This window comes from Balaenoptera borealis, assembly GCF_965194805.1.
Source record: "Balaenoptera borealis genome assembly, chromosome: 9".
Lineage (NCBI taxonomy): Eukaryota > Metazoa > Chordata > Mammalia > Artiodactyla > Balaenopteridae > Balaenoptera > Balaenoptera borealis.
In genome coordinates, this window is record NC_138873.1 from 114,317,340 (window position 1) to 114,378,287 (window position 60,948).

A 60,948-nucleotide genomic window follows, 5' to 3' on the forward strand; every position below is an offset into this window, starting at 1 on the left:
TGTATCTTCCTTGTGTATTTTGGATAACAGTCCCTTATCAGAAATGTCTTTTGCAAATATTTTCTCCTAGGCTGTGGCTTGTCTTAGATGGTAGCATATTATTAACTTGGGAAAATTAGTTCAAATTCAATTCCTTAGTGCCATAAAAGATGGTCAGCTTTGAGAAGGACCTAGTACAGGAAAGAGCTCAAAAGGGTCCCACCTATGGTGAAAGGAGACGTGCCACTTAATTCCTATCACCTGGAAGACCTCATGGTTCTGCACCATTTTTCAATAAAACCTTCAACAATGATGAAATTCTTCCATGTTTGTACGGCGCAATATAGTAATCACAAGCCGTACGCGACTACTGAACACTCAAAATGTGGCTAGTACAACAAAGGAACTGAATTTCTAATTTTATTTAACTAAATAGTCACATGTGCCTAGTAGCTACCATACTGGGCAGTGCAGGGGGGTATTTATTGATGGAAAGATATGTGCAGTTAATGATAGACCCAATAGTGAATGGCAATGGAGACCACATGGTTCTAGAGCAAGGCCATGATATCTACAGAGAACTATACACCATTCCAAAAATAACTCCTATCTTGCTAATCCACCTGAGAGAGATGGAGTAACAGAGAGTGAAACACTCTGATTATCTAGCCAAAGCTGCCCAAAATGCATTGGATTCTGTCAGACCCAACATATCATAAAGCTTAGTGGGTTTAACAGCAATCTATCATAAGCTGGAAGTGACACATCTGGGGTCATGTGTGAGCAGTGCAAGAGTGACCACACAAGCTACACAAGTAGGTTACCCAGACTGCTATGTCATCCCTCATTGTTGCACCAGTGCTTCATGCTAAGCTTATGCTTATGATCATGTGAGAGATTCTTTATGGCCAAGTCATGAAGAAGGAAAAAGGATGGCTTTGACTGTCATGAATGGGTCAGTTGAGTAAGTTTATGTGAGCTACTAATGGAGGGCAACTGAGTTACAGCCCCAGTGAGATGGTCCTGAATGACATCCTTCTATGGGAAGAGGTCTAGATGACACATTTTGTCATTCACTTTTGGTGAGAGAAATGGGCTGAGCTAATAGTCTGTATAGATGCATAGGCAGGATAAATGGCCTGACTGGATGGTATGGGACATGAAAAGAAAGAGATGGGAGAATTGAAGTTTCAGGGAAAAGAATGTAGTTGGAAATATGAGTATGCACAAATTGTGAACACTTTTGTATAGCATGTTAACATCCCCTAAGTGTATCCACTTCAAGTTTGGAGTGTGCTCAGAGCATATTAAAGATTGGATGAGGTCTCTGTTGCAATTATATCAACATCTCTCTCCAATTTTGCCTTATTTACTTCCTTACACATTTATCTCACAAGAGCACTCTCCAAGAAAGTTTCTGTAGACAAGTCCTTATTTTAGGTCTATTTCCAGGAAACTCAAACTTTTATTCTTATTAGAGAAACAGACAAAATAAAAACATTATAAAGACAATGCTGGGGAGTGGCCAAGATAAAACCCCAGAAGAAGAACTAAGCAAAGTAGAGATAAGCAATCTACCTATTAAAGAGTTCAAGGTAATGATTATAAAGATGCTCAAGGAACTCAGGAGAAGAATGGATGACTGCAGTCAGAAGACTAACAAAGAGTTAGAAAATATAAAGGACCAAGCAGAGCTGAAGGATACATTAACTGAAATTTAAAATATACTAGAAGGAATCAATAGTAGATTAGATGATGAGGAATGGATCAGCAAAATGGAAGACAGAGTAGTGCAAATAAACTTAGCTGAACAAACAAACAAAATTAAAAATGAAAATAGTTAAGTGACTCCTGGGACAACTTCAGGCATACAAACATTCACATTCTAGGGGTCGTAGAAGGAGGAGAGAGAAAGAAAGAGGCAGAGAACTTAGTTAAAGGAGTAACAGCTGAAAACTTCCTTAACTTGGGAAAGGAAATAGACACCTCGATCCAGGAAGCACAGAGAGTTCCAAACAAGCTCAATCCAAAGAGTCCACACCAAGACACATTGTAATTAAAATGGAAGATATAGTACATTATACTCACTTTTATTTCATCTTATGCTAATCATTCCACAATATATGTGGGAATATACATGTTTATTATTTCACAACATATCACTGATGTTGAATGATAATTTTCTATAACTTCATAGTTTTCTATTGTATCAATGTGTCAATTCTTTTAACCAGTTCCCTATTAATGGATACTTAGGAAGTTTAAAATACTTTGTTTCTACAAACAATACTGCAATATTTAATTTCTTTCCTCTGGAAGTACATCTGTAAAATAAATTTCCCAAAGTGAAATTGGTGTACAAAAGGTATATGAATTTGTTTTTGATAACTACTGACAAATTTTCTTTCAGAGAATGTGTACAAATTTACCCTCCAACAGCAAAGTTGAAAAGTTCCTGATATCCTAAATCTTACAAATGGAGAGTGTTATCAAATTTTTAGATTTTCATTTCACTGACAGGGAAAACATGATATTTCAGTGCAATTTTACTGTCCATCTCTATTTTAAACAAGGTTGGGCATCTTATGTGTACGGACAAGTTGTTTTGCTTTTTTGTTCATTGCTTGTTCACATAATTTGCCCATTTGTTTATTAGGTGATTGATTTTATTCTATCAACTCTTGGAAACTCTTTACAGATTCAAAATATTTGCTCTTGTCTGTTATAAAATTGCAAATAATTTTCACAGAAAGTAACATATCTTTTGATTGGCTAATCAGAAATTTGTTTCTAAGGTTATCAAAATCAATCTTTATTTTGTGGATTCAGGATTTTGAGCCACAGTTAGTAATCCTTTTCTACTACCAGAAGTTTTATTATTTTACTTTCCTAACGTTTGTACTATTATCATTAATCTCTTGATTAGTCAGACTTCATCCTCAAATATCATATTCCAATAAAGGCTCATGGATGCTGTATTCCTTTAGTTCCTGAATTCAGTGAGTTGCACAAACAGCTTTCTTGTTTTCTGAGGTTGTATGTGGTCCAGAGGAAGTCTGAGATTAAATAAGCTACCTTTCTTCCACCTCTGATATTGGACAATTCTTATTTTTGCTACCTCTATAACCATATGCCTTTATTTTTATAGAAATGCATAAACGATAGCTTGATATTTCTTCATTAATCATATTATATAAGTTTGGGGAGAAGTGGTATTTCCTTTGATAAATAAATTTATTTTTTTTACTTAGGGAAATTTATATGGCATTTCTTTGAATATTATTTTTCTTTTCTCTTTTTCAGGGACTCCAAAAACATGCGTTTCATCTTTGCCATTTTCTGTATTAAGCATAGTCTCCACAATCATTGAAATGTTTTTACTTTACAGTTTCTTTTTGTGAGAATTGCTTATATCTGTCCCCTAGGTCTCTGTGTTTTCAGTCACTTTTTAATTTACCTTTCATTGCTTTTAATATTGTTTCCTAGCAACATTTCCAGTCATTCCTTTAGCTTTCCTTCTGTTATTTTTAACTCTTTCTTAACAACTCTGTATCTTGATTTATTTATTTTAAGTTTTGTTTTGTTTTGTTTTGTTTTAAAGAAGGTATATTAGTTTCCCATTGCTGTTGTAACAAATTGCTGCACACCGGGTGGCTTAAGACAACAGAAATTTGTTTTCTCCAAGTCCTGGAGGCCAGAAATCTGAAATCAAGTTTCTGTTAGGGCCATGCTGCTGCTGGCCGGTCTGGGAAAGAATTCTTTGCCTCTTCTAAATTCTGGTGGCTGTCGGCGTGCCTTGGCTTTCCGTGGTTCATGGTTCCATCTTTCCAATCCCTCTTCCACCTTCACATCATCTTCTCCTCTGTGTGTGTTTAGGGCCCACCCAGATAGATTAGGATAAGTTCCTCCTCTCAACATCCTTAACTTCTCACATCTTTTGCTGTATAAAGTCACATTCACAGATTCCGGAGATTAGAGCATGTCTATTTGGAGACACCATTCAGCCTACTACATAGAGCTTATATTATTTGCCAGCTCTCATGAAGCTTAGAAATGGGTGGAAATGCAAGAAAGACCATAAATGAACAAATTAAAAAACATCAGCTAGGGACCAGTATATGCAGATAATTAAAATAAAATAATATTATAGAGAGCCATTAGGTAACTATTTTAAACTAGTTGTTCTGGACAGGCCTCTCTGAGTTAGTAATATTGTAATAATAATCTGAGTGATGAGAAGGAGTCAGAAGTTCAAATATCTGGGGAATGAGCATCCCAGGCAAAGGAAACAGCTGACGTAAAGGCTCTCAAGCTACAACAGGTTTGCCATATTAAAATAATAGAAAAACAGGAAATTCCCTGGTGGTCCAGTGATTAGGACTCCATGTTTCCACTGCAGGGGGCACAGGTTCGATCCCTGGTTGGGGAACTAAGATCTTGCATGCCATGCAGCATGGCCAAAAATAAATAAATAAATAAATAAAATAATAGAAAATCAAAACCACATAGTTAGAAAATAGCAGTTGAAAAAAAACAGATATGCTTAGCAATGTAGACATGAACCAACTCCTACGGAAAGATCCCACGTGCTGTGTGGTGCAGCCAATAAAATCAAAGAAAGTAAAATAAAATAAAAACCACATAGCTAGAACATAGCAGATGAAAAAAAGCAGATATGCTTACCAATGTAGACATGAACCAACTCATACAGGAAGATCCGGCATGCTGTGCAGTGCGGCCAATAAAATAAAGTAAAATACAATACAGTACAATACAATACAAACCACATAGCTAGAACCAACTCATACAGGGCTTTGTAAACCAGGGTAAGGAGTTTCTTTTTTTTTTTTAATGCTATTCTTGTCTGCTTACATTCTTTTTTTTTAATGTATGTATGTATGTATGGCTGTGTTGGGTCTTCGTTTCTGTGCGAGGGCCCTCTCTAGCCGTGGCAAGCGGGGGCCACTCTTCATAGCGGTGCGGGGGCCACTCTTCATCGCGGTGCGCGGGCCTCTCATTGCCAAGCACAGGCTCCAGACACGCAGGCTCAGTAATCGTGGCTCACGGGCCGAGTTGCTCCGCGGCATGTGGGATCCTCCCAGACCAGGGCTCGAACCCGCATCCCCTGCATTGGCAGGCAGATTCTCAACCACTGCGCCACCAGGGAAGACCAAGGAGTTTCTTGATGAGTCATGCCTATGTTCAGATTTCATCTTACATTACATCTATCTTTCTTAATATAGTGTACATTATTATGCTTCTCATTAAATATTTACTACACTCTGATTTTCTTAAATAAATTAGTTTATTCCTAGCCCCTGTTTTGTTATGTGCTGAGATGGATCTTTGCAGAAATAATTTATTTCTAATTACTCAGTCACCTGAATCACTAATATTAGCATAAAATGTGAAGTGTCTGATTCCAATTATCGTTGTAAAATTGACTGATCCATGTTCCATGTGTCAAATCCTTGTTAGTTGATTAATTTGCTATCTGAATTGATAAATGAAAATCTCTATCCTAAAAATTAACATGTGCAAGGAAGAAGGTGTGCTTGTACTTACACAGCATTTCTAAGTCAGTCAACAAAAGGGTGTCTAAAAAATAGCTGATTTTGGTCAAATAAATAACTTCTAAGGGTCACTTTCACGTGGTGTTATATGGACATACATTTTAAACAAGGATAGACTTTTCACCTTATTTGCTCTTTTCATTGTAATTTAGAGAGCATTGCTCAAAGAACTCTCCTATAACATCTTAACAGTGTTTCTTGATGTGAAGTTCTCAAGGGCTAAAATTATTGCATCTCATGAAACCCTTTTCCAGAATGCAAATACCCTAGATGGGTAACATATTAAAATGTGGATGTGGCATCATTTAAGCTAGCTTACGTGTTGGTTTAGATAGAGTATTTAATAAATGTATTAAGCATTTTACCAATGTGTAAAAATTAGTACTATATTTACATGTGCTGGCAATGGCCATTTGGAAAACAAAAAGGAGAAAGATCCCACTCACAATAGCAACACAGCAGTGAAACACCTGGTAATAACCTGTTCAAGTATTCTGACAGTACTTTATGAAGAAAAGTATAAAAGTGTGTGTAGGAAAAAGGAGACATAATAAATCAAAAGACCTACTATGCTTCCAAATTAAAAGAATTACTATTACAAAGATGTCAGTTTTCTTCAAATTAATTTATAGATTTAGCAGAAGTTGGAAGAAAAACGTTCTGAAACTCATCTGGAAATAAAAATGTTTGAGTATAGCTAAGACATTTTTGAAGAAAAGAGATTGATATTAGAAGACTGAGTCTATCATAAAAAAATAGAACTTATTATAAAACCAAAATAATTATCTCAGGGCAGTTCCCAAAAATAGAAATACTGATGAATAAAATGGAGTGAAGAGTCTATTTTTTTTTTTTTTTCAGTAAAACTAGTGTTATGGATCAAATTGTGTCCCCACGACTCCTCCTTCCCCAAAATATGTTGCAGTCTTAACCTCTAATACCTCAAAATGTGACCTTTTTTGGAAAATGAATCTTTACAGAGCAATCAAATTGAAATGAAGTCATTAGGGTGAGCCCTAATCCCATATGACTGGTGTCCTTCTAAAAAGTAGACATTTATTTTTACAGAGACATAGACACATAATGAAGGAAGATGATGTGAAGACACAGGGAGAGTGCATGTGAAGACAAAGGATTGGGACATGTCTCTGCAAGCCAGGAAACACCAAAGATTGCAGGCACAATATCTGAAACTCGGAGAAAGTAAGGAAGGATGCAACCCTACAGGTTTCAAAGGGAACATTGCCCTGATGACAACTTGATTTTGAATTCCTAGCCTCCAGAACTGTGAGACAAGAAAGTTCTGTTCTTTTAAGCCTCTCATTTTGTGATACTTTGTTATGGCAGCTTTCAGAAACTAATACAATTTGTATATATTCTAATTTTATAGTATATAAGGATGACATCAAATTCTGGGAAGGAAAAGAAAAATTATCCACAAACGCCATTGGAAAAATAGGTTAGTTTCTTGGGAAAAAAATATATCCTGAGGGATTTAAAAATAAACAGAAATATTGAAGCACAAAATTCTAATGTGAAATGACAAATATATGAATATTAGAACATTTCTAAAGCCTTAATCAAAGGGAAAAGTCATAAAGAAAATAATATTAGGTTAAAGCATATGAAATTGCCATTTCATGAGTTAAAAATGGCCAAATATTGGTCGTTAGATGTGTTATGTGCTCCAACTAAATACATTTGATAATATTGAAAAGTAAAATTCTTATTTGCCAAAAGCACCATTAACAAAAGTAAAGTCCAATAACAGACTAAAAATGTATTGATTATATGTCATACTGGAGAGACAGTATGAATTAGGAGACCAACTCCAAATTCCTACTTCACCAAGAGTGCGAAAGTTATTTAATATGTAAATTTTGATATCTTCCTTTTTAATATAATGATGATAAAATACTATTTTCCATGCTAGTTTAGCAATTAGGGATTACATATAAGAAAAATTGCATACCTTAAATATAAGGTGTTTCTTAAATATCAGATATCTATTAAATTTTATTACTTATCTAGGTGAATATTTTATATGTTGATATTCATGTATTTTAACTACGGAAAATATATATACAAGTATCATGTATATATGTATATATTTTGTGAAGAAAGCGATAGATAAAACTGCAAAACTTCAATAGAGAAAGCAGAATAAATACAAAAAAAAATCACTAACACATATGAAAATACATTTTGCTATTTTATTATTCAAAAATAACAAATTTTCAAATTACTATAGTTTTAAAATTAACAATATTCTTCCTGGCTAGATTGTAGTAAAAATAGCCATTTATATGCAAAATGGTAAAAGTATAAATTAGTACAGATTATTACAATGGCAATTTGAAAATCTGTATAAATTGCTTACAAATTTTTCTAAAGTTAATAATGATGATTTATACTGTTAAAAAGGAATTTTACAAAAATTTTATATTATTAACCCAACAATTTTTTGCTAAGATTTAATCTTATGGACATAAACTTGATAGATAACTTGCTTATAAACTTGCTAAACATCACATTATTTATTATAAGAGCATTGTCCAGCCATAGAGTTAAGCAGAGTAAGGCATATCTATGAAATGGAATACTATTCAGCCAATAAATTTAATCATTTGTTCAATATTTATTATCTACTATGTATCAGACACTGTTAATTGAGCAGTGAACAAAACAAAGACCCCATTCTCCTAGATTTTGTGGTGTGTGTGTCTGTGTGTGTGTGTGTAAGATGAAGGAAAAATAGATATTAAGGAAATAAATATATATGACAAGAAGTATGAAGAAAACCAAGTAGAGTGGGAAGATAGTGAAGGACTGAGGGGCTTTACTTACATGTGTTGGTTAGGAATATCCTTTCCTATAAGGTGGTATTAGAACAGACACTTGAATGAAATTAGGAAGAAAACCATTTACACTAAAGGGAAGGGCGCTGTGGGCAGAGGGGTGGCAAAGACAAAGAACCCCAAAGAGGGGCAGGCTTGGCAAGTAATAGGAAGAGAAAGGAGGCCAACGTGGCAAGTGGAATGAAAGAGGGAAAGTGGAAGGAGATGAGGTCCCAAGGTGAGCCAAGATCATTCAGCCCGTGACAAGTAAGATAGAAATCCACTGGTGAATAAGTTTTGGTCACAGAAGTGATGCAATACTAAGGAAAAACCTTGAAGATATAAAACCAAATATTAAAAAAACTTTAAAAAATATATATATACATATACACACACACAAAATTATCTCAACTACATGTACCTATATAGAAAGGAACCTGGTAGTAAATATGTCAAAGGTACCAGGGGTTTTGAATGACAGTGAGAAAATGAATGTTTTTGGTTTTTTTCTTTTTCACATGCTTCTGAATTTTCCAAAAATTTTATATAGGGAAAGCAAAACTGTTATACACTAAAGAAAATGTTTAAAAACAGAAATGTGTATCCATGCACAGTAAATAACTGTTACGTTTAGAGAAAATCTTTATTAATTTCAATATTTGTATTGATCATTTGTCTCTTAACCCTCAAAGTCATTTCTTACAGATTGCCACATACCATTTTTATTATTTTTTCTCTTTTATTTACAGTTTTCTTATTTTTATGTATTTCTACCATTCCTCCTCAACAACTTGTCTTCATAGTTTAGTAAAATAAAGTCAGATCACAATAAATGGATACGTAGCTTAAAAGTGGATTTGTTTCTCTTGCTCTCCTACCCCTATATTGCCCTTCCCCATTCCCCTCTCCCCACTGATAACCAGGAGTAAGAGATACAAAGTATTAGGTATAAAATAAGCTACAAGGATATATTATACAAAACACGGAATATACCCAATATTTTATAATAACTATAAATGAAATATAATCTTTAAGAATTGTGAATTACTAGATTGCACACCTGTAACTTATATAATACTGTACAGCAACTATACTTCAATAAAAGAAATGCTTAGGACCCCCAGAAAAAAAATAGATTTGTTTCTAAACTGTTGAGTAAAATTATTCACAGAGGTGCAACTTATTAGTACAGCTTCCTTCCTCTGAGGCATAAAAATATGAATTGCAACCCCAGGTGACACACAAACTCATCATTCATCAGAAACATTCTAATATTAACTGTAATGTAAATGTTCTCTTTAGATGTTGTGTGGCCTAGCCTATACAATTTGCTAATAGAGCTATTGATCAGAATCCATAAAATAAAAATAAAAACTTTGTGCATTTGTTAGTATCTGGCATAGAAAGTGTCTGAAGGGTGGAGACCATGACCGTGCCTTTCTGAATACTTCAGTAGGATACTGTTCCTCCTCTTTGACTCCATTAAAGCACTTTAAAGTTGAAAATTGTCCAGGACTGACTAATTCCAGGCAGTTTGAATTACCTAATTAAACCATTTTTTAAAAATGTATATAATACAAACATTAAGTATGTAACCTTGGTGTAAGCAAGGGCGTATATATGGGTGTATGTGTGTGTGTGTGTGTGTGTGTGTGTGTGTGCATGTGTGTGTGTGTGTATAAATACTTTTAAGTTCAAAGTATTTAAAACTTCTGGTTGAATTTTAGAAAATAAAACATAGAATACAAAATGCAAAGAAAGTTTTTCTGTTCACAATAGGATCTGCATCTTACAAAGCCTCCTTAAAATGTACGCCTATTGCATTTCCACACAGTGTTCTCTTCATATGGGAGATACGAGCTTACTCTGAATGGAGGTTGTGAATTTATTTCTTCTTTGTCAAGGTCATAGAAGGCAGAAAGAGAGAGGAAAAAGGGAAGCAAAGGGATTCACATATACAGTAGGAATAATTCCAGGTTCCTTAAGAATAGATTCATCAAATCAATGTGTCATTTACCTTAAACTTGCACAATGTTATATGTCAATTATATCTCAATAGAGAAAAAATTAATGGATTTACAAGCTAAAATACAAGTTTTTTTCTTTTTACAGTTGAAGACTTGTCTATATCCAGTTCTTACCTCTTTTCCTTTCTTTGACACCAAATTTTACAGAAAGACTCCATTGTTCTCACTATAATGAGAGGTGTAAGCATCTATATAGGTCTCTGTCACTATTGCTATCTATACTTGCTAGGAGCTCTTGAAACATTTTCTCCATATCTCTTTGTGAATTCATCCATGAGAAGAACCAGACAGTACAACTCTAAAAAAGCTTTGCACATAGAAAAATTTATTTGTCTTTAATCTTTTACTTTTTTTAAACAGCCAGCAAAACTCAGCTAAAGACCTATCCTTCCATAGGAAGCCTGCTCTGATTCACTAACGAATCACATACAGAGCCCTGGAGCGCGTTTGCTTCCCTGTAGCTAGCAAAATGTATTAAGTTATCCCTAACATTATCTAATGAAGCACTTCCACTGGTGACTAAAAGTAGCAGAGTCCCTCTCATGAGAGCCACATTACAAAATGGAAATGCCAGCCTTGAGAAATGGCCACTACTCTGATCCAAAAAGGAGCCCTTAATGAGTAATATTCACAGGAGAAACAAAAACATGAAAACTTCTGCAAAAGTAACTTTCAATGTCATTCAACCAACAGAACAAAGATCATAAAGATCATGCAAAAACAACAGAGAAGTAATGACTTAGCACGTCAATGAAACACTCCATGTCAGTGAAAGACTCTAATGGAATATATACCCATTTCCTTCACTTTCACATGATAAAATTTAAAACTTGGAAGAACTTATACTTCACTTAGAAAAGAAGCAGTTTCTCTAAATATAATCATTTGTTCAATGAGGACTCACCATCATTATGGCCTCAGCCCTACCATTTGATCAAGGCAGGCTTCAACAAATCTGATCTTCAGAAAGAAGCATCATTTACTGTGATGGAAGGATGAAAGGGAGAGGACATGAAGGGTAGAAGACAGTTTCCTAGTTGGGGGTATGTGATATATTCATATCTGTGTGGAATGCCATTTTCCTCTTTCAACCACCTCTCTTTGCTTCTCCCCTGCACCCCACTATTTGTAGTGGTAAGAAACAAAGGCTGGACATTCTTTCAGTTTAGCAGACATTCATTATGCGCCTACTGTGTGTTATCTCGGACTGAAAATACATAGCAGTGCACTTAATGTTTCAGTTTTGCTTTACTGATACCTGCTCAATTCTTGGCGAAGAATTCAGGAGCAACAATATTGTTGTGTGTACATTTCTATCTTGAAGCAATTTATTGCTATGACTCTATATATTTTTAGTATTTCTTTTTAAAAAGAGCAAATAGAGGTTAGAAGGAATTTGTAGGAAGGCTGCTTTCCATTTCACTTTCTATCCCTTAAAGAAACAAAGGCATGAAATCATTATTCTGTGATTTTCTGTAAACATTTTCTCCTTTAGGTTTTTAATTTTTCAGTTTTGATACGTGACACTTAGTCTCAACATGATTGCGAATATGTCGCATGACAACAAGAAGTTTGCTTATTTATTCATTTACGTATGTTAAATAAGATCAAAAAGTGAAGCTTGAACGACTTTATGGAAATTTCTAGGCCATGTATGAGTGTGTATATGGAAGTAGGATAGGGAAAGCCTCATATCCTTTTTAAGGGCCAAAATGTTTAGATTCTTTGTCGTTCTTTATGTTAAAAAAACAAATATTTTGTTTATTTCTTTGAAGCAAACTTGTATCGCTATGCTTAACTTATACATGCCTCATCACCTTAGCAGCACCTTATAAATTATAACAAACTATGAGAAGAGAGACCTACAGCCTGGCCTGACCTCAGTAGGAGATAATAACTATGGAACCCTTTGTATGGTTCCTACAGTTTGATTACACAACAGTGGGACGGTAGTAGCTTTGGATTAAAAAATTTTTTCAAGTTAAACTCCCCCATTACAGAACTAATTGCAAAAATATCTTAAGTTGGTAATCTAGACAATTACACAACTTCTCAGCTTTAATTTGTAGTCATGGCCTTGGCAAATTTACAAGATAAACAGAAAAACGTTAAAATTTTGGCATAACACGCTTATTAAAACTTACTTTTCCTTAACAGTAATATGCTGGGCCTCAGTTTTCATTTATTCTTTGTCTTCAAAAAACTAGCACACAAAGACCTCATAAAGTGATAAGAACAAGGCAAAAAAAAAGGTATAGCTAATGGATGAGATTCTTAACACATCCAATTTCCTCTCACTGCCTCTCTGCACTAGCCATCTGAGTACAAGAGTTGCTATATTTAATAATCACAGTTTGGGAAAGATGACGGTGGTTGTGCTGTCATTCTTTTAAAATCTTGAACCCATGAGTCATTTAAAAATTAAAGGATAATTTGAATACTTGAGGGAATTTAGGTAGTTGGGAAATGGATAGTATTAAGCAGATTGACGAGGGGAAGTACATCATTTAAATCATTGACTGAGATCATTTTAACTTTCTAAACTGAAAGCTGTATAGAAGAGCCCTGTACTTATCCAGTCAGAAAGGTAATGTTGACATGAATGCACCTAAAACAACCCACAGGGAACTAAACAGTAACTACATAAGAGCCTTAGTTAGCAGGTCCTTTTTACAGTAGTACATTTTTTTAAACTTTTTATTTTATATTGGAGTATAGCTGATTAACAGTGTTGTGTTAGTTTCAGGAGTACAACAAATTGATTCAGTTGTACATATACATGTATCTATTCTTTTTCAAATTCTTTTCCCACTTAGGTTGTTACATAATATTGAGCAGAGTTTCCTGTGCTATACAGTGGGTCCTTGTTTGTTATCCATTTTAAATATAGAAGTGTGTACATGTCAATCCCAAACTCCCAATCTATCCCTTCCCCCCACTCTTCCCCCCTGGTAATCATAAGTTCGTTTGCTAAGTCTTTGAGTCTGTTTCTGTAGTACTGTACAGTTCCTGGTGTTACTGGAAAACTATTTCTTTTTAAAAATAAGGAACTAGAGTTCATTCTACCCTACTGGCCCCAGTCAGTAAATTAATTGAGCTATCAACTCCTGGAATCCATTCCAAGCTAAACTATATTTAAAAATTAAAACATAATAAAAGAAGAGAAAGAAAATTGCCGTTCTCACACTTCCAGAGCATATTAGAAAAATATATTCCTCCATGATTCTCCAAATACTGTACTTCTTTGCGTATTATTTTGTGACAAGTAGGTCAGTTTGCATTGGTCAGTTGGTGTTTAATGGGCACTGATGCCCCTTGTGGCACATGACTGTTTAGGGGTTGGAAGACCTAATTCAAAAGCCTCATCCACACTTCCCCTGAAATTACACTAAAATACTGTTACTGAAAACTGAGTCGCCATAGAAATACACAAACATCAGAAAGAAGGAGAAAGGGAGAGAGAAATAGGAGAGGACTGAGAAACAAGACAATAAAGGCTATAATGTTGAGCCCACAGGCTATGTTTTCTAGGGAAGGGTCATGTTGCTGAAAAGCTGAATTTATGAGAAAAGGCACAGCTTAGTATTTCCCCTGCACTCTCTCCCTTCTTCCTTTTAGGTTAAATAAAAAGATAGATAAAAGACAGTCTATCTGAATTTTTGTTTGTTTTTTCTTTTGGTTTGTTTTGGTCAGACATGACAAATATGACAAATCCCTGCTTTTCTAAGCAGTATTCTATAGATTCTCCAACTTAAGTAGCAAGTACACAGTAGACACATGGAAATAAAGAAAGACAGATAATCCTTTGCTGTGACCAAGGAGTTCTCACGTCAAAGCATTTAAAAATATATACCCGACTAACATACTAGCACCCCCTGCCATTGTTCATAGACCAAATGAGACCCTGGCCTAACACTGTCCTATAAACTAGTTAAGCCTTCAGACTCCCCAAGTTGGACATCTTGATAGTAGTGCAATAAACCAGAAGCCTAAGTAGAAGCTGGAGATGGCAATTCTATCCCTTCGAACAAAGTGTCGTGAAGGGCCCACACAGCATTGCTTAAGTCAGTGGTTCTCAAAGTATGACTTCTGGACTGAGAGAATCAGTATCGGTTGGAACTTATTAGACATGCAAATTCTCATGTCCCACCCCAGCTCTACTAAACCAGAACCTCTGAGTTTTAACAAGCCTCCATGTGGTTTTGATGCAGGTTCAAGTGTGAGAACCACTGGCCTAAATCACGCAAGGTTGATAATAAATGACTTGTTATTATACACAAGATGACTGTGCTTATGTGCTCAAAAGCTGCCTTTGAATACAGTCTCAAAAGAGAAATTTTTTAAATGACATGAGCCATGAGGGAATTGAGGATTAGGTGGTAGAGATTTAGTCTGATGTACAAATGTCAAAGAGAGGTCCTCAGAGGAGAAATGGGAGAAATGAGATGGCAATGGAGACCACTCCACACTAACTTGGAGAAATGAAAAAAAAAGAAATAAGGTAAAAATGAGTATTGATTTTCCTTCCTTCCTGATTAAATCCTTCAAGTGGAGAGTTTACCTGTGCCTGTGGACATTCTACAGTTGGAAGACCTCACCTGAGACACATTTGAGGGTTTGCCTTTCTGCCTCTGAGGCGCTTTGTGTGTTATATGGCCGGGCTAGCTAGTCCTACTATGGGTTAAGGCCTTGAAAAAATTTTCAGAAGACATAAGCCATGTGCTCCGAATTGAAAGGCAAGTGTATTCCATAGTCTTACTGGCCAGACCAAGCTGAATTGAGCACACCGGTTGCGGGTGGGGTGAAAGAGCTTTTGAACACGGCGGCCTCTAAGGAATAGTCATTGCCTATATGCAAGCCACTAAGTGCTGAATAAGTATGTTTGATAGTATTCTCTTAATTAAACACTTTAACATGAAGCCAGGGTGAATAGGTCCCCAAAAGATACAGTATTTCTGGAAGAAGTTGTAAAAGAGAATACATGAACTTCCCAAAATTATCTGAAAATCATGGCTTGTAGAAAATTTATGTGAAATATATAGGTGGTTAAACATTTCCTAAAAATAAAAATAGTGTGACTACCTCAACATATACAAGAGTTCTTTGAACGTATGTGCTTTGGTATGTTTGTTGCATAGTTACTCCAATTCTTTACCTCTCTCTACAGATTCTCTACTTCGCAGAATCTTTTCTTCTGCCAAATGAGCTTTTGTGCACTGATTTCTTTTGTGAAAAATTCTCCTTTTACTAGAAAAGGAGAGAAGACTTCTGAAAATTAATGAGGTCCTGATTAAGAAAAATTGTTTTAAATGAAAACATCAACAAAATAAAACAGGAACCAGAAACTATGTGATGGATTTCCAATGCCCAAAGGTTAAAACGTTGCAGGTTTAAGAAAAAAGTGCAAAAAAGGTTATGCTGAGATTGGTACTCGGTTAATGAACTGTGAAGACTCCCTTAGCAGAGAAAATTGAAGAAGTAATGGTGTTAAAAGTGTTCCTAGAGGCCTGACAGGAGGGTTTCCAGCACTGGTTAATTGCCAGGCTCCAGAGGGAAGTAAAACAGGCAGCTCAACTGGCTGCTAGAAAGAAGAGCAGTTGACTTCTTGCCTTCAGAAAATGTGAAGTTGGCAAAAAAACCCACAAAAACAAAAACAAAAATATTCCACCTTTCCCTTGGAATTGTGTTGTATAGAGAGCCACTATCTTAGACATACAGGTCAGAACCTTTATACATCATAATAAAATCAGGACCAGGTAATGCATCAGAAGATCTTTGACTCCAACTCTTTATCAACCTCTTAGCGGTGGTTGTGGTCTGCTCTCTAACCCAAGGCCCACTCCCTGATAGATAGGTACCTTCCTGTGCTAAGACATACAGGACCCAACGAGCCTCAAGTCCTGAAGTCACTCAGTCAATGGAGATTTACTGAGTATCTAATGTGAGTTAGGCACTGGGCTGGGTCATGAGGGATCACAAATGAACACCAATATGTACTACAAATCTGGAAGAGACAATGACTGTCTTCGCTGGAGCTTGAGGTTAGAATGGTAACCAGGAAGGTTTCATGGAGGAAAGGATGTATGTGGTGAGTCTCGAAGGATAGGTTTTCTTTGGGCAGAAGGGCAAACATTGGTAAAGTGGGGCAGTTTGGGGAGGAGCTTCTCCCCTGAATTTCTCACACTGAATCCCATATAAATAGGGTGACTATGCACCTTGGTTTGCCTGGGACAATCCAAGATTTTCTCTATCCTAATGAGATTATAATTGTGTCCTTTAATCTCAAAAGGGCTTTATTTGAACAGGAAACTTTATGGTCACTTTTTCTGTCAAATATCAGACCCCTTTTTGAGAGTGAAACTCCTTTACACCAAAGTGTAAATGAGGACATAATCATCAACTGCTTACTGATAAATGTAACTTAATCAAATGCATCTACAAAGCAGGTTTTTATTTATTTTTAAATTTTTTTATTGGAGTATAATTGCTTTACAACGTTGTTTTAGTTTCTGCTGTAGAACAAAGTGAATCAGCTATATGTATACATATATCCCCATATCCCCTCCCTCTTGTGTCTCCCTCCCTCCCCCCCACCCCACCCGTCTAAGTCATCACAGAGCACTGATCTGAGCTCCCTGTGCTATACAGCAGGTTCCCACTAGCTATCTATTTTACACATGGTAGTGTATATATGTCAATGCTACTCTCTGTTTGTCCCACCCTCCCCTCCCCCACCGTGTCCACAAGTCCATTCTCTACGTCTGCGTCTCTTTTCCTGCCCTGCAAATAAGTTCATCAGTACCATTTTTCTAGATTCCATATACATGCGTTAATATATGATATTTGTTTTTCTCTTTCTGACTTACTTTACTCTGTATGACAGTCTCTAGATCCATCCACGTCTCTACAAATGACCCAATTTCTTTCCTTTTTATGGCTGAGTAATATTCCACTGTATATATATACCACATCTTCTTTATCCATTCATCTGTAGATGGGCATTTAGGGTGCTTCCATGACCTGCCTATTGTAAACAGTGCTGCAATGAACACTGGGGTACATGTATCTTTTTGAATTATGTTTTTCTCAGGGTATATGCCCAGTAGTGGGATTGCTGGGTCATATGGTAGTTCTATCTTTAGTTTTTTAAGGAACCTCCATACTGTCCTCCATAGGGGCTGTATCAATTTACATTCCCACCAACAGTGCAAGAGGTTTCCCTTTTCTCCACACCCTTCCCAGCATTTATTGTTTGTAGATTTTTAATCATAGCCATTCTGACTGATGTGAGGTGATACCTTATTGTGGTTTTGATTTGCATTTCTCTAATAATTGGTGATGTTGAGCATCTTTTCGTGTGTTTGTTGGCACAAAGCAGGTTTTTCGACTCCCATTCACATGGCAGAGGAAGTGACCTAGAAGTCAATATGTGTGTGTGCGTGCACTTACATGTTACAGGTTGATGAGTACACATGGCTTGCGGCGTTCAGTGTGATGAAAACAGTGAAAGAACCTAAAGAGGACAGAGAGTGACAGCTAAGGGAATGAGTGCTATGTTATATATGGTGGTCAGGGAAGGCCTTGCTCAAAAGGTACAATTTAACAAGAAACCTGGAAGACAGGGGAATGTCTAGGGGAGATGTGGCCAGAGCAGAGGAAGCATCAAGTGCAGAGGCCCCCAGATGAGAGAAATCTTGGCATGTTTGATGAAGAGCATGGTGGCCAGATAACTGAAGAGGAGAGAGTGAGGAGGAAGGTGGTTGTAGATCAAGTCAGAGAGACAGAAAAGGGCCAGGTCATGGTGGGCCTCGTAAGTCACTGTGAGTAAATCTGGGTGTACTTTTGAGAGATATGGGGATCCACTGGAGGACTTCTGAGAAGTGGGATGGCAGAATCTGACATGGATTTCAGAGGACGCACTCTAGCTGACTAAAGTGAGAAGGGGATGGGAACGCTTAGAATGCCCAAGCATTTTGATTGTTTATTCACTCGGAAGTGCAGCTTAGAATCATTCTTCATTATTTTCTTTGATGGCATTGTTTTTTGTTTTTTTTTTTTGTTTTTTTTTTTAGCGATCTTTCTCTGTTTCTTCCCAAGAGTTATCACTTTTTTTTTTTTTTAATTAATAGCTACTTTATTTATTTATTTATTTAGCTGTGTTGGGTCTTTGTTTCGTGCGAGGGCTTTCTCTAGTTGCGGCAAGCGGGGGCCACTCTTCATCGCGGTGCGCGGGCCTCTCGCTATCGCGGCCCCTCCCGTTGCGGGGCACAGGCTCCAGACGCGCAGGCTCAGCAGTTGTGGCTCATGGGCCCAGTTGCTCCGTGGCATGTGGGATCTTCCCAGACGAGGGCTCGAACCCGTGTCCCCTGCATTAGCAGGCAGATTCTCAACCGCTGCGCCACCAGGGAAGCCCTGATGGCATTGTTTTATTTCAATATTCTCTTCATTAAAAAAGTGTTTGCTTTTTCTAGTATAACTTATTTCCTGCCTCTCCAGGGGCATAAACTAGCAATAGAACTTGTACATTTTCATATTCTAGCATCAGGGTGTGTGCACATAATAAGCTCTACCACGTCCTCATGGTAAGGAATTAAAAGACATTAGATTATTAACTCAAGAAAAAAAAACAGGGGTCATCGTTTCATGCACCCTCCCTCCATCCCTTTCGGAATAAACATTTCTGCTTCAAATTCTTACCCTTGAGTTTTCAATATCTCTCACTTTCTATACCTTTTCTGTATCCAGGGAAACCCATTGAGAACCTATCTCAGTAGACTGCCCTATATTCCAAAACTTGCTTCACCTCCCATTACAGTGTGTCTCCTTTATGGCCTGACAAGACTGAGAAGGTCTGTGATATTATACCTGCAAGCTAACAAGTTAGCCTGCCTCAGTTTCATGGATGCTGATAGAAAATATGAGACTACTGGGTCCGACAAAAAGACTTTATTACAGCACAGGCAGAAGTTTAATGGTTATATCAGATCCTTTTGACCCTCAAGTCACATGGAGATGACACGTAGCAGCCTGGGTAGATGCTGTGCACACAGTAGGGTTTTGCTGAGAAACTCCAAGCTGCAGAAACCTCAGTCTTTTCCAATTGGCTGCAAGCAACCTTACCTGACCTTTGCTCTGATGAAATACATCATCTTTATTATACTGGACAGAAAGCAAGAAAGACGCTATCTTCCAAAGCAGTTTACTATACAAACTTCCTTGAAAAGATTGTCCAGAACAAAAGCCAGTCAGTACCTTTAATTTCAAGACATGCAGAAATGTAAGAGACCTGTGGACGATTATTTCTCAACATGGCCTGAAGAGTCCAGCTAGACGAATGCAGTTAATGATATGGCCAATGTTAGGATGTTAATGGATAATTATTGGTTAGTACCAGGGACACCTATATCTTAACAAGGGGTTCCTAGACCTCTAATGGAATAGAATAAATCTCTGGTGCTGAGAATCCTGAATGAAAGTGGTAAGGGGAAAGAGAGAAGGAGGTTTTTTCAATGTACTTTGGGAAGATTTAAATGGTCACCTTGTCAGTCAAAATCTGCTAAAAAATTATGCCTTTTACTAAGAAGCTCATTATATGAAAATACCTCATTGATATCCAGGAAGCAAAACAGTTTTCCTAATGTTATTCATTTTAGATGAATGATTATTATGGCAGTTAACTGGTTTATAATCCAATAGCAGTTTTCCTCAAATTGGAAATACTTATATTGCACTTTTTTAATGAAAATCACTTCCTAGTATATATTTATTTGAAAATGCTTAAATATTGGCTCTGTGTTGCTTACCTGCTGTAGTGTGTTTCATTTTACTTAATATTTACAAATAGTTCTTGTCTGATACACACATTTTTCTAGTTTATTTGTAAGTAACTCATTTTCATGTAATGGTTGTTTTAAAGAAAATAAAGCTCAGTGGCAATAAATTCATGCTCTTAAAAAAATCACTGGAATAAAAGATGCTATTCACAAGCTGATTGAGGTAAGTTTTGAGATATTCTCATTATACTGTGATTTTAAACAAGTGGTGCAAATCAGTAACTAAATATCAAAGAGATTGAAAGGAGTCTCTTAGGATTCCATGTATGAACATTGGTTGGTGTCACCATATTCTCTAAGTAATGACCTACCAAAAAAGCAAAATTTGGAAATATTCTGTTATTTAAAGTGTCAAGTTTCAAAAATTATCTTTAACACTTTTTTACTTCACTCTTCTGTCATATGCCATAAACTCTCAAAAGTGGCAAGCTAATATGCACATCAAGACATTAAAATGAAGAAAAAATTAAAATATCATTATTTATTGTACTGTACACACTTGTCGTGCTATATTTATGAATAAAATTGTAATGCAGTTATCTCATTTGATCTTTCAAATAAACCTGAAAAATTATCTAGTTCATGATTAAGGAAACTCACACTCAGAAAGTTGCTGTTTCTTTCTGAAGGAAATGTAAGTAGTTAGTCAGAGAGCTTGGATCCAAATCTTTGCTCTTCTATATGATCAAGCTTGATCAGCTGACCATCCTTCTAATTTATAAGGTCACAAAAAGGAAGCCAGGACTTATATTGCCCTAAATTTCCTGGGATCTATTTGATAATCCTTACTTTCAAATCCCTGGTTTTCTCTTTCCTGTTAACAGGGAAAAAATGTAGGCATGCATTTGCATTAAGATACAAAAAGAGAAGAGAGAGGAGTTTTCTTTTCCTTCTTTTCTTCATTAAAATTCAGAGCAGAGCCTGGCACCTCAGATTAAAGACAGCCATCTCCTGTCAAGGTTAATTGGATACTCTGTATCTAGTTCTCAAAATACATCAATTAGAAACAATTAAGACAGCATTAACAGAGATTAGAAATAGTTACATATTTGGGGACAGTTCTATGTAAAAATACCCTTTTAATTCCACAACAATGAAAGATAGATGGATATGCAATTGAGTGCAGTGGCACATCCAAGTTCAAAAAGCCCATATGGATCTTAGATGGTTGGCAGAGTTAGAGGGCTTCTATTTTCAATATGAAGTAGTAAGAATAATGAGTTTTATGCCAAAAGAGGCTGGTCTATTATCAATGAAAACAAAACCACACAGACTTTGTCATCATGAGGCCATATGAAGATAATAATACTGATAGTTAAACCTCTGCTGAAGGAGGTCAGTATAATCGTTCACTCTCTCTTTAACAGAGGAATGGAAACGAGCAATAAAATTGTTACAGCCAAGGAGAGAATTAAAGCTTCTCTTAGCCAAACTCCAGAGGTTCATTCAAGTGGGACGCCTCGCATCACTTCAGGTGGATTGCAAGAGCCCAAGCATGTGACTGGAAATCCCACTTCTTAGTTATCTCTTGGGACTAGACAATACACAGTGTTCATAGAAGTCTAAATTTATTTTTCTCCATGATGAGAGAGAGAGAGAAGGAGAGACAAAGACAGAGAAAAAGAGACACAGAGACAGATAAACAGAGAGACAGACAGCTGGGGAGGGCAGGGGCCTTCTCTCATTAACACATTAAAGTAGCTGAGCTGACACAGTAAAAGTCAAAATGATCTGTGATGGGGAGAGCGTGGCATTCAGATATTGAGGTTTATGATCATCACACTTCTCATTTCATAGCATGTTCTCATCACTGGTCCATACACCATTCCTCAATTTGTTTTATTTTCTCTCTCTTATTACCAAGCCCTCCCCTCTGTACCTGTAAGAAACCATCTAAAAGCTGGAAATTTCCTTAAATATGCATATATCTTTATCTAATAAGTAGCACTGTTTTGTTTTGAATGGTATTATACTACAAATCTCATTCTTTCCTTTTTCACTTATAACTAGGAATCTAATCATGCTGTTGTATGCACACTCAGTGTGCTGTTGATGTGTTGATTCTAACTATTGCAAAGCATATTATAGAATACAGTGACTACATTTTACTTATCCCTTCCTCATGTGAAAGACACCTAGTTTGCCTCAACACCACCCTGAACATGAGCATTCTTGTTTATGTTCCTTACAACCTGTATGTGAATGAATCGGTTCATATATCCAGACGTGCTACCGTAGGGACCTGGATTACACACATTCTTAATTCTGCTAAATATTGCCAGATTGATTTCCAAAAAATCATTTCCCCCCCAAAAAAACGTGATTTGTATCAGCTCACATTCCCACAAGCTGGGCATGAGAATTCTCTCTCCTAAAGTTCTTTGCCAATTGTCATCGTCCCCCTTCTAATTTTTATGATTCTGATAGGTGTGCACGTTATCTTATTTCAGTTTGGATTTCTCAAATTTACTACCGAGTTTTAGCAACTACACACACTTTTTATGCGTAGGTTTCCCCATCCAAAAATTGCCTCTAAAATCTTCTTACCTTTTGACCATTTTTCTATTAGATAGCCTTCCTTATTTTTCCTTGTTTTTTGGAGAATTCTATTATAAAATAAATATATAAATTCCATTTTGGTTTTGCAAATTGCAAAGATCTTTTCCTAAATAATCACCTATTAATTTTGTCTATCCAGTCCTTCACTGACCTGAAAGCTTTCATCTTGATATTAACAAATCAGTTTTTTACCTTATGATTTATGCTTTTTGGATCTTTAAAAAAAACTCTCCCCACTCTTAAGTCATAATGATACTCTCACAAATTTTCTTTCACTAGCTTTATACTCTTACTTTTTACACTTAAAACTCTTATATATGATACAAGGTAAGGACCTCAATTTCATTTTCTTCATATCTGAGCCAATTTCCCAAACCTTGTTCAATTTTAGTGGTATTAGTTTTACCAACAATCAATTTCCTATATTTATGTAGTTCTCTTTCTGAGATCACTATTCTGCTCTACTTTTCTATTTTTCTGTTCTTGCCTCAATCCATTCTGTGTTATTGTCATAGATATTGGAGTACATTATTTAATCTGGTTGGGCAATTCCTCATTCTTTGCTTTCTTTTTTTTAGTTGACTTATGTCTTTGTTGTACATTATTCTTCCATATAAATTTTAGAATACATTTGTCAAGTTTCTAAATTATCTAGTTGGGATTTTGATTGAGATTGCTTTAGAGTTTTGAGTGAGAGTGGATATCCCTATATTAAGTGTGCCCATCGATAATAATGATACATGTCTCTAGGTATTCTGATTTTAGGTCCTGTAGTGGTTTTTCATACTAGTATAAATGTTATCTTGCTTTTATTATATTGACTATTGATTTTCTCCTTGTATAGAGGAATAATACAACCAAGCCTCATTAAAATCCTGCTTTAGGATGAATCATTTGTCTCCTCTAACATATATTAACACCCATGTTGCCTTACAGTACATAATTCTCAGAAAATATTTTACTATACTGAAGTATTATATTGATTATCTTTAGTTTTGTCCGTGTGAAGGAAGGATTAGAGAGGTAAAATTATTTAGAAGAGCAAACTAGTTTACTTATGAAGAAGTTTTACCAGGGAGTCCAGGCTTTAGAAGAAGTTGAAATCCAAATTTAAAAGGAAGAAAGGAAGGAAGGAAGGAAGGAAGGAAAGAAGGAAGGAAGGAAGGAAGGAAGGAAGGAAGAAAGAAAGAAAGAAAGAAGAAAGAAAGAAAGAAAAAGAAAGAAAGAAGAAAGAAAGGAAGGAAGGAAGGAAGAAAGAAAGGAAGGAAGGAAGAAAGAAAGAAAATTAAAAAGATCCCCATAAAATAACGAAGGTTACCTTACAGTTAGCCAATTGATGGTAGGAAATTAGCAGTTTTCTTCAAATATATATGCTATTTGCAAAGGCTTTTCTATATTTTCACATCAGCAATGTGAAAGTCGGGGATAAAATTGTTTATTAAGAAGTCAGTAACTTTCAGGAAAGTCTCAAAGATTAATTTATTCTGGGGACTAGAGCTACACAGAGTTAACTGTCTTTTCAGTTTATTTCAGTTTGAAAAGTTTCTTTTTCACCCTATGACTGTGGTATGTTATGTGCACACTGACTTATAATAGAGGCAAGGGGAGGTGTCAGATTTGCTTTCATACAGAAAGACACAAACTCAATGAACAGACAATCCATCTTAAACAGGTCATTCTTAACTACTGATTTTTCTGAAACCTGACTAGTCTTTTTTTTATTTCCAGAGTAGCAACAGTTTTGTATTTTTCTGATTATAAAATGATGTGTTTTTCAGAGCTTTCCTTAAGTAGATGTGTTTTTCAGAGCTTTCCTGAAATAGATTACCTGATTTAAGTCAGATGGACCTCTTCACTGAATCGCTCATGATACAGACCTATGATATTTAATTTCTTTGTTCACTTGGTATCCTCTAAGACTTCATACGAGACCATATTGACATCTGAGAATAGACTGAGAAATTATGCTCAGAGAAAACACAAGTCTATGTTTTGAAATAAATAGCCAGTATCTGTGTCATCCTGTGTCATCAATCGTTATGTCTGTATAGGTCCTCCCAACTCCAAGGATTTCTCCCATTGATGGTTTGCTTCTCTGGTTAAAATCTTTCCTTATTCATAGACCCAATCAATCTGTACCTCAGGCTGTCCCCTTTGTATGCCTTCTCCACTGGTGAAATAGAATCATTCATGAAACTATAAATTTCCCCCACATTAACCAATGGGATTAATGTGTTGTAGCAAAGCATAAGTCCAACAGTTCAGGCACAATTATTTTTTCTTTATTAGTGAAGTATAGTTGGTTTATAGAATCATATTAGTTTCAGGTGTACAGCACAGTGATTCAGTTATATATATATATATATATATATATATATATATATATATATATATATATATATATATTCCTTTTCAGATTCTTTTGCCTTATAGGTTATTATCGGGCACAATTATTGACATAGAAACTTATTTGATCTTAAATCCCAAAGGCAATTGTATGCTTCTACTTAGACTAATAATGTTTTGTCACATTTCTCAATGACTAAATTCAGAGCAAAGGCCAAGTTCTTAACTTTTTACCTGTATAGATTGGTTACAGATATAGATTTAAAGCTGGCAATGCTCAGAAGTCTTCTAATTTTTCTTTCATTTGTGAGAAAGTAAATCTTTATGTTGTATATATGTTATTTTACTCAACTATACAGTTCTAACAGTACTCACTAATTATTCTGTGGCTTTAAAAGATCTCCTCAACTGGGAACCAGTAACTCAATGTAGCTTTAGGTATGGGGTAATAATAATGATTTCTGTTAATTGACTTGTGGTACACGTTTTGAATAACTTTTCCATCTTAATCTCAAAAAAAAGGTTTTTTGAGAAGGTTCTTATCTTGGTGTAGAAAGAATTCAGAGACAAGACAGGGAGGTCAAGAAAGCAAAGTGAGGCTTTATTAAGGGATAGTATGCTCTCAAGGGGAGAGCAGGTAGACTCAGGTGAGTAGCTGCTCCGAGTTTTTTTAGCAAGCTGGTTATATGGGGTGTGGAAATGAAGGGGCAGAATATTCATTAGGGAGGTAAGGGTTTGGGGGTCATATTCCCTGATTTTCATCTCAGCTCCATCTTCCTTGGTAGAGGAGGAATTTTTGTCCTTATTTGGTCTTGATCAAAAGTGTCATGGCCCCACGGCATCAGTCCATGATGGGAACCTCTCATCCGCAAGGTTAATTTTATTGTAATGAGAGCACAATGAGCAAAAGGTTACATTAGGACGCTGGCGATTCCCGCCCTTTCCCATCTTTCTTTGTCTGCTTCCAGGACACTTAGGACCCCAAAATGTGGTTTCCTGTCAATTTGGAGGTTCCTGCTTTTTTTTGTCTGCCCAAGGACCCCTGCTGTTTACAAGCTGTGTGGTTTCCTGCCATCTGGCCCGTGCCCCCTTTCCTCTGCTCATATTCAGCTATCTATCTGCCTGCTCTAACATTCCCCCTCAAGGAGTCTCCACTCTTAAAATCTTTTAAGGGGCAAAGGGTTGATGGTCTGTCTTCTGTAACTGCTTCAAGCTGAGCGTGGCTGTTGTTCCTACCTGGGGGTCCAGATCTCCTTGTTATCTGTCAGAGAGAGGGGTCGTGGGGTTGTTTACAGTGGCAGAGAAGGAGAGTGCGGAGTAGAGGGAAGCAACCTTGCCCAGCGGGTGTTGATGGTCCTCATCTTCAGGTGGGATGGGTTGAAATCCCTGGTGTAGCATCATCTGAAGCTGGAATTGTTGTGTTCTAGAGAATAGAAATTTAACTAGGTAGATAAAAATACAAGGACCAAAAAGAAAGAGGAGAAATATAGTGGCTATGGAACCTAGAAATGGGAGAAGCCAAGTATATCCTGGAAACCAACCCTTCAGGGTCTCGGTCCATTCTTGCTTCCCTTGATTATATCTGTGGAGCCAGGAAGCCTGTTCATGGATTTCTTGAACATTTACTTCTACTTCTCCCATGACATTAGTATATGTGCAGCGTGTTTTATTTATGACAGCAAAAACCCCTCCTTAGCTTGCTAGGAGATAGTCTAGGGCCTGGTGGTTGTCAAAGGCCTCCCCTGCCAGGGAATCTAGGGATTTTTGTAAGAGTGTGAGACTGTCTCCAGTTTTCTTTAGTGTGCTATCCAGGGAAGAGGTTGCCTCATGGTAGGCAAATCCTCCCCAAGGGGCAGCTGCAGCTAGGGTCCCCATAATTCCTCCTAGCACCGGACCAAAGTTCCTTTTTTTGTCTCACATGGGTTACAATGAGGATGGTTATTTGGGCTGGGGCCACAGTTCCCAAGGTGCAGTTTCCGTAAGAAGTGTGTTGTCTGGATGTGAGAGAGCAACGGCTTTGGTCATTGTGAGGTAGTTCTCAGAGGTCCCACATAGCCATAATGATCCAGGCGGTGCTGGTAAAGCAGTATGATTGGTTTGGTTACACAGCTGCAGAAAAGTTCCGTGAGGTGGGATACAGTTGCAGCGGGTCCCATCTATATTCTGGATTTGGTCTCTGATTTAGAGTGTCAGGAGGGATGGCCTTCTTAAAGCTGAATCAGGTAAAATTAAACAAGTTGAGTATTTTTCCCAAATTCATACAGCTAGCATGTGATTAAGTCAGAACTTGAAACAAAGCTACTGATTTTAAACAGCATGATCTTGAACAAGACTTTGGAGATTTTACTGGCCCGAAAAGTATTTAGAATATAAATAGTGTGTTAATTGCACGTCACAATTCTTGACAAAAAGTTGCCGTAATTAAATTCATGAAACTTCTGGGTAGGGGAAAATGAATGATTAACAGGAAAATTTCACTTCTTCCAAAATTATAGGTCAGCCTATTATATAGTCCTTTAGAGTTCTATGGCAGTTTTATGCTCAAGAAATTTTGGAATTCAGTTACTCAAATTGATATCTAAGATGGAAAGTTGTGTATCAGTTATGATCACGTCACAGATCTGGTTGCATATTTGTATCTAGTCTTTTATGAAACTTTCATCTATTTCTAATGACAGAAGACAGAACAATACCCACATTTTTAAGCAAATGCTCTAACTGACTTATTATCATTTCCCCAAACCCTTGGGCCAGAAGAACAAGAGAGTGGGTCTCTGGTGGAGGGCATCTCTCACGCTTTCATGCAATAGTCAGTTACACACAGGAGGGGAGGGAATGTGGTGGCTCATTCCAGCAGCCTGTGACTCCAATACGATGCTAAATCCTCTCCTTCCATTCACCATTTCTGACCCAGCAGGGTTTGCATGGCTGCAAAATGGAGATCATTACACAGAGCTGTAAAAATAAGGAGTCTCAAGATGTCCATTCTTTTATGAGGTGGAGAACACCTGGGATTACCATCAATCACTCGGGTGCCACCATCTGTTCATTAGTTCACATATCCAACTTAACCAAACAAACCACTCAACTCCGCTAATTCAAAATTTAGACCAACATTTACATCAACATAATAAAACCCTGTATGGATGAGGGAGGAAACCCCAAATGTTTCTACCAATTTACTCAATGGTGTAATGATCAATTCTAGCAAGTCACAGAAGAGGAGGATTAAATCTGAGGAAGCCAGAAGAGGATTCTCCCAGGGTTTCTTCCTTCTCGGGCCTCTATCACTGTACTGAACTGAAAACCACTTAAAGGCAGGTAATGAGTCCTTATATCTATATTCGCCAAACTGCATCAATCACTGGGTTACTCTCATCGCCTTTACTCTGAAATATGCCAAAGAACATGTATTCGTGTAAGTTACCCATCAACAGATAAAATCAACACGTAAAACCACTCAATTTAAGAACACAAATGTACAAATACCACAAAAACACACTCTTTTAGAGCTCATAAAAGAGGGAGTAGAGACTGTGTCGTCAACATCATTGGAGCCAGTTGATAAGAGGTGAACCACATCATCCATATGGATTCCTCCACAGACCACCAATGTGTCTTTAGGCTTTCATCAGAATTCCAGCTTTCACAAGACTGTGTTCACATTTTGCATAGTCATTTAGTTTTTTTTTTTTTTAAAGGAACTCCTTTATTTATTTATTTATTTATTTATGGCTGTGTTGGGTCTTCGTTTCTGTGCGAGGGCTTTCTCTAGTTGCGGCGAGCGGGGGCCACTCTTCATCGCGGTGCGCGGGCCTCTCACTATCGCGGCCTCTCTTGTTGCGGAGCACAGGCTCCAGACGCACAGGCTCAGTAGTTGTGGCTCACGGGCCCAGTTGCTCCGCGGCATGTGGGATCTTCCCAGACCAGGGCTCGAACCCGTGTCCCCTGCATTGGCAGGCAGATTCTCAACCACTGCGCCACCAGGGAAGCCCTAGTTCTTGCTATAAGAGTTATATTCAAGAAAAATTGAATGCTATTGATTTTAAAGTGACTTTTTTGAGCTACACCTGCACCAAAAGGCAGAAAATACAGACTAATCGTTTATTCAACAAATATTTACCGAGTGCATATTATCTAGGCACTGGAGACACAGAAATGTACAAGAGTTAGATGTAGACTTTCTTTTAATGAAGCATACGGTCTGTTTGTGTGTGGGGTGGAGGGGCTTAAGTTTACAAAATAACTCACTAAATAAATAAGCAATATTATTTAGGATAATATGAAGAAGTGCTATGAGACGGTGTGCTAGGGAGTGCGTAGGACCACTTTAGATGTGGAAAGAAAGCCTCTGTAAGAACTGATTGACCAGAGGAAATGTCCATGGGAAGATCTAGAGGCAGACCTGAAGCAGATCATTCCAGGCAGAGAGAAAAGTCCTAGAAGACCCTAATGCAGGAAGGGAGTTGGTGTGATGCGTCAACAAAAGGCGGCCAGGTGGCTGGAGCAATGAGCTGTGGTGATCGGCTGATATCAAGTCGGTGGGAAGGTCGACAATGACTGTGATGTGAGAGGAGATGAGGAATGATGATTTGAGTCTCCTGAGCACATACCCAGGAGCTGGTAGCTCGCTTGCAGCACTTTGTATCCGTGGGCACCGGCTTGCTCTGAGGCAGGGCTGCATCACTCCGCTTCTGCTGAACTTCCAAGCTGCAGAGCGTGTTGTTCTCTGAAAACATCACCTTCATTTCGACTGCACTGCGAGTAGGTGTCAGTGTCATTATGTCAGCCTTTATGAAAAGAAATGATCACCAAAAGGTACAGAGTGCAGGATCTGGGAAATTCCTGCTTTAACAGCCCAGCAGGGCTGAAACAAGAAGCCTGGGCCATTTCTGCTTCCTGGTAAGGCTCAGATATGCTCTAAAGCCCAGGGCTCTAACCCCTTCCATTCTGGTGAGGTCCCAAGAATGCAGGAGTCCTGAAGAATCCAGATCCTTCTCAGTGGCAGACCAAGACACTGGCAACACAAATCTCTGTTCAGAAATGAAGCATCACAGCACTCATGTTCAAGGTGCATATAATCTGCCTTTTTAGCGGCAGTAGCCAAAATGTTTCTGTGGTTAGCATTTGGGGAAAGAGATGGGAACGAAATTGTTAGTGCAAACATAGAAGTGTTACAGAAAATGTCTTCCAAGACGGGATTTCTTTTCTCCTGCCCAAGTTCGTAAGACAGTGACAGAGATAGAGGCAGACTTTTTCTGCATAAATGTTTCCCCTAACCAATGCCTCATGTGTATAGCACACAATACGCTTCAAACAGCATACATGGTAGAGTAAAGCCACAGGAAAAAATATATTCTTTATTTCTACAGGTGTCGTTTACTCTCTGTTACCTGATGTTTACATAAGAACTAAACAGTTTGAAGAGAATTATTTCTCATTTTGAAAAGAATATCACAGAACACATTTTGTGTGTTTGCCATCAGAAGTCTGATTTCCCCCTTTTAGCTTTTCTAATAAGGTAATCACACTGCTGGAATCAAATGATTGTGACTCAGGCTAGATCACACACACACAATATCCAAATTCAACAGAAGCAGGGAAGAGCTTTCAGATGTATCTCTTCCACTGTACAAATGCTGGGAGTCTGCAATTCAAGAAGCTGAAGAGAGGATGACCCAAAGCAAAAAATATAAATAAGCTCCATTACTGAAGGGACTTGGTTGAAAAATACAAAAGTTCTATCCCCACTGCAATCAGCTCACATCCTTTTTATACTTTCCTCCTCCGAGACCCCCTCAGCCTAATGCACGGTTATTGAACTCATCACAGTGGAGCTATCCATTAGTTTCCAGGGTAATTGTTTTTTATCTAAAATAAAACTTTACAAATTATAAAAGGCATGCAGAGTTCACAGATATTATTCAGTATAACTTTTATGAGCTATAAAGTATTTTATAATTGCTTTTTGTTAATTATGAGATTAACTTTTTAAAATAAAAGAACAAAGGCAAAATAACCTGGATGACACTTGACAAATACCAAAAGTGTAAAACTATTTAGAGGATTTTAACATTCAGGAGAAGGTAATTACCTAGAAATTTGTAATATTAAGGATCAAATATGATGGACATTTACCTTCTGACCAGCAAGAGTCTTCAAGCTATTTACTTCTTATTCTGATTATAACATATTATAAATTTGGTTTCTTTAAATTGGGAATGCTGCAAAAGAGAAAGTCAAATCATAAACTTGATTTCTCTTTCTGCTACAGTAAATTCCCAATAATGTGTGACAATAAAGATAGCAAAATAAGTAACGTATTAGTGTACTATCTGGGGAAACAGAGGTAGATGCTGCATTGTTCTTTCATCTACCTGAACCCCTCAATAAAAACAGACAGAGAAACTAAACAACAAAAGCCAAAAACCAAAGGACCATATCTATAGTGATACTAGGCTCAAGGGGAAAAAAGAAGCTATTAGTTTATTTTAATTTTGATCATCAAAGTGAACGAATAGATAATAACTGTAAAAAAAACTAAGAGTATTTTAAGGGAACTGGACTACCATAAAAATAACCGTTGTAAAAAAAAATACAGCCCTTCTTTAAAAAAAAAAAAAACAATTCTAGAAAGCAAATAAAATAGAAAACTTAGGGAAAGAGGAAAGACTGATAAAATAATATGTATCCAAGAAACGATTAAAATATATATATATTTCTGAATTATATACTAATATTAAAAATGAAAGGATAAACCATAACATGTTTTAATGGTTATCTGTAGAGGAATTCAGAGACTAGATTAGGAAAGATCTTGGTAGCAGCTATGCGTCATTATTTATTGTTGTTTTTTTAAAAAAATTGACCTAAAAACATGTATGGATACATATAAAACAAAATTAAATTTTAAAAGACATCCCTAAAATTTTAAAATAAAATGCATCAACTCAAATATTTCTCTAGTTTATAGCATAACCACACAGAAATCACCTTTTCCAAGTGCCTTTAAAACAAAGTAATTTGATAAGTCATCTCTAGAAAGACATATCCTAAAGACAAAAGAGGTATTAAAAATTACTTGTTTTAATTATCATATGATTGCTGGTAACACTGGCATTTTATTCTGAGAAAATCATGTATGTAGTATGGGATAAAGTAAATGAGTATGTGATATTCAAATTTACTCTTTCCCAGAGTGGCTGTCAGGTTTCTTGTGGGAGAAAGGAGAAACAGCTGTAAAACAGAAGGAACTAAGTGAAAATTCTATAGTGTCATTTTAATTGTAGTTATCAACATTTATTCTTCAGTATTTTATCTTTAAAAATACAAACATTCAATTCCCTTCCTCTGTCCATCCACTGAAGAAGCCCAGGAATCATTATGAGCTAATAGCAATGAGCAACCTTAGTGTGTAGGTTAGATTTTTTTTTTTTTTTAAGATTTATTGATTGATTGATTGATTGCTATGTTGGGTCCTCGTTTCTGTGCGAGGGCTTTCTCTAGTTGTGGCAAGCAGAGGCCACTCTTCATCGCGGTGCGCGGGCCTCTCACTATCGCGGCCTCTCTTGTTGCGGAGCACAGGCTCCAGACGCGCAGGCTCAGTAGTTGTGGCTCACGGGCCCAGTTGCTCCGCGGCATGTGGGATCTTCCCAGACCAGGGCTCGAACCCGTGTCCCCTGCATTAGCAGGCAGATTCTCAACCACTGCGCCACCAGGGAAGCCCTAGGTTAGATTTTTTAAACATCATTTCCCACTGAAAGAAGCAAGGGTTCTTTGGAATAAGGGCTAATTTCATCACTGAGACATAAAATACACACGGGGAGGGGGGAAGGGTAAGCTGGGACGAAGTGAGAGAGTGGCATGGACATATATACACTACCAAATGTAAAATAGATAGCTAGTGGGAAGCAGCTGCATAGCACAGGGAGACCAGCTCTGTGCTTTGTCACCACCTAGAGGGGTGGGATAGGGAGGGTGGGAGGGAGACGCAAGAGGGAGGGGATATGGGGATATATGTATACGTGTAGCTGATTCACTTTGTTATACAGCAGAAACTAACACACCATTGTAAAGCAATTATACTCCAATAAACATGTTAAAAAAAAAACAAACACCAGATTCTCTTGTTATACCAAACAACAAGGAATCCGTCAAAGTCTACTAGGGCTCTATCTAAGGGACTCAAAGGCCATTTGAAGAGCCTCCCATTGGCCAAAGTTGGGATACCTTGATTAATGGTAATAATAATTGCAATGTATTGAAAATACAAAATATGTTAAACTTATTAATTCTTTTTGATACCAAAAACAGAAAACAAAAAAGTTGTTGTTGATAGATGATAATAAACTAACTTACTATTTTGAAAACTGGTAAGTAGACAAATTAGGCATATAAATGTCAGCATAAGCTGACTTCCCTATACGAATTGTACTACTTGGGAAACAAATAGTAAAGAAAGAGATATTTCTCTTTATAGAAATATTTCAGTCAATAGACTTAAAAAGTTAGTTTTTAGAATGTCCCTTTTTCATAGCTACTAATAAACTGATCTAGAAAACTGAGCATCAATAATTGCTGACATCACAAAAATGGAGATAATCAGACATTATTTGTTTCATGATGGAAGCTCAAACCACCATTTTTGAAAAAGTTTTGCCAACAATGTTGAACCTAAATCCTGTTATATCCAACCATCAATTTGCAAGAAACACAGAGGACAGAAGAACACAAAATATGAAACCATCGCAATGCAGTCAGCAAAATCCAGACTTTGCAAAGCTCTATAGAACAAATGATAAGGTTTCTTTAACAATAGATTGCAAAGGAAAATAGTTACAGGAGAAGAGACCTATAACACAGAAGAAAATTAAGGATCATATTCACCAATTTCCATGTGTGTGACTTGTTTATACCCTGATTTAAGCAAAGGGTATAAACAAGTTACAATGGCAGAAACTAGTCTCACCCGTTCTTATACTTTATACAAATGGAAGCAAATAGGAAAAAAAAAATTGCTTATGCAACAATTGGAAATATGAGTATTGAAATTAAGAAATTATTGTTAAAACTTTTAGTATGACACTTCTTTTGTGATTTTGTTAAAATAATAATTTAGTGCCTTTATATGATAATAGAGTTATATATGCAAATATTTAGGGATGAAATCATATGTTTACTTCAAAACAATGTGGAGTGTAGCAGTACAGTGAGGAAGAGAAATTAGTATCAATACAGAAGAGACAAGATTGGACGAGAGTTGATAATGATGAAAGTAGTGTTATTGGTTCTTGGGATTCACCATGCTACCCTTTCTATCTATTTTACCTCCTTTTTTAATGTTTGATAGTTTCCATTAAAAAGATTAAAAGTACAATGAACAGGAAACAAAGGAAGCAATAAAGTGCATTTTTCTATGTAATTTTCTAATTACTCGGAGATAACTACATTACTTATACTATATGAAAATCGACAAATGTGAATTCTGACAACTAATTCACCTACCAAAAGGCAGTTTTGCAGGGAAAAAATGACAATGGAAATTGACATTCATGCTACAAGATATTAAATAAATGGGAAGATTCTGAAATATTTTCTCTGATGTGCAATTTGCCTGCCTGATACATTTTCTCACTATGGCCCCTCACAGTGACAGCTGTATCTCAGACTCCTAGTAAATATTGGTTAATTTATGTGATTGACTAGATCCTAAACTAAAAATAGAAACCTTAACCAGAGTAATTTGGTAAACCTAAAGGGGGTTAGTCTTAAATATACAATGCTGTGTCTATAGTACTACTGGTAGTGCAAATTCAACCAGGCTCTATAGAAATGGAGGTAAGATTCAGAAATAAGAGATTTGAAAGTATATTGAGAGATTATGTTGAAACATTTTAGATGTTTAGTGTATGTTTTCTCTCATTATCACTTACAATTAGAGCCATCAGCCTAGGGCAGAGAAAGTCGAATTTGTCATGCATACATAAACATAGAAATTATACGAAAACTGGGAAGATGAAAGTTCACATTACAGATTAAGTATATTTACTGCATATGAGTAAAATTGTTAAAGAATGACCATATCTAATTTCAAGTCTTGCCTGTCATTCTGTAGTGCTAAAAGTCCATCATTCATTCATTGATTGATTTATCCATGAATTGGTGAACATATATGTACTTTCCTATGTATCAAAAGAGTGATTTCAGTGTTAGAGTTTCAATAATTAATAAGGCATACACTTTGTTTTGAATACTGAACAAGAGAGTACTAATAAATAAGCAAATAATTAAAAACAATGTGGTAAATTTATGATAGAGATATGCAGTTTATTAGAAAATAATAGAAAAAAATAAATATAACCACTCAGTAAGTGAAGGGAAAACTATGAGGTGTTCCAGGTTTAGAAATATAATAAAGAAAAGGTCTGGGGTGGACATTACGTAGGATAGAGAGAGGAACAGGGATAATGATATGACAACACACAATTCTTTTGTCATCAAAATCGAAATATAGTATAAGTTATCTTATTCAATCTGCTGAGTCATTGTATCAGGGTTGAAAATTTAGATCATTTTCACTAGTCTGTAAATTCTCCATGAGGATAATTACTGTCTTGGCTTTGCTCATCATGATATGTCCAGCGTCTAACACATTTTCCAGCCCATAATATGTGATCAATGAAAATTTGTTGAATAGAGGTATGGCTGGATAGAGAGATGAATGAATAAATGTCTAGTTATTTTCAAAAAGACTGCAGTCAGCATTTACAGGCATTAAAATTTGTCCTTCTCTTGGATTATTCCTTACCATAAAGCCCTGGAAGTGACGTTTGTTCAGAGAGTTTAAATATTGGGCTGGCTTTTGAAACATTCACAGACATTTTAAGAAATAACCAAGGGGTATCAGCTGCAAACAAGCAGCTGAGGCTGAGGAGATGGGCTTCAGGAATCATGAGCAAGGCCTGCCTCTGCAGAGCCCTGACCTGGTTAGCAGACAAACTCTCCAGGGAAACTTCGATACATGCATTCATCCATTCATTCAACAAACATCTACCCAGTGCCTACAACGTGCTGGCACCATTATAAACACAGGAGATGCAGAAACAGACTTTCACACACACATGCACGCATACACCTGCCCCTACAGAATGTATATTCAAGTCAGAGGAGACAGATAATTAGTGAAACGTATAGTATTTCATCTAGTGATACGTGCTATGGAGAAAAATGAAGGAGAGAAGAGGCAACTAGAGCAGTGGTGAACTGTGGCCTCACTGCCCTTCAGACTGCTTTGGGAGGAGAACCTCTATGGGGGAAGAGATAGTCTGGGTGTCCAATGCATCTTGAATACTGATATAACCGGGACACAAGGGCATGAGGTTAGACCTATTGCCTCCAGAAAGTTAGTGATGGGGCTATGAGGGTTTTATTTGGGTGGAGGGAGGTAAAGGTGGAGAAAGGGGGTTGTTTGGACTGTGCATTTCTCACTCGTGCTGGGGTGAGAGATAGTCTCATCTGGAGCACTGCCAGTTCCTGGGCCACCTCCTGACTCCTTCCAGGCCGATGTGCAGGGCTGGGCCAGCTGGTTATCTCCAGACACGTTCAATGAAGACGTTAAATTTACCATAAAACTTAGAGATGTCAGAGAGTCTAAGAAATCATGAACATCAAGTTAATTAACTATTAGGGCTTTGGGATAATAAAAATAAAATCAGGGCTGTAAGCTTTCAATCGATATAACTAATGCATTGGTCCTCAGATTGGTCTACTTAATAATTATAGGGCTCAATATTCTCATCACATCTCCATCCTCGAATTTGTTATATGACTTATCTATATATCCAAACAAATACTGTTAGCAAGAACTATGTTGAGATACACTAACAAGGACCAGTCTCCTTCAGACCAATGAATTAATTTTATTGGTTGAAAGCTTAATGTCCCAGTTTTATTTTTATTACTCCAAAGCCCTAATAGTTAGTTAACTTGACATTCACGATTCCTTCTGATTCTCTAACATTCCTTTATGAGTTTTAGGATAAATGTAACATCTTTATTGGAAGAAGACACAGACCTGTGGTTCGAGCCTATGGTCAATGCAGGACCGAATGACTTGGCAGGCTTCCCAATGATGCCAGGATTCCAGGAGACATCAGCTTTTCTATGAATACTGTGGAAACTCATTAAGCAACAAATCAGAGTGCGTGTCCAATCCTCCATGACCCTTCGCCACGTAGACAATAAAAATGGGGTTTATAACCAAAACTTGGACAAAATAGAGTAATAATCATCTGCTTCAAAAATAACAAATGCTAAGAAACTTCTTTTGTATAAGGCAGAGTAGGACCCAAATAACTACTGTCCAGATTGGAAGACAAAATTTCACTGTATGGCAAATTTGGTAGCATCGCAAAACAATCTCAGACCTGCCCCCTTAATGTAGTACATGACAGACAGGTGCGAAATGAGAAATACAGGCACCTCAGGCAACAGCTGACAAATGAAGAAGGGCCCAGCTGGGCTTGAGATTTTTTAGGGTTGGTTTGGGAAGAGCTTACATCTTTGAAAACTGGATAGATGGAGAGAAATGGAGAGGGGATTCCAAATAGGGTGAACATTGTGAGAAGAAATAGGGAGGTGAAAAAGTAAACTGCTTTTCCCAAATTTATTCGTTAAGGGATGGGGGATTATAAGGATTTCAGCAAGACGGCAGTGGGATGGGTACATAGCATTAGATCTGTGTACAGATAACTACAGAACTCAGTGATCTTAAAAAACATGGAAGGGAAACATTCCATCCCCAAAATAGGTTTGCTTCTTTCTTTCTTTTACTTTTTTTCTTTTTGCAACATAACCAAATCAAACTTTAGAGCAAGTAAGAGAAAGAATGTTCTCTGCTGCGTTTTGAAAACCCAATTCCCTTTGCATTCTTTATATCTTTAAATAAAACCAGAGGGAACTGCCATTCTCTCAGATATTGCTAACAAGCCATTTTAGAGGCTTTCTAGACAGAATGTTTTCTTGGGGTAGCTTCAGAGCTGCCTCGCCTGTGAAGTAGTCAAAGCCACTTCCCCCCCCACACCCAGCATTGTGCTTCTGAACGAGGGGCTCAGTATGACTCTCATGCTTTTCCCCCCTCCCAAGAGAGAAAGGAAGGTTTTACAGAACAATTAAACACGTAGAACTTAGTCATTCCCCCAGGAAAATGAGAAACTGCAGACAGTACTCTGACATAGGAAGAAATGTTCTGAAGACTGTAAATGTCTCTGAGGGGGAAGTTGATGAACGGGAACTCTGGCATTATTCACACTTCTTTGTTCAGGTTTTATGTAACAACTAAAAGCACCCACGAAATTGTAGACACATCTTGTGCAAGGTTTATTTTCAGTGAACATAATGAAAGTCATACTTGGGACTATTGGGAAATCAGAAAACGTCCACTTGTTTTGGTAATTAAAAGACATGTGTATCGGAAATTGCAAGAATCGTTCCTGGGTGGGTGAGAATTTACTGAGCAGGCAGTGGTTAGGCTAGTTCATAAAAGACAACAAAGCAACAACAATACTAACACGAGCACTTACTATGTACTAGGAGTTTGCATATACTATCCCACTTCAGGGTCATAACACCTACTCTTTGAAGGAAGGATTATTATAGGGAAGGTGAGGCTTAAAGAGGCTTAATCAACTTGCCCAAGGACACCAGGGCTAAACAGTGGCAGAGGCAGAATTCAAACTTAAGTGTCTTACTCCAGACCTAGCATGCTTCCCCACTAAGCCCCACCACCTCCCTGCCCACTGATAGGTCTGAAATGAGCAGGAAAGTTCCTAATTCCCTTAATTTCTTGTCACTTTTGCTTTCTGCATTCTCTTGTCAAGTGATCTTGATGTCTACACGCTTGAGATAAATGAATGGAGTCTAGAAACTGGTCACCATAAAAGGTCATGGAAGCAACGCCCAGAGGTAATGCAAGGAGTTCTTTCTGGAGATGCTAACGTGTGGAGCTGGATGGCTTCTTCCTCAGGACCTGCCCAGCACATGAGAGGGTAGGGTACCCTCTGATGGCCTCCATGTGGCATCCAGTAGAGACCTTTAAAATATCAGGAAGATGTTTCTGAGGCTGCTCCAGAGTTAAATAACTTGGAAGCAGGGACCATAGGGAAGGCTATCATAGAATTCATGGGCCTGAGCAGAGACTCAGAAACTTTCACTAATGCTTAATAGAACAGCATTCATCCTGAACAAACAATTTTATCTCTCCCGCTCCCCAAATAGACCTTCAATAATAAAAAGGACACAGCGCTGTTCCATGTTCTTGATACAGGAATCTTTAGATATAATTATCATGTAATCAGAAGAACTGAAAATACAACAGTGAAAAAATTTAAAGGGACTCTTAGAAATATTTTTAATTATTTTTTTAACCATATTAATAGTGTTAATGTTCAGATATAAAACTAAATAGAGAAAAAATGGAGTGGTAGGAAAAGGTTGTTGATTCTTCAAGTCTATATTTATTGAGCACCTACTGGATGACAGCTGTTATAATCTGTATCATAGAAGATAGGAAAGCAGTATATCCATAGACTATTTTGACTAAAAAGAATTGAAGATGCATGTATAAAATGAAATTTTTCAGGGGAAATAGTTACATATTGTCCATACTCTCCATTTTGGCGATTTGGAAATTGCACAGAATCTGACATGCAAATAGCATAAGGACCATATTGCAATTTCTACTACTTCTTCATAAACTTTTAGTTTCCTTCCTTTAGTGGGTGAATACCAGGCTAACTACACTGAAAGCAATGACTCACCCTTCCTTAGGTTATGCACTAGTGTTTATAAATCTCTGAAGGAGTTAGATATTTTAGATAATGGATTTCTGTTCCTTCTGCCTTGAGCCTTTGTATGGTATGATCACTTCTGCTATCTCAGCATGATGAATCTTTCCATCTTGTTAGATTTATCTTACAGTGAAGAAACTTGACATTCTGATGACTCTTTTTGTTTTTCTTTCTCAAGGTTCTCCCTTGAAACTGAATGAATCTGTAATTAAAGCAGCTGCATTTAATAAATAATCCTTTAAGACTAAAACACTACCATTTTGAGTTGAGTAGTTCTTATCGTCCAGAGACACACTCTACGTAGCACTAAATATTTTAAATTAATATTAATAAATGTGTCTGAGCAATCACAAACTCAGTCCCAAGACTCGTCAGATATGCAGACTGAATAGGCAACTGCTTACCCTGCAGTGACAGAGGGGCCGGCAAGTACCTGGTGGGTCCATCAAGACATCCATACTTGCTCTCCTTTATGTGAAAATCAACCAGGGAAAATTCTTTTTCTTTTTTCTTTTGTCTTGGGTTTATATGTTCATCCCTACCGAAAGTGTAAAAATTTATGATGTGTATACATTTTTTTTTTTGACTGTGGTTTTTTTAAAAAATTATTTTATTTTATTTTTTTATTTTTGGCTGTGTTGGGTCTTCGTTTCTGTGCGAGGGCTTTCTCTAGTTGCGGTAAGCGGGGGCCACTCTTCATCGCGGTGCGCGGGCCTCTCACTATCGCGGCCTCTCTTGTTGCGGAGCACAGGCTCCAGACGCGCAGGCTCAGCAGTTGTGGCTCACGGGCCCAGTCGCTCCGCGGCATGTGGGATCTTCCCAGACCAGGGCTCGAACCCGTGTCCCCTGCATTGGCAGGCAGACTCTCAACCACTGCACCACCAGGGAAGCCCCATGATGTGTATACATTTAATATAAGTTGGAAATGCTTTCTTCAAAGCATATTTTAGATTCAGGAGCTATAAAGTGAAAATGAAAGGAAGGACCATAAGGGAAATGGACACCTAATGTAAGAAGAGAATTCTTCAAGGGGCTCAACTGCATTGGAGGCCAATGCAAGCTTTGGCTAATTCAGAGACATGCTTGGAGCTAACTGTAGTAAAACAAAAAGTAAAATAAATTCTGAAGAATAATATCCTATCACAGGACTAGACTATTCATCTGCATACTCTAGTGAACGACTTACGCCCCAATGCCCCATGACTTAATAGTTTCCCAAAATTTTACTAATTTATTCAACAAACATTTAAAGTGTCTAAAATGTATCTTCCAATAGTCTAAGTGCTAGGGTAATAGCTGTGAATAAGATGGACAAAATTCACTCAGGAGATTTACATCCAGCTTTAAAATACCTCCTTTAAATCGAATCTCACTACACCATTTCTTATCATCTAGATCTATCATAGATCTATCCAAAAGCCACAGGGCAGTTTTGCTTACAGATTACAAGTGGTCCCTTTCTATGGGCTATTTTCACAAGTAGTGAAATAAATAAAATATTTTATCATTTACAAATATGTCTTTGCTTTGAATGAATAAATGAACTCATTTCTCTGTCCCAGGGCATCGACTTCTCTTGTTAAGAAAGTACAGTCCAATCTCTCTGCATAATTCTACCTCCCATAATAAACATTTAATGCCTTTAAGCAAAGAATAGTATTCTCATTCTGGACTCTAGAAATTAAACAGAAACATTAATGTTATTCCTCTCATTTTCTCTCTGATGGCCTGTGTTGTATCCAAAGCACATTAGTTTGTTGAAAGGGTCAGAACTGAGACACAGGTGTCAGTGTGAACGACTTGGAGGTAAAGAAGAACCTGCAGAATAGATCTTCATAGCAGTTTGAGGTAGGAACCTTGGTTCCATCCACAGTTGTGAAAATGAAATGCCAGGCAGGCAGGAGTTCCTATTCAGGGTAGTTTATTAACAAGAAATAGAGACCAAGTTCAAGTTCTGTATTTCCACCTGCTAGGCATATACCCTTGTGCAATTTGCTTAATATCTCTAAGCCTTAGTTTCCTCACCTGTAAAATGGGCACAGTATGTATATTCACTTGTTATGGATTTCAGAGGAAGCATTGTTCTATCCTTATGTTACCAATTTTGGTTGATCCCTGTAGCCCTAAGAGAAGGCAGTCTTAAATATTTCTACCTCTTCTCTAACACTTTTTCCTTTGCTAATCAATGTACAAAGAAGAATAACATGCCAGTTGAACATGGGGGAAACCTGATATATACTGTCATATCAACCCTGAGCAGTGTCATTGCATTAAAAAAAAAAAAAGGAAGTGGTCCGGGGCTTACCTCCCTTCTGCTATCCTAATCACTAAGGAAGGCTTTTATCTTGTTGGCCCAGATAGCAAAACAGACCTTCTAAAGGCCTACCTGGAGGCTTACCTTGTTCTGTACCCTTCTTCCTTTCTCTCTGAAACTATCCATCCTTTAGGAGATTGTATATTTGATGAAGCCATGTGGATTTTTCATGTATAAAGGTCATCTCTGTATGCTCACTTTCTGGATAAATGCCTCAAGATCTAGCTTTGGGGAAAGAGAGAAGCCTCCTTTTTAATGAAACCATAGCCACAGTCTCCAATGCAACTTTACACAAAATAGAACCGATGCTGTACTTTGCTTTCATCTGGCACTATGCATCGACGTCTCACCTTGTTAAAGAACACAGAGGACTAAAGATTCCTAAATTTCCAAGGAAGAGTGTATAAAGTGTATGTATACGAGTTCAAATTCAAGAATCTAGTCCCTACAAGAACTGGTGAGAGTAGGTGGACCATCAAATTGCAAAGGCAGAAAGCCAGGAAGAGAAAGTCTTGTTACTTAAATGGAGCTACAAGCTGTGGTCCTGGCACCAGAAACAATGCAAGATCCTAGTTCTTGGGACTTGGGATGGAAAGGAAGAGCAGAATTAGCTGTAAGACTGAGATGTTGGATGAGAGCCCATTTTAAGGAAAGATAACACTAGGCCCAGATACTGAAGAAGCACTGAATGTCTTAGTGAGGGATTGTTTGACACTTGCTATAGGCATTTAAAGGACAGGAAAAGACCATAAATTCGACAGGGAATTAATTAATACTGATCCAAATTGATTTCAATTTAAAATCCTTCTTACTCCATTAAAATAATCTAGAAAGATTTCATTCAGTGCAGTAGCTTTATTTAAGTAGCCATTACTATCCTATAAAAATATCCCTTTGGGTAGATCAGTGTTAGGATGTCACATACCTCAAGGGGCCAACCATGAGATGCAACTGGACAAAAGCAGTCAGATGCAGGGAATCTAATAAAGAGCGTTGGGTGAAGAGAAGGGGAGAACCGTAGATCGCACAGAGCTGCTAGTTGGATAGCAACAAGGGCCTTTTCAGGATGTGGTTTCTCAAGAAGATCCAGAAACCCAGGTTCTGAGGGTTTTTTAAGTATGGCATTAAACGATTTTTAATATTGGCAACTAAATCTAATTTTATAAATTCATGTTAGTGGGAATATCAGTGGTTTCAACATGAAGCCGTGGGGTTGTTATAGGACTGAGGAACCATTTTTTTTTAAAATTCATGGTTCACTAGTCAGTTAGGAAGGAAATCAAATATAACTTGGCTTGCCCTTTTCTATCTAATAGAATTTTACCTAAATGACTTCATTAGCTTTTTAATCAATAAGAATGGATATACTGCTTAATCAAGTAATTTGGAATATGCTTTGTACCTTGTATTATGATCTGTTATTAAAGTTATAACTAGAAAGAGGGACAAGTTTGAATGGGAGAGTGAGTAGAGGAAGCAGGTTTGAAGATAAATGAAAAAAGAAGAAAGAGAGAAGCAAGGAGAGACTAAAAAAGCAGAGCAGACAAATGGTGCTGGAAAGAAACACATTCTGGAAGAGAGAAGCCATTCACACACTGGGAAAGCATGTAGAGAGTAGTTAGGGAAATTCTGAATTGATAGCAATAGAGAATTTCACTTTGCTATGTACCTCATTTATTCACTCCCCAATTCATTCAAGTTAATAAAGATATATTGACTCTCTCTGGATGCCAAACACCGTGTAGCTGAAACAGATGCAGCAATGAAGAAAAGCAGGCCCACGAGTTCATGGAGTTTACATTTTCATGGGGAAACAGGAATGAGAAGATCAAGAAATTAATATCTAATCTGTCAACTGGTAGGAAATGTTATAGAAGGAAAATACCAGGGCAGGACAGGGAGAAATCATAGTTAAGAGACTGCCTCTTGGGGTAGGTGGTCAAGGAAGGCCCCATTTTAGCAGAAATCTTAAGGATGTAAAGGAGTTGTCCATGAAGTTAGCACTACGTACTTTAAATCACCTCCATGAGGGCAGACACTGCATCTACTTTGTTCGCCTCTGACTCCTCATCACTCAGCACACAATGATTACTCTGGGAGGAATAGTCAAAATAGCCTTACATGGTAGATATTAGTCTCTGGACAGCCAGAGCAAGAGATACAGCACATTCTCCCAAAGAGAATGTGGAAGAACTCTTCCCCTGGAAGAGTTCAAGGCCATCATATTAGTCTGTTAGGCTGCCATAGCCAAATACCTCAGACTGGGTGACTTAAACAACAGAAATTTGTTTTCTCCCAGTTCTGGAAGCTAAAAGTCCAAGATCAAGGTGCTGTCAGGGTTGGTTTCTAGTGAGATCTCTCTTTCTGGCACATAGACAGCCGGCTTCTCACTGTGCCCTCACATGGCCTTCCCTCTATGTGTATGCAGAGAGAGGTCTCTGGTGTCTCTTTTTCTTATAAAGACATTGCTTCTATCAGATTAGGACCCTATTCTTATGACCTCATTCAACCTCAAATGAGGTTTTCCCTCCCTAAAAAACCTATCTCCAAATACAGTCTCATTGGGGGTTAGGGCTTCCATATATTGACATTGGGGGACTACAGTTCAGTTCATAATAGCCATTGTATCCTGGGAGTTTCATTAGGGTTCTTTAAGCGCAAGCAATAGGTACTGACCATGATTAATTTAGACAAAACGGAGTGTGCTGAGTGGATGTCAGGGACAAAGCTGCCTTTACTTGAGCCTGGTACCCGCTATAGTTGGGCAGTGAATAACCTGTACAATCATAATTCATGGCCTTATTCAAGAACCTTGGAGAATTGAAGGAAATGAAAAACCAGACTTTGGAAGGCCAGAAATCAGAGAATTTCCAGAGACTTCAAAAGCTGGAACTAATAGAGTCTCTTCAGTGTGCCATCTTGAATGACTTCAGTCATTTCAGTCTCTTTAGACCTCCCATCAAGATAAAAGTTTGGAGGAGAGAGTTTGATGGCTCTCAAGTCACGCACATCTCTCTTTGTAAAGAGAGGTCAAGAAACTTGATAAACAGTTCTACTGAGTCTTTCTTCACTGGGTCTGGGATGGTGCCCAAAGATAAATCAAAGTGCTGTTACAAGAAACAGGAGGAATGGACTCTTGGCAGACAAAGTTGTGACAGCTAAAAATCCTATTCCAGAAGAAAATGAGCCCTTGGCGCCAGTGTGTGGGGATTGGAGTTCAAACTCTGCCATGTTCACTGGCTCTGTGACTTTTGTCAAGTTACTTAACTGATCTGTGCCTCATATTCCTCATCTGTAGATGAAAGAAAATTCTAGAATTATCTCGTAAAAATGTTGATTTAATTCATAAAAAAACTTAGAGCAGTGCTTGACAGTCTGTAAGTACTCAAAAAACATTAGCTAATATTATTTTATCTGAGACTTAATGTCCTTATTCATGATCTAATGTATATTCTGCTTTAGAAATTAATTTCTAAATCATTTGATTACCTGATTATTATTAAACATAAATCATTCAATTTGATTTGGATTTAAATTGACTGAATTTCTGTCTTTTTCTCTCTCTCTCTCTCACAGACACACACACAAATACACACACACACACACACACACGTGTGCACGTGCACATGCTCTGATGTAGGTCTCCTAAGTTTCTTCCTAAATATATTATTGGAAAATATGCTTATGAAATTGCTCTTCATAAAATTATAGTTGTGAATATTCAAACTCGCTCAAAGGCCAGAGATCAAAGCATATGATAAATGCAGTATCTAATAGGCTATGAGGAGGCGGCCAGAGAGTGAAGGTGGGTGTTAGTAATGGTTGTGTAAAATTATTTCTATTCAACATCAGGAAGAGGGAATAAATACAAAGTTAATGAAATATTTACATGACACGAAATTGGGAGGCACTGCAAATGTTGGAAAAGCCTAAGAACCAATAGCAATGTAGCCATAAAAAGGAAAATAAAACAAATGAAATTCAACTAAACAACAGTGGAATATTATGATGAAATGAAATTAAATTGAGACAGTAGACTCCTAAATTATAACATTTATTACAGTGCATTTTGCAAACTTTTTTACATAGTCATCTCCGCTGCTCAGCCAAAAGCACTGAGACATTAACTAATTTAATTAAAAAATTATTGAGTATGGACTATGTACCAGATACAGTGTTATTCAGGGAGATGCACCAATGAACAGGTCCACATCCTAGCTAGTGATTGCTCAGATTCTATTTCACCCATCTTTGTACCCCCCAGCATCTAACACACAAACCTGGAGAATAGGAGAAGGAAGGAACCAGAGGCCATTTTTCAAGTGATATCTAACTAAAAAAGGAATACTCACAGTCAAATGTATCTAAAAGGAAAACTAATAATAACATATTCATTCAAACCAGACCCAGCTTTCAGTCTTTGGGTTGCATTCTCATTTCATCCTCAAACAGATGCTGGCACCTTGCCTTGCATTAGAGTTAAGGAAGCTATAGGTAAGCCACTCTTCCAAGAGTACCCAGATTGCTATAGTTAGCAGTGGTGCTGAGATTCAAACCAGGTCTGTCTGGTTTGGTACTTTTAAATCCTCATAGATCATTTTAATTTCTAGGAGGCAGGACACATCTAAGAGGAGCTTTATTTAAATCTGTGAATCTCATGCATTTTTACTGAGCACACAGAGAATTTTCATGCTTGAATTCTTGATTCTTTTAGTTGAAAAAACTGTAAAAAAATGCTCAACTGGCCATCAGCATTAGTGATTATTTCATTGTTAACACTTCTTATTAAGATCTGAGTTAGAATATATCAAACATGCTCACTGCTACTTTATTCTGAGCTAAACTCCCCTTTGTGAAATATTTATATCCATTATCTCAGTTGATCCTTACAACAACTTTGTAAGGTAGGTAGTGGATAGGGAGGGAAAAGCATTTCCTTATCCTTCTTCTTTACAGTTTGTAAATTGAGATTTAAGATTTATCCAAGGGCATATGAGGAAACTTTTTTTTTTTTTTGGAATCACCATCCCCACCCCAGCTTACCTGATACATCTTCCTAATCTTGTTTGAGCCAAAAATCACTCCTTCCAGAGAGGTTTGTTTTACCTTCCTGTGACTTGTTCATATCTATTTGTAAAAGAGAAAGAACTACTTCAAAGACACTGTAAGACTTTCCTAAAGGGTGTATATAAGAATTTGAAGCTAAGTTCGGAAGTACTCCATAAATGCTGAAGAGAACAAACAAGAATAGACCTCAGGAAAATAGTCTGAAATCAATGAGCAGAATTGCTCTAGAAATCAATATCACCAAAGGAGACAAACGGCTGAAAACTGAGGACAAATTAGAGTTGCACACACAATGTAACACAATACCCAAACAGGCAGTGATTCTCAAAGCTGTGTATAAAGAGACATTTGATCATACGTTAGGAAAGTAATAGCCTTTTTCTGCAAAGCTCTGGGGACACCGCATCTGATATAGTGTCTGAGGTAATATAACCCTACCAAGAATGCAATAGACAGGCAAAAGAAATGATTGGGAGAAGAAATATTAATTTCCAAGTTAGGCTAAGGAGCTTAATGTGTGTAGGTTGGTGATGTAATGTCAAAGAGACCCATGATTCTGAGCAATAATACCACTTCTCCAAAGAAAAATAGATGTTATTTAATCTAATTTATGTGGGCTCATAAAAACAAACCAGCTGACCACTGAGGACTTAAAGAAACTAAACCCAGATCCATGCCTCTAAAAAGAGTGTTCAAAATATTCAAAAAATGAAAGTGTATCTTAATTTTTAAATTAGCCTAGTGGCAAAGATTTTTGTTGATTCATTCTTTCAGTGAATTCTTATTGGATAATTGCTATGTGCTAGGCAATGTATTAGGGGCTGAGGTAGAAAAAGGAAGAAACTTTACCCTAAAGAGCTCATTTTTAATTCAAAATGCAATTGCAAACAAATGCTTTATTAAAAGGTGTTATGTGTCTTAAAATGCACTTATCTGTATTGTGATAAAAATAGGCGCTTAGAGGAAGGGCAGATTTTTTTAATGGGGTGGGAAAAAAAGAAATAACACCGTAAAACGAATTTCATGTTTTCTTTCATTTGGCTTTATAACATAAAGTTCCCATGTTATTATACACTTTTCACAAACATTTTAATGGCTGCAAATCATGTCCTGGAGTGAAAGTGTTCACACTCTGCTGGCAGAAAGGGTAGGAATAGGTCTCATACCAGGCTGGTGCTGACAGTAAGCCAGCCTACTTTATGCGTGGGCGCCTCCAGAATGTCAACGCCACCAGTGAGGAAAGTCACACTTCCCATAGCCCAGATTTGAACTCTGCTCACCAAATCCATGCTTTGACTTCCTTTGGAAGAAAATCAAGACTTGTCTCTATGTCATGCACTAGGGGTACCTGGTAGCTTCTGTAGCCTGGCTTTGGGCCAGTGACTCATCTGTACTAAAGCTGAAGCACGTACTCAGAGAGGAGGAGTGGGCATGGCAAGTGGGTGCCATCCACACTTCAGTGGCACTAGTCGCATCATCCCACCATATCCTTCAGACCTGGGGAGGCAGTGTCTTCACTGTCTATAAACCCTGTGGGTTGCCATAATCCTTTCCACACTAATCCTAAAAAGGAGGGAGTAGTTAACAAGCTAATACTATTAACAATATCAAATATCTCTTTAATTGTAATAGTAAGTAACACATATGGCAGGCCCTGTTCTATCTTGCATACACTAATTCATTTCAACCTTGGACTAACTTTAGGAGGGAAATGTGATTGTTTCCCATTTTATAGGGAAGGAAACTTAAGGTTTAAGAATAGTTAAGGTTTCTAGAAGCTGCCCAAGATCACTCAGCAGGGCTGTGAGAGAGCCAATATGGGAATGCAGGCAGTCTAGATATAGAGCCTGCCTGCTTTACCATGGTGTTACCTGCACAGCAGGACTTCACCTGTTTAATTAATCCAGTGAGTGGCCAGATGCCCACTAACAGAGTATATACGATATTGGAGCCCAAAGTCCTCTTTCAGTACCAGTTCTTTGAACCAACAACCTGTGCTCTTATTAAGACAGCTCTGACAAGGCCAACATAGCTTCAGAGGAGAAATAATCTCTTGTCCTCACCTGTTCTCCTTAATTCTCTGCCTGTTGGATCAGCTGAGAGCCAGGTGTCCCAGACATCGGAAGTGAACACATGACATGCTGAAAAAAATTGAGAAGTGGAATGAATCCAAGGAAAGTCCTTGATGAGGACTCAAAAGAAGAGTCACAGATATCAGAGGCAAATCTGACACCCATTGTCAGGGAACTGAGATAACAAAACGAAAGCAAACTGAGATACAAACTAGGAACCAAATAGAACCTGACTCAAAGTACAAAATGCTTAGGGAACGAGGCGCTGTTCAAAGCCTACAAGCCCATTCTTGCTCCCCTTCTCATCAGCATAATGATAGTGGAGGACTGTCTTGTGCTTGCTGTCTCTCAGACACACCTCTACCCATTCAATGTGGCTATGTTACTCATCTATAATATAGTTGGATTTACTTGCCCCTGTTTGCATTCCATCTTAGAATTCCTTCTATCTTTTTAAATTTAATTTTGAATGCTTAGAATATGAACATGAGTCCCAAATTAATCAAAAATTATACTCAGAAAAGTGTTACTCCCTCTGTTTTCTCTTTCTTTTCTCCTTAACCTAATAACATAGGTAACCAATCTTGCAGGGTTCTAGTTATCCATTTTGTGCTATTTTTTACAAAAATAAGTAGATTCACTCTGTATGACAGACTCTAGGTCCATCCACAAGTAAAGAGAAAAACAAATACCATATGTTAACAAATACAGTATATACGGAATCTAAAATAAAAATGGTTTTGATGAACATAGGGGCAGGACAGGAATAAAGACACATAGAGAATGGACTTGAGGACACGGGGAGGGGGAAGGGTAAGCTGGGTTGAAGTGAGAGACTAGCATTGACATATGTACACTACCAAATGTAAAATAGATAGCTAGTGGGAAGCAGCTGCATAGCACAGGGAGATCAGCTCGGTGCTTTGCGACCACCTAGAGGGGTGGGATAAAAAGGGTAGGAGGGAGACGCAAGAGGGAAGGGATATGGGGATATGCGTACGCATATAGTGATTCACTTTGTTATACAGCAGAAACTAACACAACACTGTAAAGCAATTATACTCCAATAAAGATGTTAAAAAACAGAAAAAGTAGATTCATGTATGTTATATTTCTCCTTCTTTTGTACACAAATGGAAAAATGCTATATATAAATATGCACTTTACTTTTTTTAATATATTACATATTACAAAATATATAAAAAACATAAAGAATAAACAATTTCCCTATATATTATGGTTATTACAATGTATTTTGTAAATCATTTCAATGATTTTGTATTTTGTAAATCATTTCAATGATTCAGTTTTTACTCAATTTTTTTCACAGCTGAACAGAACCTTTTGTTCATTCAACAATTCCACTATATTTGGACATTTAAGTGGTTTATAATATTTTGCAGTTACAAATAATGCTTTAATGAATAACCTTGAGCAAAGCCATTTTTGTTGGAGGTGTATCTTTAGAGTTAATTTCCAGAAAAGAGATTGCTGAGTCAAAAGGCAAATGCATACTTTGACTTTTAGACATTCCCGTTCATAGCGGTTGTACATACTTTGAGCAATATATGAGTGACTATTTCGTAGAGTGACCACAGCTTCTCCAGCATTGCCAACAGGATATATTGTCAAGCTTTCAAATTTTGTTCAATATTTCACTTATCTAATAAGTAAAGATGAACATCTCTTCATATATTTAAATATTTAAAGATTCTGTGTGTATGTGTGTGTGTGTATACTGTTTGTGTGTGTATGTCTATATATGATTTCCCATTTTCTTTAGGTTTTTTTTCTCACGTTTATTAGAATTTCTTCATATACTGAGTATATTACTTTGTATCAGTGATGTACGCTGCATATTTTCTTCCAGTTTGTCATTTGCCTTTTGATTTTCTTTCTGATGTGCATTTTTCCTATGCAAATTTTAACAAATCTATTTACTATAAATATTTATATGAATTTATATGTTTATATATATCATATGAACATAAATCTCTATAAAGTCTAAAATAATCTTATTTTATTGAATATTAATTTTTATGTATATTTAGAAAGTTTCCCTACATTCATAAAGGAATTCATGAAGGTTTTTTTTTTAATACTTGGACGTTCTATATTTCACAATTAGAACTCTGATTCATTTGGAGTTTCCTCTGTGTATGTTTTGAGAAAATAGTCTTTTATTTTTCAAAATATCTATTAAATTATTCCAACACCATTTATTTAAAAGCCCATATTTGCTGTGGTGGTTTGAGATATTCCTTTATTATATGTACTTGGGTTTATATCTGAACTCTCTATTCTATTCCATACATCTATTTGTTTATTCATGGGCCAGCGACACAAACTCTAATCATAGAGGCTTTGTTGTATGTTTCACATAGTGTAAAAAACTACTTCCTCCTCATAACTATTTCTTTTCAGTGGCGTCCTAGCCATCTTTACATGTTTATTTTTCCCATTAACTCAACTAGCTCCAGAGAAAACTCTATGATTCTTTTATTTGTATCACATTGTTTATAAATTAACTTAGGGAGAATTTATATCTTGATGCTGTTGAAATGTTCTAAAGAGCTATTTTTGTTCAATTCTACTTTTGTGAAATTTCAGGGCATTTTATATCTTTCACCTATGTTCAGGTTTTTTTAAATAAATTTATTTATTTTACTTATTTTATTTTGGGCTGCGTTGGGTCTTCGTTGCTGCACATGGGCTTTCTTTAGTCGCGGTGAGCGGGGGCTACTCTTCGTTGCGGTGCGCTGGTTTCTCATTGCAGTGGCTTCTATTGTTGCGGAGCACGAGCTCTAGGTGCAGGGGCTTCAGTAGTTGCAGCACACGGGCTCAGTAGTTGTGGCTTCTGGGTTCTAGAGCGCAGGCTCAGTAGTTGTGGCGCACGGGCTTAGTTGCTCCATGGCATGTGCGATCCTCCAGGACCAGGGCTCGAACCCATGCCCCTTGCATTGGCAGGTGGATTCTTAACCACTGTGCCACCAGCGAAGCCCTGTTCAGGTGTTTTATGTTAAATGTATTTCTAAGTATTTTATTGTATTTTTATTATCATAAAAGAGGCTTTCCCTTTTATTATATATTCTCAGACTTTATTTGGTTTTGATGACTTTGAGGAGTATTGGTTGGATGTTTTTAGGATGCTCCTCTATTAGAACGGGTTTAATGTTTTTCTCATATTTAGACTCGGATTGTTGGTTTTAGGGAGGAAGATTGAGAGATCAAGTATCTTTTTAATCTCTCCACACCATATCGTATCAACATGAATTACCATTGTAATTCATGATCTCCAGGCTGAGGTACTACAGGTCAGATTTCTCCACTGTCGGTTACCCTTTTGCCACCTTTCTATAGAGTTTTTCCCCTCTTCCCATAGCATACTCTTTGAAAGACAATTATTTAAGAAGCGGGGATTTACACTCCCCCTCCTTGAGCATAGATTGTCAACATAGATTATTTAGAATTCTTCTGCACAGGAGACATGTCTATTCTCTCCCAGTTATTTATTTACTCAATAATTTATACATATAAGTATGGGATTATGGATATTTATTTTATACCTTGGGTTATTCTTTTGTTCAATTACCTTTAGCTCAAATTGTTCCACCATTGGGAGCTATTTCAGTTGGCTCCTATGTACCTCTGACATACCCATTATTATGGGCTTCTATTTTTTAGCATTCTGTACTCTTTCTGGCAGTACAAGATGCTCCAGGTCCATCTTATATTTTCTTGTTCCAGTCCCAGAATCACCCACTTTTCTAAGCCAATTTTCTGATTTTTTTTTTTTTTTTTTTGGCAGAATAATGCTAGAAACCAGGATCTCTTCCTTAGAAACTAGGTGTGTTTATTGCTTTTGGGGTGTCATTGTTTCTTAGTCTGAGTTGACAGACTAAGGAAATCTATATGTGTGATTCAATTTTTTATTAAGATTTTTTTAGAGCAGTTTAAGATTCACAGAAAAATTAAAAGGAAAGTACAGAGAGTTCCCATATAGCCCTCACCCCTACACACGCGCAGACTTACCCATGATCAACAACCCTCACCAAAGTGGTATTATGTTTGATGAATGTATATTACAATTGACCAGCCTATATTGACACATGATAATCACCTAAAAACCATAGTTTACATTAGGATTCACTCTTCGTGTTGTACATTCTATCAGTTTAGAAAAATGTATAATGACATGTATGCATGGCTATGGTATCACACAGAGTATCTTCCCTGCCCTAAAAACCCTCTGTGCTCTGCCTACTCATTCCTGCCCACACCCCACCCCCTGGCAACCACTGACATTTTTACTGTCTCCACAGTTTTGTTTTCTCCAGAATGTCATATAGTTGATATCATACAGTATGTAGACTTTTCAGATTAACTCTTTTCACTTAGTAATATTTATTTAAGATTCCTCTATGTGTTTTCTTGACTTGATAGCTCATTTCGTAGTGCAGAATAATATTCCATTGTCTTAATGTACCACAGTTTATCTACCCACTCACCTATTGAGGACATCTCAGGTGTTTTTAAGTTTTGGCAATTATGAATAAAGCAGCTATAAATACCCTAGTGCAGGTTTAGAGTGGCCATAAGTTTTCAATTCCTCTGGGTAAATACCAAGGTGTACAATTGCTGTTGTGTTGCATGGTAAGAGTATGATTAGTTCTGTACGAAATCTCCAAACTCTTCCAAAATGGCTCTACCATTTCCCATTATCACCAGTGATGAATGAGAGTTCCTGTTATCTCACATCCTCACCAGCACTTGGGGCTGTCTGTCTTCTGTTTAGGCCATTCTAATAGGTGTGTGGTGATATCCCATTGGTGCCTAATTTTGCATTTTTTCTGATGACATATGATGTGGAACATCTTTTTATATGTTATTTGTCATTTGTATGTCTTCTTTGTGAGGGGTCAAAGTCTTTGGCCCATCTTTTTTTTGTTTTGCTTTGTTTTTCTTGAGAGGTGAGAGGCATGAAGTTTATTTTTTAATTGAGTAATTCCACCATATAATTAAACAACAAATTCTAGAGGTTTGGCCCATTTTTTAATTGAGTTATTTATTTCCTTATTATTAAGTTTTAAGAGTTCTTTATATATTTTGGATAACAGTCCTCTTTCAGATGTGTATTTTGCAAATATTTTCTCCCAGTCTGTGGTTTGTGTTCTAATTCTATTGACATTGTCTTTTGCAGAGTGGAAATTTTTAATTTTAATAAAGTTCAACTTACCAATTATTTCTTTCATAGATTGTGCTTTTGGTGTTATATCTAAAAAGGCATGTCCAAGGTCATCTCATTTTTCTCCTATGTTATCTTTTAGAAGTTTTTTTTTTAATTTTGTGTTTTACATTTAGATCTGCGATCCATCTTGAGTTAATATTTGTGAAGGGTGTAAGGTCTGTGTCTAGATTCATATTTTGGCATGTGGATGTCCAGTTGCTTCAGCACCATTTGTTGAAAAGACTGCCTTAGTCCCATTGTTTTGCTTTTGCTCCTTTGTCAATCTGCAAGTAAATTTTGAAAGAAAAATTTGATCTTAGGTCACTTTGTGTAAATTATACCCTGAGATAGTAAGGTATCCTATTTTAATTTTTTTTCCACTTATGAAAAAAAAACCTGGGTAAATCAGTATTTTCCTAATTTTATTCACCCCTCTTCCCCCAAAATGTAGAATGTAACTATGTAACTAATAAGATTCTGAAATTATCATCCATAACCATGCATTTTTAAATGGCTGGACTGATTAAATCATTCTTGCTGATACCACAATTTATCTAAAAGAAGTAATTCTCCTGAAGTTGAACTTAGAAAATAAGTGAATACAAATATCAATCCACTTATAACTTTTCATTAATTACACCTTGCAGAAGATTTTATTTGATGAAGGGTATGATAATAAAATGTTTGATAACACACATGATTAAAAAAATATCTTAAGCTATTTTGGACTCACGACAGATCTCTTTTAAAACTTTACTTTGTTTATATCTCTTTTCCCCTGGGACACCACTGTACCTCTAAAGCTGTAATTATGGCATATTTAACTGGTTAGATGTACTGCATATGAGTGTGATCTAAACAATTTCCTTAATTTTTATGTGGAACTAAAGCAGAATTCTTGTGAAATTTGAAATATATCATTTGTATTTTTTTCTGTCATCTACTGGTCTTGTTACTCAATTTGATTGAAGATTGAAGAAAAGTCCCCAATCTATACATTTTAGACAATTGTCTTGGAAGGAAACCAGTTTCTTAAAAACGGGTTTCATGGTAGGAGATAAATATCAATAAATATCTTTTTTTTTTCCTTCTTAATATGAACTGGGACAAATTTTACTATTGTTTTTGCAAACAAGAAGTAATAATATTTCCAAAATAAAAAGGCACATCTTCCTGTTAACCTCTCTGGATAGGTACATTACTATATAGGAATCTACATTAGCAGGCTCAAGGTATGGAAGAATATGAATCTTTGGAAACACTTCATTCCGTGAAGATGTTCAGCATTTGGGTTCCTAATTTACCAGCATCCCTGAAGTGTAAAGGACAGCACAAAAAGGACCGTAGGAGATTTTTAAAACAAAGAAAAATTTTAGCCTGCCCCTATTTCATAGTCTTTGGGGAAACCTGGAATGGAGAAGAATCAATGAAAAAGTCAGAGAAAGGAAAAGTTGAACATGGTAAATTACAGACACTGACACCACTGAAACTGAGTCCCCCTGAAACTGAGTTCTTCTGCTGAGTTTATGATTAACCTCACTATCCAAAACTTTCTTCCCTTTCTTTTACTGAACCTGTCCCCACCAAAATTGAGAGGTATCAAAGGAAAGGGGCGATTGAAACCATATACCAGCCCCTGTGTCCCTGTCCTTTGAAGTAAAAGGCTTTTGCTGTAGTCTCCCTGGCGTCCCTTGAGTCTCAAAAGGCTGACTCAACAGTTAATGATTAGGAAACCTGAAGATGTAGAAACAAAAACAGCCATTGGGCTGAGGAACTGGTAACAATTTAGACTATAAATCCACCACATAGCAGAATCACCGAACTCACAGTTTAATGAAAGAGATAGATAAAGGACTGGCACACATTCCTAAGTTGTTTTTACAGGAAGCAGGCCCCACCAGATGAAAACTGCTGACCGCAAGAGCATAGACCCTAGACTGGTTGAAAGCAGAATGTTGATGATGCTTGACATTTCACCTTGATGCCAACCAATCCAAGAATTGTGCATGAGCCGATCATGCACCCTGCAGCCCCCTCCCTCACACTGCCTATAAAACCCCTTCCCTGAAAGTCATCCACGTGTTTGGGTCTTTTGAGCATGAGCTACCCATTCTCCTTGCTTGGCAACTTGCTATAAATACTGCACTTTCATTCACCACACCCCGTATCAGTAGACTGGCTTCACTGCGTGCAGGTGACTGGACACAAGTTTGGTTCGGTAACACCAATGCCAAAATTTTCCCCTCCAATGGAGATGTATTTTCTTGGTTCTTCATCTTGCTTCATACTTCCATCTTTCTCCCTAAAAACCAACAAAAACCACCACTGTCTGTTGTCCCTGATATCTATCTTTCTCTTCTTCTTGTCTCTAAGAAATGAAGGAAAGATGGAAGTGACATCTCATTTTCCAGCAGAAGTAGACAATCCTTCCAGACTGCTGCTTTGAAACAGAAAGCCACTCAGATGTTATTTCTGCTTTCTAAGTGGCATTTGGAAAATGAAACAGAGGATATGAATTGAGGTATTTTCAGACTCTCTTTAATGCGTTCAGGTTCCCAAAGGATTTGACTCACCTGGATCCAGTGAGCATGTTTTTCTTGGTTCAGGAGATCTGTAGCCACACTTATTAAAAAGCTTCCCCATTATCCTTGCCAAGTAGTTTTTCTCCTCTGCCATCAGTTTAGGGACATGGAATTTCTTGTCCCCAAAGACTATGTTTTAGGGGCATCAAACATTTCCCTTTGTTTCTTACAATTACGCCTTTAATGAAGTGTCTTCAGCACAGCAAAAGCAGTCTTCTGGTTATGGTATTAAAGAAGGTTTACCTTTGATACATGGAGATCTGTGATTACAAACAATGACTAATAAGAAAATTAAACACAGAATTCCCTAACTGAGTGGATATCATATGTATTTACTTCCTACCAATAATATGCATAGTGATCTAGTCAGCTGTCACAGACCTCCATTTTTTTCCTTCTAACCCCAAAGCCATTTCAGGTTGTCTATACTCTCTAGAATTTTCTTCTCCCTTTTTCCTATTCTTTTTTCTCCTCCCCTTTATTATCCTGTTTCAGAGGAAGCAAGATCATATCTGGCCTGTTTCCCAAGTGTCACCTTCCTGCTACTAAGCCAAATTTCCTTTTTGTCTTGTACAGGAGGATGTGAAATGTATAGCATGAATTAAAGTTTTGCCAAAAGCATATATATTATGTAAAATATCATATTTGTTAGCAGAAGACTCTCAGATTATATATAACTTCTTTTAAATATAAAAATTTTTTTAAATATAACTTTTAGATTATAAATAATGCAACTAAAATTAAAATATATAGAGCTGACGAGAAAAAGGAGTGGAATTAATTATATTGCCCAAGTACTAACCAAAAGTTAGTTGCATTGGGCAAAATATAATTCAAAGGAAAAGCTATTTACAGAAACTCACAGACATATATTAATAAAAAAGAAATGTGTGATATGCAATATGCACTATATATTGCATATAGCGCAATAGTGTTGTGAAGTGTTGTGAAGGAAATCTTCACAACATTTTTTTGAAAATCAATATCATAGGTCCCATGTTCACTGACTAGAATTCATTGAAGTTAGAACTCAAAACAAAATGTTGATTAAAATATAATATTTGGAAGCTAAAAATTCACTTTAAAATAATATATAACCTAAGGTGAATATCAGAAAGAAATTTAAAAATATGTAGGTCTGAAATAAAAGTACAATATATCAAATCTCTTGAGTGTAACAAAATTATATATGGAAAAAATTAAATACTAAATGCTTTCAATGAACAAAGTTTTAAATTCTAGGAATTAGACCTATAATCAGCAATAAATTTTATCCATATCATCACAGTAAGGAAATAATTATGATTTAAATTAGTTATTAATATATAAATAAATAAAAACAAGTTAGTTTACTCTCCCCCTGCAATTTTTCAGTGGGTTGAAAAATCTATTACTATAAAACTCCTGGCAAGTCTGATTAAGAAGAATCAATGCATTTGACTTTATAGAACCTACATTCTAAGGGAAGTAAATAAAGTACACATGTAGTAAGCAAGTCCTTGGTTTACCTGTACTCCCCCTCACTCTAACTGTAGCCAGTGCCCTTGGAGGAGCATAGGGAGAATAGAAGAGCAAAGCAATTGTCTTTGTTTCTTATCAGTTTAGTCTGAAGTTTACTGGACATTATTTTACAGCAAGTAATTCTGTTGAAAGATGATTGCATCTTTAATTCTTTCTACCTATATTTCAGAAGGCAGGGTTGGCACTCAGAGCTATGACACATTAAATCACTACTAACCCTGCAGTTCTTTACTGGAATAGCTAATCTCTAGAAAGTGCCCAAATCATTCCACTCCCACCCTTCAAATAAAGGATACTGGGGCCAAGTGTTTGGGCAGCACAACTCAATGTGTGTTGTGCAACTGTGCCCTCCAGGAAGCTCTTGTTACCGGGTTGCAACAAAGGAGGGAATGCTTAGAGCCATTCTTATAGTCATCTTACAGAGTAATTTTAGGTTGTGGAAACTCAAAATGTAACAGAGAACAAACCTGACTCCATATTGGATCTATTCCTTTACCCCTAACCTCTGTGCTCTGTTGCCTGTGCTTAGCCAGGCTGGCTCTGCACTTTTGTAAAGGAATGTTGCCTATCGCCTGAAATATACATGATAGCCCATTCTCAAGGCTCTGCCTCCCAGGCTTGACCTTTAAATGTATAACAGTTTTACATTCTTACAGAGATAAAATTGCAGAACAGAAAATAACATGTCTTTTTTTTTTAATGGTTTTGATTGATCATAACACATGCATTTTTTAAAAATTAATTAATTCATTTATTTTTGGCTGTGTTGGGTCTTCGTTTCTGTGCAAGGGCTAATAACATCTGTCTTGGAGCTTTGCAGGAACATCGTGACCAGACCTACACGGACAGCTGTAAGAACAGAGGATTATCACATGCCTGCCGGGGTCCAGCTGGCAACAAGAAGTTCGCAACAAGGAGCACTATTCCTTGCCCCAGCGCCTCATGTTTTGATTTATTGGCCTGTCGTGCCGCGAGAAGTGCGAACTTGGATTCGGTAACAATAATTCTTCAAATGGCCTTGTATTTTGTGTGTCCTCTTTTGCCTTTTCACTTGCTCTATTAATTCATTTTTACTATATTTTACTAAAGTATTGGCCTGCAACTGAATGCGAATAAAAAACCAAACAAAACTGGTCCTTCACCACAGGTAGTTTGAGAAATACCGCTTCAGTACATCAGATGGCTTTTCTAGCAATGTTTGTAGCTACTTTAAAAAACCCAGAGGGAACAGCTGCCTAAAAGCTACTAAGTGAAACATCAGCTTCAATTGCAGACACTGTGATATCAGGTTTGTTTGGGGGCACCTGGAAATCCCTTTGCACTCTCAATGACATTTCTCAGCCTTCACCCTTCATAGGTGCCTTTATTCAAACAACAAATCAGCTGCTGCAGGCATCACGCTGGTCACCAGAGTTCTGCGGTGAGCAAGGCAGGTGTGGCCTTGACCTCAGAGACTACTTTAGTGGAGATATTATCCCTTTGCCACCACTGCCCTTAGAGTTTCCTTCTCCACCTAGTTTCCAAAATTTGCTCTCAGAAAAGAAGCTGATATTGATCTTAGTGTTAAAAATAAGCAAAGTGTTACTCTCCTCAAGGGTAGCTCATGTGAATTATTACTTCTAACTATGGGATGAAAGGTTCAAGTGTTAGGTTAGTGATGTTGAGGATGAGGTAGGCAGAGTGTCTTGCTCAAGGGAAATTACGGCACACATGCAACCCTGATTTATCTGGACTAAGCCCAGCGTCACTCCCTTCTCCCCTAAATTGTGTCTCTCGGCATTCACCTCAAACTCAAGGGCCATGGCCTTAACCCAGAATGGTTTTTCTCCATCAATTAATTGTTAAGTAAGTATCTGCCCTTTGTGAGATCTATCAGGCCACGCCCTTAGAACACTTTAACTCAAAATTGCAGCTACAGTATCAAAACAAGCAATCACAAAATTTCTCATTCACTCGTTTTAATTGCAGAGGAAAAGTCATGTTTGTTCCCAATCATTGTCAGTTTCTTCTTAACTAGCTAGGAAGACATTTTGCTAATAACATGCCAGGAAATATACCTCCCAGGAGAGATTTGTTCTTCAGTGGCGACTGAAGGACCTCTTAGCAAAGAAAATAAAGTGGATGACTAAGTGCAAAACATTCATTAAAGTGTTCTCCAAACATGT

At 37.1% G+C, this 60,948-nt stretch overlaps 1 long non-coding RNA gene across 3 annotated transcripts; it reads right to left on the reverse strand.

The window, feature by feature from the left end:
* Positions 1-26,172: 26,172 nt before the first annotated feature.
* Positions 26,173-58,185, reverse strand: LOC309634729. 3 transcript variants are annotated; one of them, XR_014248379.1, is made up of 3 exons: positions 54,690-58,185; positions 47,358-49,522; positions 26,173-26,577 (listed from the first exon to the last, which is right to left on the reverse strand). It is a non-coding gene; the product is annotated as an uncharacterized lncRNA (long non-coding RNA). The 3 variants fall into 3 exon arrangements; XR_014248380.1 differs by lacking the exon at positions 26,173-26,577 and adding an exon at positions 40,905-42,539; XR_014248381.1 differs by lacking the exon at positions 26,173-26,577 and having other exon boundaries at positions 44,521-48,944; positions 49,445-49,522.
* Between the last annotated feature and the right edge of the window lie 2,763 nt (positions 58,186-60,948).